Source organism: Adiantum capillus-veneris, chromosome 1 (assembly GCF_014529385.1).
Source record: "Adiantum capillus-veneris isolate H3 chromosome 1, ASM1452938v2, whole genome shotgun sequence".
Classification (NCBI taxonomy): Eukaryota; Viridiplantae; Streptophyta; class Polypodiopsida; order Polypodiales; family Pteridaceae; genus Adiantum; species Adiantum capillus-veneris.
Window position 1 is genome coordinate 164,287,999 of NC_140931.1, and position 72,089 is coordinate 164,360,087.

At 44.5% G+C, this 72,089-nt stretch overlaps 2 protein-coding genes across 2 annotated transcripts; one reads left to right on the plus strand and one right to left on the minus strand.

Moving 5' to 3' along the window:
* Positions 1–7,328: 7,328 nt before the first annotated feature.
* LOC147465936 (P-loop NTPase domain-containing protein LPA1 homolog 2-like) lies at positions 7,329–57,616 on the plus strand. Its single transcript, XM_086522805.1, has 8 exons — positions 7,329–7,926; positions 8,144–8,320; positions 8,406–8,749; positions 55,353–55,434; positions 55,538–55,999; positions 56,090–56,845; positions 56,931–57,044; positions 57,123–57,616. The coding sequence occupies exons 2-8, from the start codon at positions 8,159–8,161 to the stop codon at positions 57,498–57,500; spliced, it is 2,298 nt and encodes a 765-aa protein (XP_086378931.1). The 5' UTR covers positions 7,329–7,926; positions 8,144–8,158; the 3' UTR covers positions 57,501–57,616.
* LOC147465937 (uncharacterized) lies at positions 14,846–17,677 on the minus strand. Its single transcript, XM_086512996.1, has one exon. It carries the CDS (start codon positions 17,090–17,092, stop codon positions 15,518–15,520), a length of 1,575 nt encoding a protein of 524 aa, XP_086369122.1. The 5' UTR covers positions 17,093–17,677; the 3' UTR covers positions 14,846–15,517.
* Positions 57,617–72,089: the final 14,473 nt, after the last annotated feature.

The following is a 72,089-nucleotide window of genomic DNA, read 5'->3' on the forward strand; positions in this document are numbered from 1 at the left end:
CTGACCCTAACTTTAAAGATGGAATGTCAACCCTTGCTTTGGGGAAGAAAGAAGAACCATTCACCTTGCAGGATGGTTATCTTCTCCATGGCAATAGGCTATGTGTTACCCACTCCCTTCGTGAGAAAGTCATGTATGAATCCCATGCTCCTCCATATGTGGGGCATAGAGGCATTCAACCTACTCTTCAAGGAGTAGAGACGTACTTCTATTGGCCTACCATGAAATTGAACATACAAGAGTATGTTTCAAAATGTGTGGTATGCCAAAAGACTAAGTATGATAGAGGGAAGAAACCTGGATTACTCCAGCCATTGCCAATCCCTAATTCACCACCAGAGAGTATATCCATGGATTTTATCTTTGGATTACCCAAGTCTATCCATGGAAATATGGGAATATGGACAATAGTCGACAGGTTTAGCAAGCAAGCACACGTTATTCCTATCAAAAAGACTATTAAGGCACACCAAATGACAACTCTCTTCATATCTCAGATTTTCAAACACCATGGATTGCCAACATCCATCGTGTTAAATAGAGATCCTAGAATGACCAATAATTTTTGGAAAGGTCTCTTTGAAAATCTAGGTACAAGATTGAATTTCTCTTCGGCCTATCACTCACAAACGGATGGCCAAAGTGAGATAGCCAATCTTACGATACTCGATCCACTAAAGATTATGTTACAGAAGTAGATCAACGCTCACAATGGAAAAAGTACTTACCTCTTGTAGAGTATGCATACAATAAAACTGTACATACTTCTACGGGAAAAGCACCTTTTGAAATTATTAAGGGAAGACCAAAAAGCCCTTGCTACTTAAAGTACATGGGAAGATCTTCATTGTCAATGAGTATAATCGTGACCTACAAGAATCTTTTCATAAGATTAAGGAGGCTATATCCATCTCTCAACAAAGGAAAAAAGCTGTTGCTGACAAGCACAGAAGGGCCTTAACGTTTAAAGAAAATTATTGGGTCTTACTTAAGTTTCCCAAGGCTCGATTGAGGCAAACAACGGGCAAAAATCCTACAGGCCATCAAAAGTATTATGCTAAACTAGCAAAAAGATACTATTGTCCTTTTCAAATCTTGAAGCCAACCAATGAGATGGCTTATCAAAATCAAGTTGCCCAACCATTGGCTCATACACGATGCTTTTTATGTGAGCCTACTTAAGCCCTTCAAAGGAGAGCCATCAAGTGAACCAATTATTGAAGACCCTCTCAAAATCGAAACCAAGAAAAGGTGCTACAACCTGAAGCTATTCTTCGGCATGAAGACAAGATATTGCGACATGGTAAGATTATCCGACGGTATCTTATCAAGTTAAAAAATTATCCTTTCGAAGATGCTAGATGGATGCAAGGAATATAACTTAAGGATAGTATGAACCTTGTCAATGCTTACAATGCTACATTAGAGTAAGCAAATGTACAAATTTCTTTTGAATGACCAAAGTTTTTGTCTTATAAGACTAGTTCTCTTTTTATTGTGCACAAATTTAAATAGTATGCATGCTTAGAATCATGTTTGTGATGATGACGTCTCTCAAACACCAAGTAAAATTTGTCACTCTACTTGGGAGGACTAAAGAGAAGACATGCTTGCGGCAGCTATGTCTTCCAAGCACCAAATGGATTAGTCGTCCATCTTGGAAAGATGTCGTAGGGTAAAAAGGGATCCTCTACCTGCTAAGAAACATTGACTAATGACTAAGGCTTTATCTCTTCTACCTCATAGTCGAGGATGACTATGATTTCAAGAGAGAGGTAATGTCATAAAATCTAATATCTAACCAAGCCAAATGTTTTTCTCATATTAAACTCATTATTTAATGTGGGAGAATAAATGGGAACAAGGGTTAGAATATAGACATGTGCTTACGGGTCTATCTCAACACGGGGCCAATGGTAAAGGGATCCAAAAGAGAGATGATCTGTCAAAGAGCAAGGCTAGCCAATGGAACTTAAAGACCTTAGGGTTAGCTTCATTGAAGACCTCCAAAGGTTAGTGTTAAAAGTCCTTTGACCTTAGGTAAGCTAGGGTCGAGCTTGAGGTGGGAACCCTACCCAAGCTTGAGGTGCTTGTCATGTTTGATGACTAAGGTGCTTCTCGTGCTTGCTGACTAAGATGCTTGAGGTGCTTGTCGTGCTTGCCGACTAGGGAGCTTGAGGTGCTTATGGGAACACTACACAAGCTTGAGGTGCTTTGTCGTGTTTGTTGACTAAGGTGCTTGTGTTCCAAAAGTCAAAAACATCCCTAAAAGAGAGGGGGCGAGCCGTAAAGCTAGGGGGATGAGAGAGAACACACACACACACACACACACACACACACACACACACACACACACACACACACACACACACACACACACACACAAGGTAAGCCAAGCCTCAAGAGGCAGCAAGGACACATGTCAAGCCCCTATCCATGTTGCCCTCTTAGTGTGCCTAAAGCCTATTGGTTGGCCTCCCAAGCGGTCCCTTGGGGGGTATACTCTCCCACACACACTCACACACACTCTCATTGTGTGAAGTGCAAAGTGCAAGAGCTCCATGTCCTTCTCCAAGCAAGTAGAGAAGTTGAGAGCCTACACCAACACTCTTGGTTACGGAATGCAAATCCAACTAAGAGCCAATGCTTAAGCTTTCCATCTTCATTACTATGCTATTATTTATGCTAGCAAGAAGAGTGATGATAAGTGAGGAACTATTTCTTTCTCCTTTGAATGTTTCTTCTTCCTCTTCCCTACCCTCATTCCCCGCTAGCTCTCTCCACCTTCAAAGGTGTTTGAGGCCTTGGGACTGAGTCTTGGGATAGATCAATTAAGTTCACCCTCTATGTTCTCAAAGTAATCTCACAAAATTGCTCTCTTTAATTCTCCTAATTCCACTATTCTCAAAGTTCATAGGCCATTTCCATTACATAGGGATTTGTTAGCATAGGCCTCCTTAAATTTGATGATTTATGCAAGATAAAATAGCTCTAACCCTATCGATTTATCCATATTTAACACTAGGTTGGTAATGGGGCACTTTCATGTCTGATAAGTGACCATTTTGCTTGAATTATTTGCGGAGTTTTAAGATATATTTTTTCATGATATATATCCACAAAGTTGTCCTATGATTTGAAAAAAACTTTTTTTTTTGCTATATCAATTTCACCATTAGCCTTACTCTTGAACATCATTTCTCAACCCAAACTCTGTGAAAAAATGTGTCTTGTTTTTTTGTCTTTTGTCTAAGTTTGCCAACTTCTCCACCATAAAACTCCAATTTGTGAGGGCTAGAATTTGTAGTATTTTTCAACATGTTTTCATGCTTCTAAGGAGAATCAAATGTTCAAATTAGAAGCTATGTCCTAATTACAAAAACTTACCAATCCTATTTTTTAGCCAAATCTTGCAATTTTATGATTTTTTGGGTGGCTTTAATGAAGTTCAAAGGAAATTTGGATTGCATAGGTGGATTCCATAGCATAAAACAATTTTTCTTTGAGGTTTGGGGCACCTAATACCCCATATAGCTTACTATACAAGGATGGTTCATTTTTTCAAATCTAGCATGAATCAGAGCCATTCTAGTCTAGCTGGTGTGATTTTATCAAGATTGGTGATTTCCTCAGTCAATATGCCCAACTAATGATGAAAAAGTCCCAAATTTGAAATTTCAAAAAAGTAATTCAAATCACCCTTAAGATTAGCAACTGGTCCCTCTTTTGGTCCAGTGAGCAACATGTCATCAATATAGAGCACTAAAGATACAAAATATATCATCTACAAGCTTGACATACAAAGTGCTCTCATTTGTCAAACTTCACAAACAAGAAACTGCAAAAGGCGTCACACCCTATTTTGAAAACCATGTGTAGCCAAGCAAGCATGAATTTCTTCATACAAAGCACGTGTAGTTGCTTCAAACCATAGAAATCTTTCTTAACTTGGCATGCCTTGTTTTCTTGTCCTTTCTCGAACAAAATCATGAGGTTGCACTGCATATGCTTCCTTATGCACACACATTCAAAAACATAGTCTTTATGTCTAGCTAATGTACATTCCAATCATTATGAGCATACCCTTTTGCCACAAGTCTATCCTTACGATGATCAACATTACTATCATGCTTATGTTTTAACTTGAAAATCGACTTAGAATCAATGGCCTTTTTGCTAGGAGGCAAGTCACACAAAAACCATGTGCCATTCTTTATAATAGTATCATACTCACATTGTAGCCAACCAATTTGCTACATTTTATGATTCATCAGATGACAAAGGTTCTTTCTCATCATACATACTAGAAACATCCAACACATAACAAGCTAATGCATAAGAGGTATATGAGAACCTCAACGACTAGGACTAGACAAAGGTGCACCGAATTTACTATCGCTCAAAATTTGCACCAACCATTGGCCTCAAGCTTGCTCATTTTCAAGACTACATATGGTAAAATTGCATCAGAAAATGGCTTATCATTTGAGACTTGTATAGGTTGCACATGTGACTCATTAGGACTTACATTTGCACTCCCACCATTAAATATAAGTAATATTTAATGGTGGGAGTGCAATATTTTACACTTTTTGTAAGCCCATATCTATCCCCTTGGTGCGTGCTCACAAGGGCAAAAGTGCATCTTCCACAAAATTAACATCTTGACAATCAAGATATGTTTTGTTTGTCTAGGATTTGTCTAGTAGATGGTCCCAATTTTTGGTTTTGGATTGATTAATGAGAATCTAAGGGAGATGCTCCTAACCCTTTGATCAAGATGTAGAGGGCATCTCAACGATCATGACAACCAAGGGGGGCATTTCATGTGGAGCATGGGCAAGGGAAATGTGGCGCGCATTATGTGGAGGCAAGGATGTGTGCAGGTAGGAGCACTATGCCAACGTGATGGGGCAAGTCTTTTTGTTTGCATGGCCGCTGTTGCATCGACAGGTGGTAGAGAAAGAGACGTTTTTTTTCCGGTCTTTAGGGCCATGGGATCGCAAATCTTCCTTTCTCCTACCCTTAGTCTCTTGATGGGCATTGCAACAAGGAAGCAATCTTGACTGGATGCTCAGGTAAGGCTAGATGGTTGTAGGGTGAGGTAAAGTGCAAGCATAAGCATTCTGAATATTGGGATGAGCGAGGACACGGGAGCCGGAGCAAACCTATGAGAAGAAGGACCGATGGGGGTGTGCAAGCAATGGTATGCATATCATGCATGGTATATGGCCAACCCTTAGGAAGAGCATATGCTCTGCTGTGTAGACAACTCTACTTGGCAAGCGAAGGGAAATAGAGGCAGCACTATGCAGACCTAGCCATGCGCAGGCAGCCTGTGCACAATAGCGATGGCAACATGGGGAAACTACAGAGTCGTGATGGCAATGGACACACTTTTTTTTTCTTTCCAATTAGTGGATTCCCTTGAAATCCAAGAGAATCTCAACAACTAATCAATGTGCAATTTGATTTTTGACCGAATAGGAGGTGCTATTACACCTCTCATTTGTCTAGGATATAGTCTATAACCTTTGCTTTTTAAACTATAACCAACAAAAATACATTTCACCGCCTTATCATCCAATTGTTGCTAAGGCACCAAAGCACGAGCTAAGCAACTAAACACATGCAAGTGACCAATAGGTGGCTTCTTGCCATGCCATTCCTATGGAGTGATAGATTGCAATGCATTTGTGGGACACCCGTTTAGTACATATGAAACACATGATAGCCAAAATGCCAAAACGCATGTAGTGAAGGTTGAATTTTGTGTGTACATTGTGCGATCTTAATAATTGACCTATTTTTCTTCTCAATGATGCCATTTTGCTAAGGGATGTAAGGCGTTGTACAATGGTGTTTTGTCCCACAATGCACTAGAAATACATTAAATTTTTTAGACATATACTCCCCCCCTCAATTAAAACAAAAGGTGCCCATAGTACAACTAGATACATTTTCAACCACAAGCAAAAATTGCTCAAATCCCCCTCATGTCTCTTCAACCTCATCCAACTCCTCCTATGTCCACAACCTACAAGCCCCTTCAAGTGACATGTTCTACTTTTATGCTCTCTTCGCTTGCCCCATGTGATCACCCTTGTATGGCCGGTCATCAAACCTTGACAATTAGAGCTTGTCCCTAATAGCTTTAGTTAAGCCAAGCAAGGAAAATGCTACATATGACATGTCTAAGGCATCATAATTCAATGCAATTGCGCCTCTCACACAAAATGACGTTGATAGAGCATGCAAAACTTTTCTTAACTTTTCTGTGTGTGTTGCTTAAAATAGCTCAATTGAATATTTTGCACATGGTTTGATTTTAGGACAATTGGCCAAATGTTTACACCATGGAGTGACTATATAAGTACCTTGGCTTTTGAAATGCATAGGAAAAACAAAACTTTGGACTTCATCCACCTTCCTTTAAGCTTTTATAGACTCTTCATCCTCCCACTCATGAGAGACGTGCTTTAAGTCAAATGTTTATTAAAGTACCATCATTGGCTTGAGAAATGAATTAAAGTAGAAAACTTAGCACAAATTTCTATGAAACTTGGACATGTAATGGGGGTGTCTCAAGCCGTTGCACATTGTAGGAATACCAATGTGCTGTCTATAGCTTAACATGGAGAGTCCTCCAGTTGTAGGATGCCCTTGTGTTGAAATAAAGGTTGTCTACACTATAATAGTAAGTCAAAGACCTTATTGATAAAATCTTCAAACCATTGAAGATCGGTTCTAAGCATGCGCAATGTTGTAATACGTTGGTGGGGTTGCAATGTCGATTTCATCCGCATAATGGCATAATGTGATTGTAAAGGGAAAGAAAACCTAAGTCTTTACTTTGCTTGTGCAATGTTGTATGGTATCACTTTCAAGCATATGGGAGGCCAACCAACTTGGCAAAGTAGTGAGAAAGAAATGAGATCGTTATAAGAATGTGGATTGGACCCTACCATAACATTCATAAGATTCATGGATGGAGAGAGGGAGAGAGAGAGGCTTTGAAAAGAAGAATCAAAAGATCACAACTTCATGGGTTTGGCCCTACTGTCCCTACCATATGCTTCATGAGATTCATGTAAGATGCAATTTTGGAAGGAAGTGAAAGCTTCCAAAGAGAGAGAGAGAGAGAGAGAGAGAGAGAGAGAGAGAGAGAGAGGAGGAGGAGGAGAGTTTTGCATGATTGGATCAGTCTTAAGATTGCCAAAAGTAGACTAAAGATAGTTGAGCTAAAGGAGTCTAATAGTAGTAATCTCGTGATAGAGGGAATAGATAGGGATTAGGGCACGGGCGTGATCACCGTCCCTATCTTTTGAGGTATAGTTAAAAATTGAAGTTGCAGCTTGGTATCGAACATGGGTAGTTACATACCCACACATCCACCTTCAGTGATATGCCCATGATTTGTAACCTGGCCTTCAAATTGAATATGTGGGTGCATAGAGACCCGGGTATGATCTCCATCAGAAAAGCCTTAACTTTAGCAGCTTGTTGCTTGTAACTAAACTTGCAGAGTCATGAAAAGTCGTCCCAACTTTATTCATGCAAAGTGCCTCAATTAGATTTATCGATGGATCTTAAGTGAGAGCGCCAAAGAAAGGGAATTAGAAAGGGGAGCCTAGCATGGCCTATTGTGAGAAATTTGCCATCTTGGGCCGACGCGTGACCGATTTGTGAAAGCTTTTGGCGATGGCGGCATCACTGCTCCTCAACGACAACAAGGAGAGCATGCGTCTCTGCTCCCGATTGTCTTTTCATTTAACTTTTCTTTGCCCAGCTGTGGTGCTCTCAGCAGGCAGTAGTCCCTGCGATCTTTACCTTCACGAGACCTGCATTTGCCTCTCCATCTATAATCGTTCGTTGCTTTCCTGTTTTCACACTCCCCCTTCCGTTTCTCTTCACCATACCTGAAAGGTGAGGTCAACACTCTTTGCATGCTCTCTCTCTCTCTCTCTCTCTCTCTCTCTCTCTCTCCACACACATTCTTCGAATTTCACCTTGCAGAACTCCAATCCATTTTTCGTTTCGTCCCCCTTCCCTTCACATCTCATCATAGCCATTCCTGTTGTAGCAAGAAGTATGCGGTCTGATTTGCGAAAAAAATTTACCTTGTGAATTTTTATGCTTGCAGTGCTGGCAGACGATCATGGCAGACATGCCCAAATTGCTGTATATAATTGTCCAGGATGTAGCTTTTATTGACACGGAGAAAAGCAAAAAGAGTGTGTTGAATTCTTTTAGATACACCAGGCCTATCCTGCAAAGCACTTTGCAGCTTCTTGGATGCAAAGCAAGACATGCCTTCAAGGTGAGCATTTGTTCCCTCGATTTAACAGCATCCCCGTCAGCTTTTGTTGAACGCATGCATCGATTTTGACATTTGTGGCAATCAGATTAGCAAGCGTGTCTTTGAAGTTTTGAGGGAAGAGTTTCCTATTAAAGCTCTGGAGAGGACTGGGTCTGCTTCCAGTGACTATTTCAAGCATGAATTCTCAAGGCCTCTCTCTGATTCTGAGATTGATAATAACAAAGAGTATTCACCAGAGGACATTAGAAGAGCAGCAGAAGAAAATGAGGTTAAACTTAAGGAAATTAGCAAAAAACTGTATGATGTGCAGCAGAAGCGGTCTACAATAGTTCTCAGCCGAGATGATTTCATGGATGTTGTGTGTGATGCCATGTCTGAGTATCGGTACTTGGGGCCTAATCAGCGGAATGATTTTGCTCTGGCAAGCAAGTAAGTAGAAAACCTTTTTTTGGATGAGTGTCATTGACGGACTGAATCTTTTTTTAGTATTTTTACTGTTCGTATCTGTAATGTGTTGACCTTGTTTAAGCAAGGGGTATGTGTGTCCTAGAATGTTAATTGCATAGATGTTCAAAGACTTTCTGAAGAGGAATTGAGCATCCCATTCGTTTAGTCATCAGTAAGAGGATCCTTAAGTCAGCAGAAAGAGGAAAACAGATTAGTTTTGACATGAGGTAAGGTCTGAAGGTTCGCATTGATGGAGGGTCTTGTGACACCCCTGAGGTAGATGAAAATGGTGCTTTTTAGAGATTTGAACAAGGGAACTTTCTTCTTGTAGTACAAGTTGGTGATGTGGCATTGCAATGGCAGATGACATGGGATGGCGGCCATAAATATGGGCCCTTAGATGCCAAGGCAGTGATGACATGGCAACCCAATTCTGACCTGGCAGAGCCTCGTGGAGAAAGGCGGCTCAGCCAAGGGGGAAGCTGCCGATGGGCAGTGCATGGAGAAAAAACAACAGAGCGCTGCGACAATGCTACCTGAAAAGCTCAGATGGGGAGACGACTGAAAAAGCACCCTGGCTGCTATGAGCACCTAAAATGCAGGGCACATGGTTGAAAAGCAGTAGTTTGTGTGTTCCTTAGGAGTCGGAAAAGCTTGACTGGTCAAGACTTGGATCAGCACACCTGTGCCCAAGTTTCAAGAATAGCCAGCCAAAACACGCATAATTTTTGGTAATGTGCCTAACTATGATACATTGCATGGGAAAATACATGAAGCTCTTAAAGCTTTCGACTACCTCCTCTCACTTCACTCTCATATTTTCCTCCTCTCACTTCACTCTCATATTTTCTAGCCTACATTTTGTCATTTTGTGTACTCACTACAAGCTTGAAAATAATTCTGGACTCCATTAGTGGTTGCAGGACCTTTTTACTTTCTAGAAAAACGTAGCGGTAAAGAACTCATGTATTTTATTTTAGCCACTTTTTACACTACGTAATATACATGTACTCTAATTTGCCATTTTGGACATACTGGCTGTACTCTGTTGTATGGTTTCAATATAAAGAAATACCAAGTTTCCAGTCACTGCTTCTCTGCCAAGTGGTCTTGCCACTTTTGGACTTTTGCCACGGGGACACTTCGCCACTTGGACTTTCGGAATGGGCAGCGTGCACATTGGCTTCGTGTGCTATGTGGACTCTATGTGCTGCACCTACTGGAGACCCAAACAATGTCTATAAAGCCTAGTGGATGTCATGACAAGTTGTTGAGGTGGCAAAGCATCACATGACCCAACCAAAGGCAAGGAGAATCGGAGCCCAAATCTGACGTAAATTATATAGAGAATTCTGTATTTACAAATGCTGATGACATGGACAACCGTATGCAAATTGCTGACATGGCATACTTTTTATGCTAGGAAGCCTTTTGTGCACAAGATGATAATAGCAGATGCTTAATAACAAGAGCTTTTAAGTTGCCGTTTTGGCCAAAGTGCCTCAGTGCTAGTTGTAGGAGGATTATGTGTGTTAACTCTTTTTATATTAAACCACCACACTTTGAAGGGGAACTATGTGATGAGTTGATGACATGGCATGGCAGGAGCCAGCACACACACATACGGTCAGCAACGGTACATCAATGGCTCTCTCTCTCTCTCTCTCTCTCTCTCTCTCTCTCTCTCTGTGGCAAGAACGAGGGCGTCACTGTAACCGGCTATGATACTCACTAGGTGATGGAGACGTCAAACGTGTATTTTTCAGCACAATGGGGGGAAAGAGAGAGATAGAGACAGATATGAATGAAAGAGACGGGACTTCACAGCTCGTAGAATCACCAATAGAGAAAGAGGGAATTCAGCTCATAGACAATGTAGAGGAGATAGAGTTTATGTTGTAGAAGAAGAGAGAAATTGAGAGGTGGAGTTCCTCTCCTGCATAGCACTGACCTTTGATGGTATTTCTTTAGCATAGTAGAATTTAACAGCACATAGTGTTCTTAGAGAGAGATGATGTGATGAAAAAGGCCGTCTACAGGGCTTCTTTACCCTTCAAATAGATGTGCACCAAGCTGAGATATATGTGTCACTTGTCTGCACTTTCAATGCAAAGATTGCATGTAAGTGGGTCGCCTATATCGCCATTCTTGAAAGTACCCGTGTCTTCACTTTCCATGCATGAAGTGGTCATGTGTCCATTTTCCATGCATGCACTGTCCGTTCGTGCATTTTCCATGCATAAGGTGCTAGTGTGGCCACCTACTGCTATTTTTGAATCACCACATGTTACCTGCTATTTTTTGGTCACTGAGTCTACCACCCACTATTTTTGGATGGCCATCTTGGCCACCTGCTAGTTTTGCGTCGACAAGACCACCACTTGCTATTTTTGGATTGCCATCTCAATCCACCTGGTACTTTTGGTCAGCAAGCTTCTCAAATAAAGTTTGCAATTTGTGACATCGACCCTTCTGTATTACGTGACCAAGTTACAAACTTACAGGCTTGTAGGCATTAAATCAGCTTATAAGTATCACAAAATGAACATAACTGGTAGTGAATCCCCCCCTGAAATCTGAAAAGTACAACATAGGGGGAAAACCACCAGTGATTCATAGTTACAAAAGATGAGTGATGCATCAAAGGCTAGGGACAAGGGATGGAAGGACAATTGTAGCAGAGAGTTGAAGTAGAAACATGCCACCCAGACGTCAATGAGGAGGCCGAAAACTCCACCAAAGAGTACCAAAGAACCTCCAAATAAGAAGCTCGCAGCCTGCTGTGTCGCCTGCCCTCCATCCTCTTCATGCTGCCCCCCCTTCAGCCCCCACACTGCCTCCTTTGCTCTGGTTCGCCCCCCCTCCCGCCCCCCCTCAGCCTGCTGCCTCCCTCTTGGCCAGTGATTACCATTGCTGGTCTTTTCCCTGCTCGCCCACCTCCATTGCCCCCCCCCCCCCCCCCCCCCCCCCCCCCCCCCCCAAGCCTCAATCTATTTCGCCTCGACAGTGACGTTTATGTGACATTATTGTTGTAGCTTCTCAGAGGGCTGTCTTCACTCGGTCCCACTCCATCACAGTAGCAGCAGACATAGATGGAGGCTCATGCTCCACCCTAGAGGGACTCTCAAGAAGCCCCTTGGCCCGACCTTGCAGAGCCCACCATCCAACTTGCTCTTTCGCCGATAGAGCAAGCGAGCCTCGCAGCAGAGGTGGAGCGCCTCCAAGCGACCTCCGTCATTTGCAAGATCATCGGCACCCGCCCTAGCAGAGGAGAGGTGCGTGATGATTGATCTTCTCCAGGCCCGCCTTTTAGCAGAGGTGGGCAAGATCCTTGACGTTCAGCTTCTCGGGCGTGGCTATTACCAAATAGAGTTTGAGACTCTCGAGATGGCGTCCAAGGTCATTGCGATGAGCCCTTTGGCCATCCGAGCAGTTCGAGCTCATTTTCGACAGTGGCACCATGGTTTCGACCCAGCTACCGATGTGCTTGTCGAGGAGGCAGACCTTCCCATCTCAGTCTGCTTCCTCGGCCTGAGAAGGGAGTACCTTCCGTTACTATCCAGGATAGGCTCAAAGATTGGGATTGTTCTGGAGACACCTCACACGATAGCCTCCATAGCTGCCACGGCAGCTGGAATTCCCACAGTATGTGTTCTGGTTCGGGACACCCACACCCTCCTGAAGGTCATTCTACTACCTAGGGTGAGTCGTGGTTGGCTCCTCCAGAGCGTGGAGTATTCGAGCCTCCCGAATCAATGTTCCATTTGTCGTCAGATGGGCCATCTTGCGTAGGCCTGTCCACGGAGGAGGCCTCGACCTTCACCTCAGGCTCAGCCCCAGCCCCCTAGGGTTGGCTATTAGCAACAGACAAAGTCACAGGGTACTCAGACAGACTCACCCTCCGAGCCTGGAGTTCAGACAGAGGAGGGCTGGCAACAAGTTCGTGGTCGACGTCAACATGGGCCACCACGTCAGCCTTGCCCTTTGGGTGGACGCCAGGCTCTAGGCCAGCAGCAGTGGGTTCCCACAGGGAACCGTTTCGACCCTCTTCAGCAGGACGAGGTCCCAGCTCCACCTCCACCTCCACCTCACCCTCACCTTCGACAGTCCCCCCTCCTCCCCCCGAGTTTTCCTGGCCTCTCCCCTCCGCCTCCTTCTGCCTCTCCTCTTTCCTTCTGCTGTTCCCCGCCCCTCCACTCCTCCATCTCCCACTAGCCCCCCTTCTACCACTTCTCCTCCTGTTCCTACCCCGCAGCTGACCCATGGGGTAGGACCTTCCTCGACTGCTAGGAGATCTCTTGGCAGCGCTTTTGTCACAGTCATTTGGCGCGAGAGAGTGGCAAAGGTATTATTGTGCCAGGCAGGGCTCAGTGGATCACTATGTAGGTTCAGGACTGCCTCTTGGGCTTCCTGAACATCTATGCGCCCAATGTGGCAAATGCACGTGCAAAGTTTTGGTCTCACATTGTGGAGTCTTTGCCGCATGCAAAGCAATGGTGTATTGGTGGTGACGGAGCTGAGTTGGCAACCTGGGAGAGGCTATGAGGCCTCCAGAGTCCAGACAGCTTGGCCTTCTCTTGCTCGGACCGCAGAGTGGGAGGAGTGAATCTATCTCGGATAGATCGCTTCTACGCTAGTGACCACATCTGTGACTTGGGTGGGTCAGTTTGTGAGATCGGCTTGCACTTTCAAAAAGGGCGGTAGACTTTAGACTTAAACCTTATTTGCTTTCACCCATTTAATTTGTCGCCCACTTTATGTGTACTTTCAAGACACAACAAAGGGGAGAGGGATACAGGCTGCTAGATTGCACCTGTATGAGAAGACCGACACCAGATTGGCCCTAACTTAGGCGCCCCTTTCGGTATTTCTTTATTGTTTAAAAGAGGGAATAAACGCTGTGGTTCCCAACAAGCTGCCCCGCACAAACTTGGCTGAATTTCAACTGTTCCGGCCCGATTTCGGCAGCATAACTGTACTAGGACCCTTCACAGTCAGTATTCCCACGCATTGAACGACTTTCCCGACGCATACGGGCACTTTGCAAAACCTGGCGAGAATCTGCAGCACACTGAATTCTCTGTTTTCAGCCCCAAAAATGCGCCAGATCACCTGCACAACGGTTCCCTCGCGACCCCGAACCTCCTGGGGTTATTAGGGACCGTTTAGGGCCAAAACCCTAAACCTGCAAAAATACACAGCAGGCTGTAATTTACTGTTTCGGGCTCCGTTTCGCGTGCCGGTCGCATCCGTAGCAAGTCCTCGAGCTCCCGCACCTGTAGGGCTACTTGCCCTTTGAATCGGACGAGATTTCTGGCGTGAAACCTCTCCGAATTCACCTGTACCTGCGGGGGATTAGCCGCTAGCTAATCCAGTACCTGTGCAAGAGGCTCTTGCCTCGGCAATCGCGCATGAACCCACACAACTGTACATTGGTCAATTGAAAAGCCCACTAGAGGGGCATAACATACTGTCATAGGGGAGAGAGAGGGTAGTGCGTAGCGTGCAAAGCATCACTCCTGGCACCGTACTGTACATAAGAGGGAAAGGAAGCACTCCATAGCTCTTAACCTGTTTGACAAATGCAAAAGAGGCCTCCTCCCAGCTTAAAAATCAGCGCCCATTTTTTTGCAAGAGGAAAGTTCATGAAAAATCGACACTTGGCGCATTTACAAGCATTTGCCCATTTCGGGGTTGCCGCCTAAAAATCTCTCGACCGGTTGCCTGGTTGACTTCACTGCAGAGTAATAAAATGTTCCCCTTGTCATTCTGGAGGTAATGACGCGAACACATTTTCAGGTCCCAAAATAGCAGTTTCCTAAATTTTAGGAGATGCTGCCATTGTATCTTTCTAGGTCATCTGACCCCCTTTGTACACTGTAGCCACACCCAGAATTGAAATGTAGCCTCTGTAGCAAAGGATTCCACTTTTGCTAGTCAATGACTCCACTTTGGCTAACCATAGTCCTTGTCCAACCTTAGTGCTCTCTTGCCCTCAAGCCTGGACTCCCTTGAACAGTTCCACACTAGCTATGCAATGCAGGGCAGTTAGATTTCCCGAGGGGTGTTTCCAAAAAGTGAAAGTAAATAAATAATAAGAAAGAAATCAACAAAAAGGATAGATAGTAGTCACACGCTGTTGACATACCCCCCTCTTGAAATCTCAAACGTCCTCGTTTGCATCTATGTCGTACATGCTCACAGTCAACATTGATGTATTCAACAATTGTCGACACATGTACGACACATACATGCTCATTGTCAACCCTGGTGTATTCAACACCTCGTCAACACCAAAGTTACCCAGAACGGGAACTGGGAACGGGAACGGGGGCCTCCGGAACGTTTCCGGAACGGCCCCCCCTCCCCCCGAAAAAGCGGAACGGGAACGGGGGCCGGAACGGTAAACTCGAATTATGCTTAAATTAGGGTGGATTCAACCTGTATGTTAGTAGAGAGCCACACACACTCATTACTCCAAGTAGAATCCTATTTAGGCATGCTTTGCAATGATGCTTAAGTCTTAAGGTGCGGTCATGACTCATGACACGAATCCACCATTCACATGACATAGAAGCATCTTGATTCTTCATAGAAAGGACATTAACTTAACTTAAAATTAAAAGAGTCCAGACTCCACACAAAAGCTTGGAGCAAAACAATGATACTAGATAGATCATGACGATGGCTTACAAGGCCAGCCAAGGCGCTACAAAAAGATATAAGGAGCAATCAGTCATGACTCATGAGTCATGCTTGAGAAGAGCCTCCTGCCTCCCAATCTGTAGTGGTGTCCTGGATCTCATGAATATCATCCCAATCCTCCTGCATAGGCTCATCCTCATGTGTAGATGCTGCCGCCTCTCCAAGCACCTCTGCCTCTGCCTCCATCTCCCACTGTAGAAAAGGGTCTGTCACTTTAGATGCTGACTTGCAAAGCATTCGTAAGTTTGCATTGACAAAAACAAGGTCATTTGCTTTCTCCACTCCAAGTCGGTTCCTCTTTCTAGATGCAATGTGGCTGTAAACACTCCACAATTGCTCCAAGCAAGAGGAGCTAACCGCTTGGCTGAGAATGCGGATAGCAAGTCGCTGAAGATCGGGACCATCTGAACCATTTTCTTGCCACCACAAGACCGAGGAAATCTTGGTGCGATCAATTTGGGCATCGGCAGTCCCAAATGATCCTCGCATATCCCTGTAAAATGCAAGCTGATCCTTGATTTTGCGCTGCATGTCTCTATCAGGGTGAAGCCTCTTCAAAATAGTGTTCCAATGTGTATTTACCTCTGAATCATGCTCCTGTCCTGCACCTTGAAACTCTGGATCCAACACAAAAGCTGCACCATGAAGAGGTGAACTATAGGAGTTCCACCTGCTGTTGCATAGGTCTTTGATTTCTTCAAGCCTATCTGGGTCCTTCTCAAGATCTCCAAGCGCCTCCACCATGCGATCCATTGCTTCATAAACCTTGCCAACACAAGGTTGCATACCATCTATCACTCTAAGCAAGTGAATCACTGGTTTTACCATTTTGTCAAGAGTCTTGAGAGACTCCCAGAACTCTGGATCCTCTACCTTCTCTGTACAAATGATCCCTGCTGCTGTACGTGCATGGGAAGTCTCAGCAAACTTTGTACTGATGAAGAGCTGCCGCACTGCACTCTGGCACTCCACAAATCGGCCTACCATAAGAAAGTTGTAGGCAAAGCGGGTCTCACAATACTTGAGAAGAACTTTCCCCCCCGACCGCTTCAAGAACTCTGCTCGAAGGACGTTGTGGTTGTTGACAAAAGAAACCACTTTGGCTGTAGAGGCAAAGAGAGGCTCTATCCAAGGTAGTTTGCCGAAATCCTTCAGGAGGTTGTTAAGGCAATGCGCCATACAAAAGGACACCGTGATGTGGGGGTATGTGCCTTCTAAAATAGCCCCGGCTGCCCTGTTCGATGCCTCACCATCAGTGACTAGCCCTATTAGAAGTTCGGACCCAATGGTCTCTATGGCGGAGGCCCACTCTCCTGCAAGGACATCGGCTGATTTTCCTGTTTCTGTAGCATCATGGGAGTGGGCAAAATACATTTCCCCTTTGGAATAGGCAACAATGCCATGAATGGATCTCCTCCTGGTGTCGCTCCATCCATCCGCAATGAGGGTCACTCCATACTTGGTCCATTGCCTCTTCATGTTAAGGGTTGCCGTCTCCACAACGGCCTTCTCTCTATCGAGTAGAGTAGTGCGGAGGGCCTCGGAAGAGGGTGGGACATATCGTGCCCCATACTCTCCTATCCTTGTGCACATAGTCTTGAAGTACTCCGACCTACACATAAGAGGTAACACATAGGTATTAGGATTCAAAGTTAAATTAATAAACTGGTCAATATATCTAAATCCAAAAATGGAGGAATGTCTTACCGAGCCTTTATGAAGGGAATGTGGTCATGATAGAAGAAGCGTGCAACACTTGCATCCACATCCTCCTTCCTTTTCGGATCCCAAGTGGCATGTAGAGTGCGTTGGTGCGGCTTGGGAGTGGAGACTGGCGTAGTATTAGGGGTTGAGAATGGCGATCGAAATGATGTCGCCCCCGTCTCCGCCGTCGCCGCATTACTATTACCACCGATGGATGAAGAAGGTGTAGAAGAGGGAAAGAGCAAATCGTTGGGGTCGATTGCGGGGCGCTTCGGCTTGGCCGCATCCTTCTCTTCCTTGTTGGCTTTGATGGCGGCATCCTTGGCTTGAAAGACCTTCAACAAATGCTCATTGACCTCCTTGCATATTGCCACTTGTTGTCCCTCTAGCTTAAGGAGGTGAGCACGGACTTTGGTTGTGCCGGATTGCCTCTCGAAGCCGCATAGTTTGCACTTCCATGCACGGGCACCACTGGACTTTCCCAACACTCGGGAATGCACTTCGTCCCACCATGATACTTCCTCCTCCTTCTTCGCACCCAAGGGCACACGTTCACTTGATGCGGAAGCTTGCGCCATGTGAGACTCGAGAGAGGGAGGGAGCTTGAGAGAGAAAGGGAGAGGGACTCGGGAGAGATAGGGAGAGGGAGAGGGAGAGATGGAGTGATAGGGAGAGAGAGATGAGGGAGATATGTATTATGGAGAGATGGCGAGCCGTGAGAGAGAGAGGAAAAGGGAGAGATGGAGAGAGGGAGAGTGAGCTTTCACTTGAGCCTTGGGGCTTGAGGAACTTGGAAGAGGCTAGAGCCGACGTAGAGAGCTTGAGCCTTGAGGGAAGGATGAGGCTATGAGCTCTCAACCTTGCCCTTGAGGCATTATATAGGAGTTAGAGTCTACCCCTCCCTCAAACGTTCAAAAACAGTCCCTAAACGCCCCCTGTTTTTTTAAAAAAACGGTCATTTTTTTCAAAATTTGAAATCTGCCGTTCTCGTTCCGTTCCGCTCACGCGTTCCCGTTCCGATTCGTCCGTTCTCTGCCCGTTCCGCCCAGTCGTTCCGGTTACACCCAGGAACGGAACTCCGTTCCGTTGCCGTTTCCGTTTCGGGGACCCAAGTTGGCCGGGAACGTGTTCCGGGAACGGGAGGGGTCCGTTCCGCCCGTTCCCTGTTACTCTGGTCAACACATGTATTGCCTGTGTGTGAACCCTGTCCCAATGACATAGTGGTAGCTTCGCACTTTGCCATTGCTTTGAGTCACTAACTTTCCAATGACAAAATGATAGCTACACATTTTGCCACTGTCTTATAGTACACGTTGGGCCCAGTAACACTTTCGAGCATACCCAAACCGAGAGTTTAAGAATGCAGTTACACATGTACGCTTTAATAGAAGCAATTACTGTATCCTTGACAAACTGACAAGAAATACTCACTTCTATAGCACTAACCAAACTTTTGGACATTCCATAAGAGCAATTGCCAAACTGACAATCTGTACAGCTCTAACATTCATGTAACATGTATTTCATTTGAGCTCACTTTAAATACCATGTACATCATTTCTTTCAGAAGCCATTGTCACACTGACAATCCATGTAGCTTTGAAACTCAAGGGGTCAAGGTAGGTTGCAAATCGAAGGCTTCAAGGTAAAGTGATAACACAGTTGGTGACTCTGCAAGTTCACCTTCTTCCATCCACTTAGCATCCATTGGTGGATAGTTTCTGAACTTTACCAAGTAACGCCTAGTAACCTTGCCTTTCACTTTTCTTTCTTTATGTGCCAAAATCTGTTCCGGGACCAAGATCTTGTCAAGTTCCTCGACTTCCGACTGATCTTCAGTTGCCATATCCTCTGGCACATCACCCACATAGGGTCTGAGAAGACTGACATGAAACGCATTGTGAATCTTCCAACTGTCAGGCAATTTTAGCCTATATGCAACATCATTGATTATGTCGCACACTTGAAAAGGCCCATAGTAACGCATGCTGAGCTTTGGAAACAATCTTTCCTTGCCCTTAATCTTCTTTAACCTTGCTTTTTCAAAGCGTAGAAGCACCCAATCACCAAGTGAAAATACCACTTCACGACGGTGACGATCAACAGCTTTCTTTTGCTTTGCCTGAGTCTTTTCTAAGGCCACTTTGACCTTCTTGTACATTTCATCCATGTCCTGAACATACTTATCTACTTCAAATATCTTGTCCTTTGTATGCAGTATGGGAGGAACTTTCTTGCCACCTTCAACTATCTCAAAAGGTGCCTTGCGAGTTGATGAATGCACTGTATTATTGTATGCATACTCCACCAATGGCAAATATTGCTCCCACTTTCCTTTATGCTCTGACACATAGCACTTCAGCAGATCTCGGACAGTAGAATTTGCCTCTTCTGACTGCCCATCTGTTTGAGGATGAAATGACGAAGAGAATTTGAGCGTTGTGCCCATATTCTCAAACAAGCCTCTCCAGAATAAACTTGTCATGCGTGGATCACGGTCGCTAACAATCGACTGTGGCATGCCATGATATTTGAAAATATTGCTCATAAACAAGCGTGCCATCTGATCTGGCTTTATCTTCTTCCTGACAGGAATAAAATGAGCCTGCTTGCTGAATGTGCAAATGATGGTCCAAATACCATCGTTTCCTGTCTGCGTTTTCGGAAGATCAAAGATAAAATCCATAGCAATACTTTCCCATGGTTTGTCTGGAATAGGTAATGGTTGCAATAACCTTGGTGCCTTTTGCCTGTCAAACTTGACCTTCTGGCAAATTAGGCATTCTCGCACAAAGGCATCCACATCTCTTCTCAATGTAGGCGAGTAGAAGAATGTCTCAACCGCTTTAACTGTAGCATCGATACCACGATGCCCTGCATATGGTGGGACATGACTCTCTTCCATAACTTTGCGTCGCAATGGCTTTGTGACACACAATCTGCCACGCATCATCATGAACCCATCTTTGAGAAGATAGTGTTCATGACGTTGTCCATCCATTAGCTGCTCGAAGACCCTTGCAAAATCTTCATCATTTGCATACTGTTCCCTCATATCATCAAGTTCATGATGATAAGGAATTGACACAGCTGAAATTTGTGGCTTCCTTGACAAGGCATCAGCCACAACGTTCTTCTTGCCTTCCACATGCACAATCTGAAAGTGGAACATGGACAAGATATTTGCCCATCGCATATGCTTCTCAGATAACTTTGCCTGTGTCAAGAAGTATCGCAAGGTCTGATGGTCCGTTTGGACAACAAAGTCTGCACCTAGCAGGTAGTGTTTCCAACTTAAGAGCACATGAATCACGGCCTGCAGTTCTTTTTCATAGACTTGCATATTCTTTTCTGGCCCTTGCAAGATTCTACTCTCATAGGCTACTACCCTGCCATCTTGCATTAGCACTGCACCAATGCTACTACCGCAGGCGTCGCACTGGACCACAAATGACTTCCTAAGATCTAGCAACACAATGATTGGATCTGAAGTCATCTTTTCCTTTAAGAGATTAAAAGCTGAAAACTCTTTCTGTGTCCATCTAAAGGTGACTGCCTTCTTTTGAAGAGCATGTAAAGGGGAAGCAATCTCAACGAAATTTCGGATAAACCTCTGTAATAGGATCATAGTCCCAAGAAACTTCGGACATCGTGCACCGTCTTCAAACCTGGCCATGACTTGATCGCTTCAACTTTTGCAGGATCCATTCTGACACCATCCTTTGAGACAATGTGTCCCAGAAAGTGAATCTCTTCCAGAAAAAATTCACTTTTCTTTGCATTGATGAGCAACCTATGATTGCGTAGCTCTTTGAACACAATGGCCAAGTGATGCCTATGCTCCTCTTCATTCTTTGAGTAGACTATCATGTCATCAAAGAATGTACCAACAAACTGCTGGTGTGGACGGAAAATTCTGTCCATCATCCTATTGAACGTAGCAGGAGCATTTGTGAGACCAAAGGGCATCACTAAAAATTCATAAAGGCCAAACGTTGTTCTAAAAGCAGTCTTGTGCACATCCTCTGATCTAATGCGGATCTGATGGTACCCACTCTTTAGATCTATCCTGCTAAACATAGCTGCTCCTTCTAATTTGTCCAGAATATCATCAATTCTAGGTATAGGGAACCTATTCTTGATGGTATTCTTGTTCAGTGCACGGTAGTCGATGCACATATGCCATGAGCCATCCTTTTTTTGCACCAACAACACTGGAGAACAGAATGGGGATGAACTGGGCTGAATCAGCCCCTTTTCTAACAGCTCCTGTACTTGGCCCATTATCTCTTTCTGCTGAGCCGCACTAACCCTGTACGGAGGCTTATTTGGTGGGCTACCCGCTGGCACCAAATCTATCGCATGGTCCTCGGGTCTCTCTGGCGGTAATTGAGACTGTAATGAATCGGAAAAACAGTCACTATACTGTTGTAAAAACTTTGACCTTTCTTTATCTAGCACAGATAAATTTGATTCATCACAATCTGACACTTCACGTGCAAAAACCAAGTACGCAGAAAGATCTTTTTCATTACAGAAGTAATAGCAGAAGCTGATACAGTGGGAATAGACTCCCCTTGAAGCTTTACATCCAGAATGTGAGTCTTTCCCTTGCTCTGTACAGTGATCTTTTTGTTGTAGGCATCCATGATTCCTGTACACGAAATAACCAAGGAATACCTAACAACACATCACATCCGTCCAGTGGCATGATGTAAAATTCTTCAGCATCTACATAGGACTGGATATGTAGGCGCAACTTTTCGATGATGGGTGTCACAGCCTCTGTATGGCCAGGACATGCCAAAACTGCCTCTGCTGTATACCCCATATCTTCAGGTCTGATTCCCAACTTTGAAGCCAATTCTGGGGAAATGAAGTTGGCTTTGGTACCTGGATCAAAGAAGATAAGCACTGTTTGATCCCTGACCTTTCCCCATGCTCTGCAAAGCTCACTTGCATCTGAATTTGGCTCGTCGCCCACCATATCTGGCACTAGACCAACCATGGGCTTCTTTCTTTTCCTGTCCTCCTTGTCTTCAGAATCAGCTGCCTTTTCTTTGTAGGACAATTGTAAGCAATGTGGCCAGGCTGCTCACAGATGAAGCATTTGTTCTCTGACCTCAGGACCTTCTTTTGCTCTTCCGACTTGCGAGGAAAACGTCTTTTCCATTTCTTTGCTGGTCCCTTTTCTGATTCAGCCGTAGCTTTGTCTTTCCCTGCATTGGCTGGCTCCTGAGTCGCTTTAGGAACCTCCTTGGGAACGTACTTCTTCGCTGAATTTTTCTTGGCTGATCCTTCTTTGACATCAGTATTGAATTCACAATCTTCTCCCTTGAGCAAACCATTGCCAATGTTTGCTACCTCGATGAGCTGCGTCAAAGTAGTGACTTTGGTCTTCGTGTAGTACTTTCTTAATCCTTTGGGTAGGCCACAACAGTATTTTTCAATCTGTTCTGTCAATGGCACAAACCTATAGGAAGTTACTGGAAGTAGAGCTTTCCAAAACTTCCGATTGTAGTCATCGAGATTCTTACAAGTGGCAGCATTAAGCTAGTGCCATTCTGTCATGACATCTGCTTCAAAGTCATCAAATAACCATGCTGCTGCAAAAATGTGCTTGAAGTAAATCCATGTGGACGGAGCTTGCCCTTGTAGCAATAAAGTTGTCCACCATTGTCCCGCATTCCTTGTCAAGAAAGTGGTTGCCTTGCGGACCTTTGAAGCCTCTGTAAAGTTTCCCCCTGCATAGGCCTTGTCAAACTGTTGGAGGAATGAGAGAGCCTTCTTCCTATCATCAAACCCTGTAAAGGTCGTGAAAGTCACACCCTTGCCACCTTCTTTGTACGGAGTTGGCCTCTCCAGCGGCGTTAAATTGTCATATGGAAGTGACTGAAACATGGGAACACTGCTAGGGTTCATTTGTGTTCTCTGACCGCAGTTAAGTTGACCTGGAAATGCCATATTTGGGTGCTGATTTCTAATTCCAGATCTGGAAGTTCCGATCTGGACGAAAGGAGAAGCCAACTCCTTGATCAAAAGAGCCGAAAGGAGAAGCTAACTCCTTAACAAAAACGGCAAATTGATTGACCCTCATAATGCTTCTCCGAATGACCCTCGGAAAATTTTTGAGCTAACTTGAGTTGTTTTGTAGATATGTTGTAATCGCGGACGATCACTCTCTTTCAAGAAGGGGAGATGTCACAAACTGTTGACGTGTCAAAGCCCTGAAGAAGGGAGCCAACTTGCAGATGCCGGCCGAGGGGGCCTAAACCCTAAGAAGAACAAGTAACAGAAGAAGAAGTCCTAGCAACATATGGGGACCTCGTCCGATGGGGCCTTAATTGACATAAAGAATTAAAATAAAGCAGGACCCACACACACACACACTGAAGGAATTGCGTGGAATTGATGACGTGGTAGGTTTCCAAAAATTACATTGACTGATGGCGTGGCAGGCTGTACGGAATTCCACGTTTTGTGCTGGCTGTTGATGTTGCTAGATTGGCTTTATTTGACATAAAAATAATTCTAAGTGAATTATTGGATTTATAAGTAAGAGGGTTTTCTTGCTTGGAACACCAAGAAAAATAATTCTAAATGAATTATTGAAATTTTAGTGAGAGGGTTTTTCTCACTGGAGACATCCGAGTATAGAGTATCCCTAGTGCGTCATTCAAAGTAATGACAGGAGCACTGTGAAAGGGAATATCTGTAAGGCCACCAGGAACGGGTACTTTTGATGCGTCACAACGGATGGGTGATAGGGAGCATTAGTAAGAAAGTAAGAAGTATCCGACCATCCGGGAACGGACATCTTTGATGCGTCCGTGAAGGGGATTGTACCGTAAGTTCAATAGGAAAGGACTAGGTGATGGGTATTCCTGATGTGTCACAAGGTGGGTGAGGGGTGCATCGGAAAGGGGATATCCATAGTCGAGAGGAAATCCGTGAGAGGAAATCCGAACTGGAAAGAGGAATACACGTAAAGACGCAAGCACAAGAATAAAGATGGATTATGAGAAGCCTTTCTTGAAAAACGGAATATTTTAACGAGTTTTCCGAGAAGAGCAGACGCTTTCCCGCGAGGAGTCTATGTCTACATTGCATTTGTGCACGTGGTTGTTCTTAGTTCTGCTCTTTTTTTCCAGATTCTTTCAGAAAACATTAGTTTTATTCAAAATTCAAAATCATCTTTTAAAACAAAGGTTTTGTTTCATAAATCTATAATGCTAATTCAAAAAGCTGTTCTGGAACGAGTATCGCCTCGTCCTTCTGTTTTGTCAATGTGCTAGTCATTCTGATTTTTGTGTCCTTTTGGGACACTTTGTAGCGATATGTCCTTGTTCTCCACATTCAAAACACTTCCCTGCTTTGAAATATTTTCATCTCTTTGGTCTTCTGTCAGTGAAGGTCGTCTATCTTTTCGTCGATTGTTCCTGCTTTGACTGGTTGAAGGTTCATCTGATGGGTAAGTCAATTTACCCGAATGTATAGCAAATCCCCGCTTTGCATGTCCCATCAACTGTTGTATAGACTCGGACTTCTGTTCGAGACAGTAGTCTCGAATTTCTTTGGGAAGCCCACAACTAAATTGTTCAATTTGCTCCCTGAAAATGATCTTCTTAAAGGATGAAACAGCTAGAAAAATTCCCAAAACCTTTCACAGTAAGAATCCAATGATTCTATCTTGACCATCCGAACATGGTTCCAGTCAGTAATCACGTCTCGTTCGTATTCTTGTGTCAGCCATAAAGAAATAAAGAGTTTCTTAAATTTCAACGACTTTGTCGGCGCTTGTTTCCTTAACAACAGAGTGGACCACCATGTCCGTGTATTGCCTTTCAGAAAGGATGTCGCCTGTCTGATCTTGGAGTGCTCTGTAGAGCGGCCTCTAGAGAATGCTATGTCAAACTGTTGGATAAAGGCTAAAGTCTTGGGAGCATCTTGAAACCCTGAAAAGTGCTTGAACTTTACTGCCTGTCCTTCCTCCTCAAATTCTTTGGGCCTTTTGCCCTTGTTGTCGAGGAAATCATATTGATTGGCTCTGTAGAAGTGCTTTCTTTTGGCATAAAACCTGTGATCGTCAGAGTCCAAACTATCGGAGGATGAGTCCTCGGTAGAACTGTAAGAAACTTCAGTCTTCTTTGCCTTTTTCTTGCCCTTTCCGAAGCTTTGCTTTTTGCTTCGCTTTTTCCCTTTTCTGTCTTCGCTCGAATCAAAAGAGCTAGAAGAACTGTCAAAAGAAGAACTGGGTAGTCCTTCAAATCGTACACGCTTCTTCTGCTTTTTGTCGTGTTTTTTGACTTGATCTGCGTATCAACCACCTCTTCCAATTCTTGCTCTGTAAACATCCTCGGAGCAAGAGGTTTCTTGAGTGCTGGTTTAATGGGTGGCTCTGTGGCTTTCTGCCACTGGGTGTGCACTTCGTCGAAGGATTATTGAGTCAAAAGTTTTGCAAATTTTGGATCCTTTGCAATGTTAACCATCATCTTTGTCGCGTCGTCAACCAATTGTCGACGTTCCATCTCTTCAATCTCTGTCTGAGTAGGCCGAGGTGGGCCGTACTCTTTCTCTGAATGCTCATGAGAATCTTCTCCGCGATCTCCTCCTGCATCCCCAGATGCAAAGGAAGTCGATTGATCTCTGTTTGAATCCATAAGTGTCACGAGAAAAGGATCGGATTTCTCGGTAGAAGAGAAATCGGCCGCGCTCTGATACCATTGTAACCGACTTAAGACACCCCAAGTCTAGATTCTGTCGCGACACGAGAGAGAATCACTTAAAATACTTACAATTTTTAAAATCACAGGTCAACTTGGTCGACACGGCCCGACGTAGTGCCGTGCCAAGAGAGATTGGCCCCAAAGACTAACGCCCCTTTTGGTATTTATTTTATATTAATCTTTAAGCAAAGTACAACTCCTGCAGGAACCTCTGCTCTCAGACTTTGCGTCCAGATGCCCTGAAGAGTGAGGCCCTAAGGGCTCTTTTATTCTTACAAGGGATGCCAAAAGCAGAGCCCCAAAAGTAGTTAAACTCACAAGCTTTCAAAATAAAGCAATTGTTCCAAAAGCAACTAATCCCAAAATCTTTCCCAAAAAAGCAACAGTGTGATTTGCGGAAATCCGTACAGCAGCCAACGTAATTTTCGGCCTTGCCACGTCAGCATCATACAAAATCTGCCACGTTAGCATGTCAGCGAAGTTTTCGGGATTCTGCCACGTCAGCAATGCAGCGCAAAATGCGGGATTTTGCCACGTCATCCTGCTGCCTGTGTGTCCGGGCATGCTACGTCACCAATTTGTGACACTATCACATCCACCAAACACTGGAGTATTAGTAGGCGTACCAAGTTCTTTTGCAAGTCTGCCCATCCAAATGGCTTCCTTTGAAGCCTTTGTGGCTGAAATGTATTCAACCTCAGTAGTGCTTAGTGCCATAATTTTCTACAACCTAGAACACCAAGAGACTGCACCACTAGCAATAGCAAATACTGATAGATTTCCTGGTATCCATGTCACTTGCCATGTCTGCATCACAATATCCCTGCAACTTTAAGTCACTTTTGCCATAACAAATACACTTTGATTGTGATTGAAACCGGCCCGTGGGGCGGTAGGCGTTGGCTTTCACCCGAAATTCTTTACTTTAGACACACACACAGAGCACTTTGCAAAGGGAACCTGTAGCGAGGATTAACACCTAAGTACACACATGGCTCGGAAGCTAGAATGCTCCGAGCAGACACCGACAACCTGTAGGCCCCAAAATTGGCGCCCCTTTCGGTATTTCTTTATTCTTTAACAGAGGGAATAAAACCTGTGATCTCCTACAAGCTGCCCCACACAATCTAGCCTAAGAAACACTTGTCCTGGCCCGATTTTGGCAGCATAACTGTACTAGGACGCTTCACAGTCAGTATCCCCACGCAATAGGTGACTTTCTCGACGCATACAGACACTTTGCAAAACCTGGTGAGAATCTGCAGCACGTTGAATTTTTTTTTTTCCGAGAAAAAGATCCTTCTATTAGTTAATGAAAACTGCCCATAGGGCTACATCCACCTCTGCGAGAGAGGGCTACAACAAGCATGATGGGGAGACTCTCCCAATGAAAAAACAGCATATATACAATGAGGCTAAATCAAGAGATGGGAGGAGGGAAGAGCCACACAGGTGGACAGTAGTGCCATCTGAGCACCCCCTGGACTATGGTGTAGAAAGGCCCAGGGCGCCAGAGTCGAAGAAAAGCCTCGCGGCGCTCCCGCATGCGGTCGGAGCTGCCCTGTAGTCCCTCAAGCTCTCCTCTGAGAGTATGGATCAACTCTAGCCAAAAGTCACGAACAGTCTCTGTTGGTGGCACAGGACGAGCCTCAAAGATGCAGAAACAGCGGGCCCGCCAGATGAACCAGAGAGCTAGGCCGCTGATGAGCTCCCAACACTCCTCTCTCTCACTGCACCACTCCTGTGGAGTAATCTTTGTAGCAGGCTGGAGTGTAGGTCCCCCCCCCCCTGTATCACTATCATCCTGCTGGTGGAAGATAGCTCAAACTGAAGTGCTGGGCCCGTGAGGGTGGACCAAGCCGCTGCCCCCCAAGTGTACTGTCGAGCCGTGGAGAGGGCAGGCATCAGCCGAAGAACACGTAGCCACACCTGCTGGGCCGAGGGACAGTCCCAAAGACAGTGACGCTGACTCTCCACCAACTGGTCACAGGCTACACATGCGGCCGAGAGACCACTATGCACCAGCCAGCTCCCTACTGCTGTGGCTCTGTGTGCAACCAGCCATTGGAACAAGGTGACTCGCCTCGGCTGTCTGGAGTCCCACAGCCTCTGCCAAAAAGCTGTCAAGAACTCGACTGTGAGGCCCTCCTCTTGCCAATGACGTGCTGCAGCGGGGCGGGCCTCTCTCTGTGCTACAAGTATATGACGTCCAAGCTGAATAGTGTACTGAAAGAAGGGGACTCCTGGGCGGTTGGCAGAAGAGAAGGGGTCCCTCCATAGCCACTCACCAGGATCCCACTGTACTCGTGCCAGTGGACAACACTCCCAAGCCCATAGCCTCCAGTGTCCAGTCTTAAGAGCTGCTGGGTCAGGGTCTATGACGCAAGTCTTCCCACAGATGCCCACAACTCGGATCCTCTGGAAACAACACTCTGCTACCTGCGGGGCCTCTACTGCAACTCGTTGTAATCGTCCCCCACCCTGAAGCTCGAAGAACAGGGCTGGGACAGTCTCTGAGCAAGCCCTGACTGAAATGAGAACCTCCAGTCGTGTGAAGGCTCCCATCCATCGGGGTGCTAGTGGCTCGAGAGGCGTGAGCCACTCAGCTGGAACTGACTCTGAGATGTCCTGACACATGCTCTGCACCCCTCTTATGCCCTGCAACTGGACAGCCTGCACCTCCTCTGACAAACCTGTGAACTCTAGCCAGTCACCTAGAGAACGCGCTGGACCTGCCGCCATGGGACCCCAAGAAACATGAGGCCGACTCCCAACCAAATGGCCTCTCTGAGTGCTAACCATGGGGTTCCAGACGAGGGGTTGCCGTAGGCACTCCTCCGTGCACGTCGGCTGTCTCTGCTCTAGGCCACGCCGTAAGAGCTCCCGCTCCCAAGATCGAAGCAAACTCACAGCGAATCTGTCCTCCAGTCTCCTGCTCAAACCAACTCGGCGCAGCTCTGAAAAGATCCATCTGGACGAAGGTTGCCAAGGGCCTCCTGACTGAGGCACCCTGGCACGAAGCCTCTGCAACAAGAATTCCTTCCAGGGCTCCTCGCTTGGAAGAAGTCCTCTGACGACAAACTTCCCAAGAAGGGCTCTGCTCTGCTGTGCAGGATCAATGATCCCAAGCCCTCCCTGAGAACAAGGAAGTGTGATGACCGACCAAGCCACCTTGGCTCGGGCAATCTGAGTATCGCGACTTGACCAAAGGAAGTTCCTGATTAGCCTCTCTACCTGGCTGATACAAGAACTCGAGAAGATCTAGCAAGAAGTGATGTACCACATAGTCTCCAACAACATCTGGTTGGCAACTACTACTCTACCAGCCAGCGAAAGTCGTGCTGAGCTCCAATGTAACAGCTTTCTCTTGATGGACAGGAGAAGAGGAGCAATCTGCTGCTCGGGGGACAAGTCCAGACCAACCTGACAACCCAAGTACCGAACTGCTGTCCCTGGAGGAATCCACCTGAAACCCTCTCCTGGCATCCAATCTGGCACAGGAGCACTGGCAACCGAGAAAGCCACTGTCTTTCTCCAGTTGATCAATGCGCCCGATGCACAGCAGAAGGTCTCCAAAGCCTGCTCACATCTGTGTAGATTGGCCTCCTGGCCCTCTAAGTACAAGGCTGAGTCGTCGGCAAACTCAGCGTCCAGAAGCTCATTTCCCTGTATAGGGAGTGCTAAGCCTCTCAAACCAACCTACTGTGACACCAAAAATCTGCTCATCGCCTCCGCATAGAACAGAAAGAGAAAAGGGGCAAGAGGACAGCCTTGTCTGACCGAACGTGTGAGCATGAAGCGCTCACCTCTACCTCCTGCCAATAGCACCTGACTGTGAGCCTGTCTGTACAAAGCTGACACCCCTCTGATCCAAGCATCTGAGAAGCCCATCCTGCGAAGCGTGCCCTCTAGAAAGTCCCAGTCAACTCTGTCGTATGCCTTCTCAAAATCGAGAAGAAGAATCACAAGGTCCTCCCCACGGAGCCGTGCAAGGGCAGAAGCCTCCCAAAAAGTGAAGATGTTGTCAAGGATACTACGTTCCTTGACAAAACCTGTCTGAGTCCCATGTATAAGGCTCTCCAAAAGTGGCTGAATCCTCAAACTCAGAGCCTTGGCAAGAATTTTGTAGGCTGAGTTGAGAATGGTGATGGGGCGCCACTGTCGAATCTCGTCCAAGGAGCCACCCTCCTTTGGAATGAGGTAAATCAGGCCCTCACTCATGCTATCCGGCATCACTCCTGTGTGCATAATGTATTGAAAGGCACTACAAAGATCTGGGCCAAGCAGGTCCTAGTACTCCAAGAAGAAGCTGGGAGTCAGCCCATCCTCACCTGGACAACTACCACGAGGGAGGGCCCTAAGAGCCGTGTGCAGCTCCTCAAGCTGAAGAGGTATCTCTAGCCTCTGGCGCATCTCCTCAGTCACAAGACAAGGCATCTGTGCCCAAACGTGCTCCTTGCATGCATCCTGTCTCTCTGACTCGAGCTCAGCCGACAGTAGCTCACGGTAAAAGTCGGTAGCAACTGCACGCATATCCTCTGGCTCACAAACAACTGACCCATCGGGTCTCCTCAACTGATTGACCTTGGCATGCGAGTGCCGAGGTCCCACTGTCTCAAAAAAAGCACTTGTCACTCTGTCACCCACCTGAGTCCACTGAGATGCCTGTCGGTGAAAGGCAAACTCATGGCGCCTCTCCTCTGTGCAAGCAAGCTCCTGTCGAGCCTACTGTAACTGCTCCTCCAACCATGGACTGTCTGGATGCTGCTCCTGCATCCTCTGTAGTGAAGCAATGCCTCGTCTGAGACGCTGCTCCTCTCGCTGCAGCCCGTCGAGCCAGAGACTCCTGGAGAAAGAAGTGGCTAAGCTGAGCTAGGCCTGAGGCCACTCTGTCTGCAGGTGGAGCCTGGCTGTCCATGCCCTCTGTCCATAGAGCCTCGACCCTCTCTCTGAGTGCTGAGTCCAACAAGACCCGCTCTGGGATGCGAAGCATCGTGCTCCCACTCCTCTGCCTGTCTGCCACTGTGAGGATCACTGGTGCATGGTCCGAGAAGGATGTCCCTGCCAGGATGCCCACTGATCCCCCCAAGTCACTGAAGTGGTCACTAGTGTAGAAGCGATCTATGCGCGATAGATTCACTCCTCCCACTTTGCGGTCTGATCTAGAGAAGGCAAGACTCTCTGGAGGCCTCACAAAGCCAGAATGCTGCCATGTATCCGAGACCCTCAAAGTCATACACAACCTCTCCCAAGTTGCTAACTCGACTCCATGCACAGTAGCATGGCTGCCTCCGATCCTGTCAGAAAGGTCCTACAACATGTTGAAGTCCCCTCCTACACACCACTGGTCAACCTGTGGCAAAGACTCAACAATCTGTGACCAAAACTCTGCACGAGCACTCGCCACATTGGGCGCATAGATGTTCAGGAAACCCACAAGGCCACCCTGAACCTGCATAGTAATCCAGTGAGCCCTGCCTGGCACAATAATCCCTCTTCCCACAATGGCCTGCTGCAATGAGTCCGCAATAGTCATACATACCCCTCCCTGGATGCCTCCAGGTCCAAAAGCAGCTGACCAAAAGGTATCATAGCGTTGTCAGGAGTTTTTTGGAGCAAGGGATTTCGCATATGTACATACACATGCATGGTGCATCAAATAAAGGATTGCCCATTTTCCTTAGCCAGGTGGTTATGTGGGGCCCACATGTGTACAGGTAGGACAACATGTACATAGTGCAGCGATTTTCACTATTACCAGTACCAGTGTGTTTTTTATACAATAATGAGGAGTTGGTAGCGCGTAAAACTTCTCGAGGAAGCTATCCGCGGGCCGACGACGTGAGGTCAGCAGGTGCGTCAGATGGCATCTAGTGGCGTCAGGAGGGCGAACGAGGTCAATATTTGCACGCAGATGAGGACGGACACAACGTGGGTGTTTGCTTGTGAGAATTATGCAGAAAGGTCATCATGAGGACCTTTTTTTGGGGCCACTTCACGTGGTGGCGAGATGCATTATTGGAAAAAAGCTGAGTGCCAGGTGTGCGAATGATGCAAAAAGGTGACAACTATGCACTGCGAGGTCAGTTTTTGGCCTGTTCGGGGTCCGTTTGAGGTCATCTAAAAGGCCAAGGGTGCCCAACTAATAAGGCTAAGTGTGGGAACTGAAAAAACAGAGAGAAGACCAGAAAAAACGTGGAGAAGAGAGGAGGAACAGCCGCAGGTGTGTTTTTTGGGTTTTTGGAGCCTGTTTTGGCCGTAAACTGCTCATCCGAGGTCGGATTTGAGCACTTTGACATTGTAGACTGGGGTTTTGGGCCGTTCCGGACGCGATGGCACTGTCCATTTTGCCAAATTCCTCACTCTTTTTCTGTTGTTTTTCTGTGTAATCTTCTCCGGTGAGTGAAGCTTCTTCTCCAATTTGTGATTGTATCTGGTATCTTGTACCCATATTGTGTGAGCTGTTTGTCCCATTGGTGTTGGCCCAAGCTCATTTGTATCTAAACATCAGAATTTCTTCTCTTTTGAGCTGAGTTTTTGTGTGTGTGTGTGTGTGTGTGTGTGTCTCTGTGTGGAGTGGGCAAGTGGATAGTCTCTCTCCTCTCACTTCAGAGGTGTGTTCCCTGTCTCGGCCAGGTGTGTTGTGTAAGCCGAGTGGTGCCCCATAGTGTGTGTGTGTATCTTCCCAAGAGTGTGTGTCGGGTCGTTATAGAGGCGCTGTGTGTGTTTTCATCCCGCTCACATTCTTTTGGCGCCCCCACGGAGGATCTTCTTCGAGTACCTTCTGCTTCGAGCTTCGAGCTTCGGGATTACAGAGTACAGGTTACAGGTTACAGGAACAGGGACAGGGACAGGTACAGGTGATTCACACAGGTACAGGTAGCTGGAGTACAGTGATGTCACTTGCAGTTGTTGTGGGAATGCATCACTTGGCGCCTATTTGAGCGCATTGTCTGTTGGATTGTACGTTACTTGTGGAAACTGCCATTGTACGCCTTTGTGGAGCCATATATGGTTTTATTTGGCAGTCCCAGCCATTTCCAGACTTGGTCTGGAAGATAGTCATTTCTGAGACTTGACTATACGCGATTTGCATTAGCTTTCGTGTGAGGGTCGATAGCGTGAGGTTTTTATTGAGCTGGGGGATTCTCAAATGTGGAGATCCTTTCGGTGATACAGGTAGCTGGAGCACCCTTTTCGTGACCTCGCCATAGGCTATGTACTAGTGAGTCCTACTTGATGCTCGGGTTCTATTGTTGACAGTTTATGCGTACATAGACAGTCTATATTTTGGGTTCCTACTGCTCTACTTCTGGGGAAACTCTGTCGAAATTTTCCCAAGTTATGATGGCTGGTTTTTTGGTATTTTGAGCCATTTATGTTGTTATGCTGCTGAAATTTTGGCAAAATCAGAGGTTGAGTCAGGTGTGCCTTCTTGGGAGCTTCATGGTTGGCTTTAATGGATGATCAAAATGGCCCTCAGTTCACTCCTTTTCATTTAACGCAAAGAATTCAGATTAATGTTCATGTGTCCAGGAAGATCTTTTTCCAGCAGCGCATAGTCTTTATGTTTGGGCCAAGAAGATTGAGAGAGATCCTGGAATGTCCTTTGCCTGTTGTCATTCCGATGATCAACTATGAAAACTCATTTGATGTGCATGTGTTTGTCCTTATCTAAAGTTGAGCTCCATTGAAGTTTCTAGGGATTGGGAAGTGAAAAGTTTTGGGTTCTTGCACGTGTGTTCGAAGGGGTTCTCAAAGCATCATAATTTGGGTAGCCATGGCTTTCTCTTATCCCGAGTTTCATGGAAGAAGTGATGAAGATGTGGAAGAATTTTTGGAAAAGATGGAGGTTGCCTGCATTAGCAACCAGATTCATGACCCTACGCAAATGTTACGCCTTCTCCAAATTTGTTTGAAGAGTGATGCACGAGCTTGGTCCAAAGCATTTGAAGAGGAGTTGCGTATGGCTGATCCACTTATAAGATTGAGTTGGGACAATCTAAGGCATGGATTGGAAGTGGAGTTTGTGAAGATAGAAGACCCTGACAAAGTGTGGCAAGAAGTACAGGCTTTGGTGCAAAAGGAAGGTGAGCCAGTAGATGCGTACATACGTAAGTTTTCATTGGCATGGGAGCGAATGTGCAAGGCTTTAGCACCACAGGTACCCCCGCCTAACATGATGAAGAAGGACAGGTTCTTGGCTGGTCTTTGGGAGAATATACGTTGGAGAGTGGAGCTAAAGAAGCCTAGGACATATGAAGATGCACTAGAGGTAGCAAGGAACAAAGAGTGGAAGCTGAGGAAAATGAGCCAGTTAGGGGTGGAGTCTTTGCCAATGAGGTCTGAATTTCAGCCTATAGAGTCTTTACAAGGGCGCATGTCAGGGGTTCATCATGAACCAGTGGTTCCTGTTACTACTCAGGTTATGCCAGCAGTGGTCACTACAGCAGTGCAAGATGATGGCCTAAGGCAAGACATGAGGCAAGTGGTTGATCTGATGAAGAATCTCAGCCTAAACATGCTAGGTCAAGTGGGAAATAATCGAGGTCGAGGGCGGTTTGCAAATCAGCCAGGAGGTGAAGAAAGACCTAGGAATGGTGCTGGACAAAGTAATAGTAGGTTTTGGAGGCAGACGCCCACATGTTATAATTGTGGAGAGTTGGGTCACATCAGCCCGCAATGTGATAAGCCACCAAGGATGGGGGGAGACATGTATCCATTGCCAAGACAGGTGCTAACTAGATCAAATGATTATGGCATCGAAATTAAGGGAGACGAAGGAACCAGTGGACTGACCCAGGAGGAAAAGGGAAAGACAAAAGTGCTAAGTGTAGTCACCTTGGAGAAGGCATCAAAGCTAGAGGATACATTAGTGATGCCTATTGGGAAGAGGACCACAGAGGATAAGGAAGGAAGAAGTGCCCCAGGTCCTAGTAAGAAGAAAGGAAAGAGCCATGAAGGCGAGGATGTCAAGGCCAAGAGGAAAAGGAGAGCTCGTCGAAAGTTTCATGTTTCAGATTTTCCACTAGGGGATGGGCAATTAAGCTATGACTTGAAGGAGGATCTGACGAGCAGGAAGGCAGATGTTACTTTTGGGCAGCTTATAGAGATGGTGCCTAAGCTAAAGCGACAGTGGAAGAGGATGGTTAACCCAATGGAGAAAGAGCCAGAGAGAGGTTCAGTGAAGGTGTTGGCAATGGACGAGCTACCAGACATTTGTCCAATAGTAGATGTGTGGCATAAAAGGAAAAATTTGGGACAAGGTTATGTGGATGGCGGAGCCCAAATATGCGTCATAACACACTCATGCGTTGAGAAGATGGGTCTCACAGTGGCTGGGGTGTCAGGTTTTCGGATCAGATTGGCAAACCATCAAAAAGTAAAATGCTTGGGTGTTGTAAAGAGCTTAGAAGTGGAGGCATATGATGCAAAGGCAGTGGTTGATTTTCATGTGATGCCAGCAGGGTTGGGAGCATATCCTATTATACTGGGCAGACCATGGTTACGTGCAGTGGGAGCTGTTCAAGATTGGCGACATGGTACAATTAGCCTCTATGGAAAGACAGGTACCAAGAAGCTTTATAATATGGACACAAGGAAACGATTAGAGGAGCTTTATGAAGATGAGGATGAGTCTAGTGATGAACACTCTTCCACGGTGACAGATGAGGATAGTGATAGCACTACCAGCAGTGACGAGGATGCTGATGTTGCATTTATTTTGATGGATAAAGAAATCCAGGAGTGTGGTTTAGTCGCATTTGCGAATGAAGTTGAAGATGAAAGTGAAGGGCCTTATGAAGTGATTGAAGGGCTGATGCAAACCAAGGTTGAGTTGTCAAAGAAGCAGGAATTAATGACGCAAATGATTAGTGGAGACCTCTCAGCTATGGAGAAGGATATATTTTTGCATATGCTGGCTAGTTTTCCTGATTTGTTCATTACTTCATATGAAGAGATTAGAGGGTTCAAGGGTGAAGAGATGCATATAGAGCTGAAAGAAGGTGCTAAGCCAGTACGGCAAAGGCTAAGAAGGATGGGTCAAGAGCAAATGGAAGCCTTGCGGGTAGAGGTGGACAAGTTATTGAAGGCAGGGTTCATAGTTCCAATGGAGACCACGGAATGGGTGAGTCCAGTAGTAGTCAGTCCAAAGAAGGATGGGAAGTGGAGAATTTGTGTAGATTTTAAACCCTTAAACGCAGCCACTAAGAAGAACCCATATCCTCTTCCATTCATCGATCAGATCTTGGATTCAGTGGCAGGTTATGAGAGGTACAGTGTGTGTGATGGTTTTTCAGGCTATTTTCAATTGAAGATTGCTCTTAAAGACCGCACAAAAACAACATTTATTACGCCATGGGGCTGCTATTGCTACAGAGTGTTGCCGTTTGGGTTGTCAAATGGACCATCTTTCTATCAAGAAAGAGCAAATTGGGTGCTGGAACCATTCATTGGTAGTTGTGTTAAGGCTTTTATGGATGACTTCTGTGTTTATAGCAGTAGGGCTGAACACCATGAGAAGCTGCAGATGGTATTGGCTCGATATGATGAATGTGGAGGACAACTAAATCCAAAGAAATGTCATCTAGCACAGCCAAGGGTGAAGTTATTGGGCCATATGGTGTCAGAAAATGGCATTGAGGCTGATCCAGATAAGGTGAAGTCTATTATTCTTCTTCCATCACCTATGAGTACGAAGCAATTGGCAACCTTTATACACAAAGTGAAGTACATGGCACGGTTTATTCCATTGTCTTCGCAGCTTCTTTATCCATTACAGCAAGTGGCAAAGCATGATCCATTGCAATGGGATGACAAGTGTGAAGAAGTGTTTCAAGAGGTGAAAGAGGTGTTAGGGGGGTTGTCAGCCATGCAGGCTCCTGATTGGGAGAAAGTTTTTTATGTAAATCCATCAGTGGGGGATGATGCCATTGGAGCCATGCTATTGCAAAAGGGGAAGGGCAGCCATTATATGAGGCCAGTGTATTGTGCAAGCCGAGTGAAGTTGGTAGCGGAGAGAAAGTTATCGGAAGTAGAGCTAGTGATGGCTAGTGTAATATTTGCTTGTCGACGATTTCGTCATTACTTGCTACCACGGCCTTTTGTTTTCTTGACGAGTTATGCCTTTTTGCCACAGTTAATTAATGGTATTAACATGTCAAATGTGGTGAAGAAATGGGTAATTGAGCTGCAAGAGTTTGAGTTCTCTTTTCTAGTGGAAGATAGTACAAGGGCTACCCTAGCTGATTTGTTGACCTACAAGGAGAATCCCCTTATTGTTAAGGAAGAGGTGGTGAGAAAGGTAGTTGAAGAAGTGCCACAGATCAGCAATGCACATGTGATCAAATCTAATGAACCCTGGATAAGAAAATTATTACCCACTAGCTGCGTCTCATTCCCGGGTTATTCTTTGATGGTTCATACAGAAAGAGCCATGATGCAGCTTCAGGGGGTATAGCACTTTATGATCCAGAGGGGAAGCTAGTATGCAAGAGAGGGTTCAAATTGGATGCTCATAGTAACAATGAGGCTGAATATGCTACATTGGAAGCCGGATTACACATTTGTTTGAAGCATGGGGTTCGAAGGTTGAGCATAAAAGGTGATGCCTTGTTAGTGGTGAAGCAAGTGTTGGGTGTGTGGAAGAGCAAGAACACCTCATTGAAGGAAATGTGCTTCAGAATTAAAGGCCTGTTAAAAAAGTTTGAAGCATGGAGTATCAGACACATTGAACGTGCTCTAAATGGAGAGGCACATGAAGCAGCTCAAGGCATGATTGGGGAGCTATTTGTGTTGAGGACCACTTTACCTCTTTATCATGGCCGGGAAAGTTTGGCTCAAGAAGAGGAGTTTTTGCTAACAGGAATCATTCCAAAGGAGATTCAGAAGTCTAAGAAGTATGGCTTTGTGCGTAGAGCATACAGGTACAAATTGATTGGTGATGTCTTATACATGAAAGGGGCTGATCTCGTGTTGAGACGTGTACCTTGGCGGGAGGAGCTTTACAGAGTGTTGGAAGAGAATCACGAAGGCGCATGTGGTGGCCATTTTGCTCTAAAGATCACCTTGCATAAGATTTTGCAAGAGGGGTATGTATGGCCTAGTTTGCACAAGGATGTTCACCATTGGTGTAGGTCTTGCAATAGGTGTCAAGCATTTGGGAAGAGAGTGTTGAAGCCAGAGCTACGAAAAACCATTATGGCGTTTGATGTGTTTGAAAAGTGGGGGATTGATGCAATAGGCCCGTTACCTATCACAAGCAGGGGCAAAAGCTATATCTTGACGGCAGTGGACTATCTCTCTAGATGGGCAGAGGCTATAGCAGTAAAACAGATCACTGCAAAGGATGTGGCAAAATTTGTGTATGATGAAATATGTTGCAAGTTTGGGGTGCCACTGGAGTTACTTTCAGATAAGGGGACTGGCTTTAGAGCTAAACTGCTAGATTTTTTATGTGCAAAGATGAAGATTAGGCACCAGCATACCACTCCTTATTACCCGCAGTGTAATGGCTTGAATGAAAGATTCAATGGTGAGTTGGTACAGATTCTTTCGAAAGTGACAGAGCACCAAGGAAAGAATTGGGATTTGGAATTGCCTAGTGCATTATGGGCTTACCGTACTTCGGTGAAGACAGGTACAGGGTTTACTCCATTTCATTTGGTGTATGGAAAGGAAGCACTATTGCCTGTGGAGGTAGAGTTGCCTGCGGTCAAGATGTTAGAGAAGTTGCTTGGGCCGCCTAGTGATGCATTCAAAGAGAGGCTCTTGCAGTTACAAGAGGTCCAGTTGGATAGGATGAGCGCTTTGGAGCATTATGGGCAGAGGCAGGATAAGGCTTTGACAAAGCTAAATGAAAAGGTCAAAAGTAAGGGTATCAAGCAACATGACTTGGTTTTGCGCTACAACAGTAAGCTGGACAACACCTTCCAAAAGAAGTTTCAAATTAAGTGGGAAGGCCCTTTCAAGGTAGTAGAGTGTTTTCCAAATGGCACATATCAGCTGGCTAACCTGGATGGTGTTCTACATAAGTCAAGGGTAAATGGATTGCGTCTTAAGTTGTATCATGCCAGGTTGATGATGGTGGAGCAAGATGAGCTGTCTGTGGATCAAGCTGTGTTGGTGAGGGATGAGGAGACCTGTGATGCGGCGAGTCTCATATCTCTCTTTGCTGCTGCTGATCATGAATGATCTAGCAGGCTAGGGGATGGGCAAATTATGTCAGGAGTTTTTTGGAGCAAGGGATTTCGCATATGTACATACACATGCATGGTGCATCAAATAAAGGATTGCCCATTTTCCTTAGCCAGGTGGTTATGTGGGGCCCACATGTGTACAGGTAGGACAACATGTACATAGTGCAGCGATTTTCACTATTACCAGTACCAGTGTGTTTTTTATACAATAATGAGGAGTTGGTAGCGCGTAAAACTTCTCGAGGAAGCTATCCGCGGGCCGACGACGTGAGGTCAGCAGGTGCGTCAGATGGCATCTAGTGGCGTCAGGAGGGCGAACGAGGTCAATATTTGCACGCAGATGAGGACGGACACAACGTGGGTGTTTGCTTGTGAGAATTATGCAGAAAGGTCATCATGAGGACCTTTTTTTGGGGCCACTTCACGTGGTGGCGAGATGCATTATTGGAAAAAAGCTGAGTGTCAGGTGTGCGAATGATGCAAAAAGGTGACAACTATGCACTGCGAGGTCAGTTTTTGGCCTGTTCGGGGTCCGTTTGAGGTCATCTAAAAGGCCAAGGGTGCCCAACTAATAAGGCTAAGTGTGGGAACTGAAAAAACAGAGAGAAGACCAGAAAAAACGTGGAGAAGAGAGGAGGAACAGCCGCAGGTGTGTTTTTTGGGTTTTTGGAGCCTGTTTTGGCCGTAAACTGCTCATCCGAGGTCGGATTTGAGCACTTTGACATTGTAGACTGGGGTTTTGGGCCGTTCCGGATGCGATGGCGCTGTCCATTTTGCCAAATTCCTCACTCTTTTTCTGCTGTTTTTCTGTGTAATCTTCTCCGGTGAGTGAAGCTTCTTCTCCAATTTGTGATTGTATCTGGTATCTTGTACCCATATTGTGTGAGCTGTTTGCCCCATTGGTGTTGGCCCAAGCTCATTTGTATCTAAACATCAGAATTTCTTCTCTTTTGAGCTGAGTTTTTGTGTGTGTGTGTGTGTGTGTGTGTGTCTCTGTGTGGAGTGGGCAAGTGGATAGTCTCTCTCCTCTCACTCCAGAGGTGTGTTCCCTGTCTCGGCCAGGTGTGTTGTGTAAGCCGAGTGGTGCCCCATAGTGTGTGTGTATCTTCCCAAGAGTGTGTGTCGGGTCGTTATAGAGGCGCTGTGTGTGTTTTCATCCCGCTCACAGCGTCCATGCAAAATCTGACCACATCGCCGAATGCGGCTCTCAGACAAATGGTGCTCCTGAAGCATAAGGAGATCAATCTCTCCTCCCACAAGGCAACGTTGAAGCTCCTGACGCAATCGGCCCCGCTGTCGCTGAAACTGGGGCCCACCTAGTCCCGTCTCGTTCCACGAGACGATCCTCATGGGGAGCGAGAGAGAACAGATGCTATCGCAGCAGCAAGACGAGCTATCTTCGAGGCTGGCTTGGATGGGGAGTAATCCGCATCCGAGCGTCCTCTAGATAGGTGAGACTGCAGTGAGTGCCTGGTCCAAGCCCAAGCAGAGCGAGCCGTGCGTAAAGCAACCTCCTCTGTCCAGGAGTCCTCATGAATGTATACATAGCAAGGCAAACACTGCGTATCAGCAAAAAAGTACACCACAATGTGTCTACATCCTGCTGAGTCTGGGGGTGTCACCGCAAACTTGGCCAGTGGCCACAAAGTCTGCAGCAAATCTGTAACGCCAAGTTCTCCCATGTGGTGAGAGAACTCAAGAACCTGTGTATGCAACCATCCCACCACTGAGTCGAGGGACCACTCTGTCTCAATCCTACCACAAAGGGGGAAGGAGAAACCAACTACTGAGTCCAAGGCCTCTGTCCCCCTAGCGGCAAGGAACAAAGCGTGGACTCTGAAGCAGGCTGCCTCGTGGTCTGCTGCGGAATCACCGAGAAAGCGAGTGAACCTGTAATCGAAGAAATCCCAGCGGCGTCGGAGGTCAATGCTCGTCAGACCACGAGGGATAGCTGCAAGAGAAGATGTTTGAATCTGCAGAGGGGGCCGCATGAAGGGCTGACCCTCTCTCGCTAGGTGACTCGTGGCAAAGGCGCTGCCAAGAGATCTCCTAGCTGCCGGCGAGGGACCAGTCTCCTGAGCCGACTGTGGTACTGAAGCAGGAGGAGGGGGAGAAGGGGCTGGGGAGGGCGGGGGAGAAGAGAAGCGGGGTGGGGCAACAGAGACATGGGGGGGGCGAGGTGGGGAGTGGGCGGGAGCAGAGAGCGGGGGGGGGGGGGGGGGATGAGAAGGAGGAGGGGAGATCGGAAGGCGGAGCGGCTGGCAAGGGTGAAGCGGAGGTGGAGGCTGGCGTAGGGGGCTCCTCCTGCTCAAGAGGACCAAAGCGGTTCCCCGTGGGAACCCACTGCTGCTGAGTAGGCACCTGAGGGCCACTCTGAGTGCCAGGCTGTCGCTGTGGCCCCTGGCGTCGACGGCCACGGGCCTGCTGCCACCCCTCCTCCGCTGGAGCCCCAGGCTCGGAGGGTGGCGCTGAATCTGTGCGCTGTGTCGCTGGCTGTGGCTGCGGCCCAGCCTTGGCAGGCTGGGGCTGAGGCTGAGGCTGAGGTGCGGGTCGTGGTCTCCTCCGTGGACAGGCCTTCGCTAGGTGGCCCATGTGTCTGCAAATGAAGCACTGGTTCGGGAGACCCGAGTACTCCACACTCTGCCTAAACCAACCCCCACTCACCCGAGGCAGAAGGATGACCTTCGGGAGTGTGTGGGTATCTCTGACCAAAACTCGAACTGAAGGGATGCCAACCACCTTGGCAGCTACTGATGCTGCCGTACGAGGTGTCTCTAGGACAGTCCCGATGGCGGAGCCAATCCTGGAGAGAAGTGGAAGGTACTCCCTCCGTAAACCCGGAAAGCAGACTTAGATGGGGATGTCCGCCTCCTCTACTAGCACATCCGAAGTCGGGTCAAAACCATGTCGCCACTGTCGAAAGTGGGCGCGTGATGCTTGGATGGCCAATGGACTCATAGCTATGACCTTGGAGGCCATCTCGGAAGTCTCGAACTCAATCTGGTAGTACCCCCGTCCGAGAATCTGGACATCCAAGATCTTGCCCACCTCTGCGAGGAGGCGGGCCTGGAGCAGGTCTCGCAGCTCTCCTCTGCTAGGACGAGTGCCGAGAACCTTGCAGACAACAGAAGTCGCCTGCAAGCGTTCTACCTCTGCGGCAATGCTCGCTTGCTCTGTCGGCGAGAGAGCAAGTCGAATGGTGGGCTCAGTGGGGTGGGGCGAGGGGGCTTCAGGCGAGTCCCTCTGTGGTGAAGCTGGAGCCTCCATCTGTGTCTACTGCTGAGTCGAAGAAGCGGGCGGTGAAGAAAAAACCTGCAAACAAGTCAGCCAGGCAATTTTCCGAAGAGAAAGTGCTGCCGAGCCAGGTGCAGAGGGCCTTCGGGAGCGGAGAGGATAAGGGGGGGGGGGGGGGGGGGAGGGGGGGACGGCGAGGGCGAAGAGGGCAGCCGTGTAATGTGCGGGTGCACAAGCAGCAGCGAGCGGGGGGATGGAGTGGGGAAGGCAAAGCGAGAGGAGGGCAGCGGGCTGCGGGCAGCGCGCAGACAGGGGGGGGCAGCGGGAGGACTGAGGGGCAACGCGCAGGGGCTAAAGGGGGTGGGGGGACAGTGTAGGGGGGGGGGGGGGGGGGGGGGGGGGTAGCGATGGCGCAGCAAGGGGGGGGCGAGCAGCAGTAGCGAGCAACTTGGTGGACCTGCAGCACGCTGAATTCTCTGTTTTCTGCCCCGAAAATGCGCTAGTTCACCTGTACAGCGGTCCCCTCGCGTCCCCGAACCTCCTGGGGGTATTAGGGTCCGTTTAGGGCCGAAACCCTAAACCTGCAAAAATACACAGCAGGCTGTAATTCCCTGTTTTGGGCTCCATTTCGCGTGCCGGTCGCATCTGTAGCAAGACCTCGAACTCCTGCACCTGTAGGGCTACTTGCCCTTTGAATCGGACGAGATTTCTGGTGTGAGACCTCTCCGAATTCACCTGTACCTGCGGGGGATTAGCTGCTAGCTAATCCAGTACCTGTGCAAGAGGCTCTTGCCTCGGCAATCGCGCATGAACCCACATAACTGTACATTGGTCAAATGAAAAGCCCACTAGTGGGGCATAACATACTGCTCGTAGGGGAGAGAGAGGGCAGTGCGTAGCGTGCAGGGCATCACTCTTGGCACCGTACTGTACATAAGAGGGAAAGGAAGCACTCCATAGCTCTTAACCTGTGACAGATGCAAAAGAGGCCTCCTCCCAGCTTAAAAATCAGCGCCCATTTTTCTGTAAGAGGAAAGTTCATGAAAAATCGACACTCGGCGCATTTACAAGTATTTGCCCATTTCGGGTTTGCCGCTTAAAAATATCCTGACCAGTTGCCAAGTTGACTTCGTGGTAGAGTTGTAAAATGTTCCCCTAGTCATACCGGAGGTAATGACGTGAACACATTTCTCGGCTCAAAATAGCAGTTCCCTAAATTTTAGGAGATGCTTCCGTTGGGCTCCCACTGGTCTTCTGACCATCTATCCTCATTGGGACCGCATCCAAAAATGCAATGTGGCCCAACTATCGGATACTTTCAGTTGGTAGTCGCACCTTGACTTTAGGCCTTTATTGAGTTCGCTTCCTAGTATCCACCAACTTGCTAAGTGCGACGGAGGGACCTATATGATCTTGCTCTGAGCCTAGACATCCTCTTACCATACGAATTCCAGTGCCGACCACTAACCATCTGCGGGTGAAACTACCGTTCACATTGGCCATGCAATGTCCGACCGTTTGCTACTTCAAGAAGAGGGTCTCAAAAATAAAACAAAACCCCTTGGAAAGAAACCAACAACTAAAGTTAGCAGTTACCACGTCCTCGTGACATAGTTAACAGTTGCCACGTCCCCGTGACAGTGATACCTTGCAAATATCTCAGAATGCATTTGACAGCTTCCCAATGCGCTTTGCCAGGATTCGACATGTATTGACTAACAACTCCCACTGCATAAGCAATGTCGGGACGAGTGGCACCATAGCATACATGAGAGAACCACAAGCTGATGCATAAGGGATTCCCTTCATTGCTTTTAATGCCACCTCATCCTTTGGGGCCTTGGGAAATCTGCTTTGCTAAGCTTGGTGTATGGAGGTAAATACTAAAGGTACTCCAAGAGGCTTAGCATCAGCCATATTAAATCTGTCAAGTACTTTTGCAATGTACTGTTCTTGAGATAAAAACAACAATTTCAGCTTTCTATCTCTTTAAATACGCATGCCCAAAATACGCTCTGCATCACCCAAATCCTTCATAGCAAATGCTGAATTTAGCTTACTCTTCACAGCATTGAGACTAGTTTTATGTTTCTCGGCAAGTAGCATGTCATCGACGTAGAGAACAAGTATGATGGTACTACCATCTTCATCTCTTTTCTTATACAAACAATGATATGCATGGCTGCGTTTAAAGCCTTGAGACATTATAAAAGTATCAAACTTCTTATACCATTGCCGTGATAATTGTCTCTAACCATACAGAGCCCTTTTCAGTTTGCATACTAGTTCCTCGCGTGTAGGAACTACAAAACCCTCAGGTTGTTTCATGTATATGTCCTTCTCAATATCACCATGCAAAAACGCTGTCTTTACATCGATTTGATTCAATTCCAAATCAAGCACCGCAACGAGAGCAAAAAGGGCACGTAACGTTGTAAGCTTTACAACAAGGGAAAATATTTTTTGAAAATGAATTCCTTCTTTCTATGCATACCCTTTTGCAACCAATCTTGCCTTGTACTTGGGTTTTTCATCCACGATCTTAATCTTGTACACCCATTTGTTAGGAAGAGCCTTCCCTTTAGGCAATGGCACAAGATCCCAAGTATCATTTGCATACAAGGACTTCATTTCCTCTTGCATTGCAAGCTCCCACTTACTGCTTGACTCACATGACTTAGCCTCTTTATAAGTAAGAGGTTCACCCTCATCTGACAACATTACATGATGCAAAGAGGGATTAAATCACTGTGGTTGCCTTCTCAAACGAATCGACCTGCGTACCCAATGATCTACATTCTCAGGCAACGGTTCTACATCATGAGGCAACTCATTTTCATCTCTATCATGCTGTTGAAAATCATTTTCAGCCAATTCAGGTGGCTGTCCATCCTCATTAGGAGCATCAATATCATGTTCTACCTCTTCTGACTCAAGATTAACGGACTGATTATCAATTTCAGCTTGCGGTAATGCATCATGAGACTCTTTTTCAACATCAATGGATGGCACGAGAGGCTGAAATCTGTTTGTTTTTTTGTCAGAATTAGATTTTGTAGCATTCTTAAGCAATTTTGCCTCATTGAACACTACATCTCGGCTGCGAATTACCTTTCTGTTAGGCGCAGCGGAATCAATGTTGTATTTTCTCAAGATTAGTGATCTTTATTGCTCAAGGTTCCTTTTAGTTCATAGGGAAAGAGAAAGCTTTCCGTCTGTGGAGAGTGCTATGATCACGAACAAAGTGAGTGGATTGTGCGTGCAAGTGAATGAGACTGAGAGAAGGAGAGAGAAGAGATACGACACCCGAGAGGTTGTAAAACCCTCCTCCGAAGGCCCCACTCTCGTCGGCGAGGGTGGTCTATTCTTTGATTGCACAAAGGTGTACAATGCGTATGCAATGGACTATGCAACTTGGTCTATGCCGATGACGACGACGACGACGGCTGAAATCTGAGATCTTCTAATCGCTGAATTTCGGGACTGTTTCGGTGGCTGAAAATGACTGTTTTGGCTGCGTTTTGTTGGGCTAAACTTGGGGAACAATCTGCAACCTGATTGGGGGAAATCTGCTACTGTTCCATATGCTGAAAATCTGCGTTTTTAGGTTGCAAACCAAAAACGCTGACCTGCTGTCCTAGTGTTAGTGATTTGCTGAGCTTCTGCCGCCGAATGGCTGGAAACAGGAAACGCTAGGGCTGCTATGCATCTGCTGATGAAATCGCTACAAAGTTGATGTCTGCACTGCTGAATGCAATGGAGAAAAACGCTGAATTGACCAGCAGATCTAGCGTTAGTAGATGGCTGCAAAAACGCTGAGCTTGCTGGACAAAAACGCTAAGGCTTGAGGTGATTCTATCGTGGGAAAACACCGAGGGCGGGGCTGATCTGCAAGGGACTAACGCCAGAAGGGGGAAGACTTCAGGCGATGCTGATGCTCTGTGAAAACGCCAAGGAAGTGGGAGGTATGGCGATGGGGGGTCATGAGGGGGGTACTCCTGAGAAGTTGCCTGTTGAGCGGGAAGCTCCTGCTGCCTCTTCTACCAGAAAGTGCTAACTTGGGTTTGCTTATATATTAACTTAGCAAAATTGCCCTAGCTACTTTTGTTGGAAAGTCACTTAAAAATAATAAGTGAAAATCCCAATAAATAGGAAAATAGGCTAAATGCACAGGAAAATTCCCCTAACTGATGCGAATGGATTTTGATGGGAATTCCGATGATCATGCTGTGTGCAACCGGAGGATATGCATCTACGCTAAGTGACTGGGCATGCACGGTCTACGAATAGTCTCACAAAAGTGCCAGATCACTGCTAATCTAACTGACTGAACTGACGGGAACCCTGCTATGGTGTAGCTTGTCCACGGACACATAGGGTTGGGATGTGTCACGTGACATCCCCTCCTTTTCAAAGTGAGGTACTGGTACCGAACTGTATGGCGTCGAGGGAGATTGCCAACAGCATCCGGAATCATGGAAGGGACTCTTCGCCGGCCCACTCTGTTGTGTGGGTCGAGCGGTACTTGAACTTCATAAAGGTTTGCAACGCTTGCTTCTTTGGGCCGCGCCGAAAGCGACACAAAGTCTTCTGAATCTCCTTTCTTGCTTCAACTTCGTATAGAGTCCTTGTTCTTCCGTCTTCAAGAATCTCCATGGCTGAAAATTCCTGAAACAATCTCCAACACAAAACCATGAACATACCCATTCCATGTATAGTGAAGGAAAAAAATCTTGTCTTCTCTAAAGACTGTGTATGCAATGTCGATGAACATAGAGATGGAGTGACAACCCGTTCATCAAACACATGCAAACAATGCGCTCGAATCTTTTCTGTTTGATCAAAATCAATCAACTGTGGCAAATCACAATGGAAATGCCCATGCTTGGTGCTCATACAATCATGTGCTCTTTCGGAAACTGTGTCATGCCAAGGAAGAGACATGGAATGTGACTTCCTTACATACAAACTTTTCAGCTTTTCATGAACAATCCGCATACATTCGTGCTCATCCATGAGAGAAATGTGCTCAACATACAATATGTCATGCCTAGGAAAAGGGATCACATAACGATGTTGACTAAAATACCGGAAACCTTCATGAATGAAACACTCGAACAATGTGTGCGTATCAATCATGCGAACACATAATACTTCCTGTGATGGTTCTTTGGACCAAGGCTCGAGAGCCAAGATCACTTCTTCGGGATCTATCGGATCTTCTTGTGGGGGTTCTTTGGACCTCGACTCGAAAGCCAAGATCGGATCTTCGTGATTTATCAAATCTACAACGAGGTTAGCTTCGCTAGAAAAAGCATCTACTAACACATCATCCTGGTGAACAATCACATCATCTTTATGCAACTCATCATACTTGTGAGCAATCACATCTTGATCATGCCAATCATCATGCTTGTCATTGGCATCCAAATCATCATGCTTAGCAATATCATTCAACTCATCATGCTTATCTTTGTTATCCAAATCATCATCATGCTTCATACAATCATGCAATTCCTGTGTATCATGCTTTGGAGAAGAAGAGACCGAGAGAGTCTCCTTTTCCCGATTTTGTTGCATCTGTGCCTGAGCTTGCGAAAAGAGTCGCAATAACTCTTACATTTGTGCTTTGTTCTCGCGATAAAATTCTGCTTCTATGGCTGCGCTTCTTTCTTGGTACTTACGCTCGATGGCTGCCATATCTTCTTCGTAGGCTTTTCTTTCTGCTTTTCGTGCTTCGCGTTCTAACTTCTTGTCCATCATCCTCTTGTCGAAAGCCTCCATAGGAGTTAGTGCAATCGGTGTCGTAGATAGGGAAGGGTCAGAAAAACCTCCTGGTGGGGAAAATTCTTCTTCGCCTCTCTCATGCTCATCACTTCTAAGCAAAGTATCTATTCTGCTTTGAGTGATGATCATTCTGAAGTCGTAGGTTCTTGTGGGTTCTTAAGTTCACGAGGAACTTGGGTTCTTGGGGGGTCTTGGGTTCTTAAGTTCACGAGGAACTTGGGTTCTTGAGGTTCTTGAGGTCCTTGATTTGTGAGAATCTAGGGTTCTTGAGGTTTTCTTTCGCTTGCAAATCGCGTTGGAGAAGGATCTTCTCTTCACCCGAGTTCTACTCCTTTCTGCGGGCGCACCCCTTGGCGGCCTTGCGCTCACACCAAGGTTGCTTTTTCCCACCTCACGTCGATTGGCCGGCCGCTAAGTGCACGGTCCGCTCTCAATGAGTGAAAAGAGACACAAGGGGAGGCTGGACAAGCCCTTCTTTGTTGGGATTCCTGTCACTCTTCAACAAAACACGATTAGGAATCGCCACGCCCAAGTAACAAGCAAAAAAATTTCTTGTGGTTCTTCCCTTGAGTAATGCAGAACACTTCCAAAGCTCTGATACCATTGGTAGGTGTAGCGGAATGAAAGTTGTATTTTCTCAAGATTAGTGATCTTTATTGCTCAAGGTTCCTTTTAGTTCATAGGGAAAGAGAGAGCTTTCCGTCTGTGGAGAGTGCTATGATCACGAACAAAGTGAGTGGATTGTGCGTGCAAGTGAATGAGACTAAGAGAAGGAGAGAGAAGAGATACGACACCCGAGAGGTTGTAAAACCCTCCTCCGAAGGCCCCACTCTCGTCGGCGAGGGTGGTCTATTCTTTGATTGCACAAAGGTGTACAATGCGTATGCAATGGACTATGCAACTTGGTCTATGCCGATGACGACGACGACGACGGCTGAAATCTGAGATCTTCTAATCGCTGAATTTCGGGACTGTTTCGGTGGCTGAAAATGACTGTTTTGGCTGCGTTTTGTTGGGCTAAACTTGGGGAACAATCTGCAACCTGATTGGGGGAAATCTGCTACTGTTCCATATGCTGAAAATCTGCGTTTTTAGGTTGCAAACCAAAAATGCTGACCTGCTGTCCTAGCGTTAGTGATTTGCTGAGCTTCTGCCGCCGAATGGCTGGAAACAGGAAACGCTAGGGCTGCTATGCATCTGCTGATGAAATCGCTACAAAGTTGATGTCTGCACTGCTGAATGCAATGGAGAAAAACGCTGAATTGACCAGCAGATCCAGCGTTAGTAGATGGCTGCAAAAACGCTGAGCTTGCTGGACAAAAACGCTAAGGCTTGAGGTGATTCTATCGTGGGAAAACACCGAGGGCGGGGCTGATCTGCAAGGGACTAACGCCAGAAGGGGGAAGACTTCAGGCGATGCTGATGCTCTGTGAAAACGCCAAGGAAGTGGGAGGTATGGCGATGGGGGGTCATGAGGGGGGTACTGCTGAGAAGTTGCCTGTTGAGCGGGAAGCTCCTGCTGCCTCTTCTCCCAGAAAGTGTTAACTTGGGTTTGCTTATATATTAACTTAGCAAAATTGCCCTAGCTACTTTTGTTGGAAAGTCACTTAAAAATAATAAGTGAAAATCCCAATAAATAGGAAAATAGGCTAAATGCACAGGAAAATTCCCCTAACTGATGCGAATGGATTTTGATGGGAATTCCGATGATCATGCTGTGTGCAACCGGAGGATATGCATCTACGCTAAGTGACTGGGCATGCACGGTCCACGAATAGTCTCACAAAAGTGCCAGATCACTGCTAATCTAACTGACTGAACTGACGGGAACCTTGCTATGGTGTAGCTTGTCCACGGACACATAGGGTTGGGATGTGTCACGTGACACTTTCTTAATTGTGGTAACCACACTTTATAGCCCATTTCACCTTCTTCCCCATAACCTAGGGAGACTCCCTTAATGGACTTCATATCAAGCTTTGTTCTTAAGTCATTGCGTACATGAACAAAAGCTTTGTAGCCAAATACTCTCAAATGATCATAAGAGGCAGGTTTGCCAGACCAAACCTCCTCTGGAATGTCATTTTTCAGTGTACTATTAGGAGAGCGATTGCAAATATGAACTGTAGTTTTTAAAGCCTCTCCTCAAAACTCTTGGGAAAGATTAGCGGTGGACAACATGCAATGCACTCTCTCACATAAAGTGCGGTTGGACCTCTGAGCCACACCATTAGAAGACGGATTATAAGAGGCTGTCAACTCCCTTTTGATCCCATTATCATCACAAAAACGCTGAAATTTAGCAGATACATATTCTCCTCCATTGTTGGACTCGAGACATTTAAGCTTAGCACTCTTTTGAGTAGCGACAAAAGCATGAAACTTCTTAAAAGCATTAAAAGTCTCACTCTTACTTTTCAACAAATGCACCCATCTTTTCCTAGTACAATCATCAATAAATGTAACAAAATACAATGCACCACCAAAAGACTTAACATGCATAGTGCATGCATTGGAGTGAATCAGAGGGATTAGCTTTGCGAGAGACACCAGAGTAATAAGAAGATTTCTTTTGCTATGGGGAGGTAGTAGCGGGATATTCCATACGGGATGGCTACTCGATGAAGAAAACGATGTTGTGCATTCCACAGCCGTTGAGGGAAAAAATTCTAACCGAATGCCACTGTCTACCATTTACGAGTCACCGTGGCATTGACACCACCTTGAAAGGTGTGGAGCGTTACTTCTTTTGGCCGAGACTCAAGAAAGACGTGGACGATTTTGTACGCAGTTGCTTGGTATGCCAGAAGGTCAAGCTTGACAAGCATAAAGCACAGGGAGTGTTACAGCCTTTACCCTTTCCCACCCGCCCCTGGGAAAGTATTACTATGGATTTCTAGACACAGAGTGGGCACGATGGTATGGGGACTGTTATTGACAGATTTAGCAAGCAAGCTCATTTCATTCCAGTGAAGAAAACAACCAAGCTGGATCATTTAGCGAGACTGTTCATTGCCTAGATAATCAGATTACATGGCATGCCTGAGACAATAGTCTCTGTCAGAGATCCCCGATTCACGAGTTTGTTTTGGAGGGCTATTTGGGAGAACATTGGCACACGGTTTCAGTTCTCGTCATCTTTTCACTCGCAGACAGATGGGCAATTTGAGATTGCAAATTCAGTCATACTGGATTTATTTAAGTCTTACATTTCTGATCAGAAGACTCAATGGGAAAAGTTTTTAAATTTGCCTACAACAATACGATCCACTCTTCGACGGGGAGTGCAATTTGAGATTATTGAACGAAGGTTCCAAAGCACAAAAGATAACATTTTTTAAGCCGACTAGTACACGAGGGACTTGGACACTGCTTTTGCCAAGGTCCGGGAGGCTTTAGCGCAAGCTCATGAAAGACATAAGGAGGCAGCAGATCGACACCGTCGCGATTTGAAATTAAAAGAAGACGATTGGGTGCTCTTACCTTTCGAAAAGGTAGGCCTGAGAAAGAAAAAGGGAAAGGAGCGGCTTTTTCCAAAGCTTAGCATGAGATACTATGGACCTTTCCAGATAAAAGAAATGGTAAACGATGTCTCCTTTAGACTGAAGCTGCCCGATACTTGGAGAATTCACAATGCTTTTCATGTGAGTCTCTTGAAACCTTTTAAAGGCGATGTGCTCGATGATGGGGAGCTTGATGAGCAACCCGAAGTGGAGGAAAGCGAGGAGATACTCGTTCCGGAACAGATATTGGCACATAAAGATAGAAAGATTAAAGGTAAAGTGATTAGGTGGTTCTTGGTTAAATTCAAGAACTATCTTGCATTGGATGCGAAGTGGATGGAGGAGGAGGACCTAGCAGATACTCCTTTTGGAAGCATAGCCTACTATGATAGAACCCCGATCTGAGCATGGGTGAATCTAGTGTAGCGGGCTTGCACAAGAGGGGAGTCGCCCTGCTCCTTTGTCAACAGATTACCCCGATTTTTGATATAGAGTCACTGATGTCCCTTTGGGTTTCAGGGATACTGCTGGGCTAAGAGTATTGTGTTATATGACTATATGAATTGGAATTCCCGAAAATGATACTGATTGATTTGTACTTGACTTGTTTGAGTGCAGGAACTGAAAGACGAGATGACTGCAGCATTTCGGTCTCATAAATCTCTATAGACATAGACATGATTGCAATAAGGATTAGTTAATCGGGCATCTGTGAGGTCACGACTGGATCTAGATGCGATTACTAAATACGTTGCCGATTAATCATGGTCTCAGATTTGGAATGAATTTGAATGTGATTTGTCATGTGATGTCCAGTGATGTCAAGTGACGTCTTGTGATGTTCGGTGATGTGACTGTTGATTGGTACATGTGCTAGATGTGTTGTGCGTAGTGCGTCGGTACTAAGAGTCAGTGTCTTAGCAGAAGACAGTTTATGTCCTTTGTCTGTTTTGCAGACATAATTGAGGGCGATTACAATTCTTTCAAGAGGGGGGTATGTCACAAACCGGTGAAGTGACAGGCTTCCAGACACACGGTGATTGCGGCAGAAATGCCACGTGGCAGCAGTAAGGACCCTCGCAAAATGCGCTGGCAAGCTGACGTGGAAAACCATACGGAATTCCGCTTTTTACGGCGCTGATGACGTGACAGCTTGTACGGATTTTTGTAAACTGCGTTGGCTGATTTTTATGGCAGCTTTTGGGCAAATTGCTTTTGAGATTAAAAAGCTTTTAAGTTTAATGCTTTTGGGGCTCCGCTTTTGGGCATCCCTTGTACCTTTAAATAAGTGGGCAAGGCCTCACTTCTCAGAGCATCTGAAAGCAGAGTCTGCGAGTGAGCACCTACCCGCTCTCTTGTACTTTGAACACATTAATACAAAAAGGAATACCGAAAGGGGCGCCAGTCTTTGGGGCCAATACCTCTGGGCATGGAACTACGCCGGGCCGTGTCAATTTTGTGAACTGTTTTGAAGTGAACCTTTGTTGTCACGGTAGAATCTTGACTTGGGGTGTCCAAGTTTGTTACAGCCCCTCGGCCATTTAGTGCAAGTTGGGGTTTAGGGTTAAAAACCCTAACCCTTCTGGTGCGAGGTCACAAACTTGTGACAGTCACCCACACCCACTAGTGGAGCCTGGAGGGCGACATTCATAGCTCACATACTTCTTTCAGGGATTTGTTTTAGTCTCACCCGCCACCCTATGGCAACAAATTTGTCAGCCTCTAGATGCACTAGAGCACAAGGATACCAGGCTCAGAGAGTATCTCATAGGGCCATGTGAGATACGACTATGGCATGTAGAGGGAGATAGAGTGGCAATGATATTTGGAGAGGGGTCACCCTATGGCAGCAGAGATCGTTCGTGCCCATAGATGCCCTACACAAGGATACCAGGCTCAGAGAGTATCTCATAGGGCCATCTGAGATTTTACTATGGCATGAGCAGACCAGATAGAGGGAGATAGAGTTGTCTTTCCTAGTCCGTCGCTATGCTACGGGGGACTCTTCACTATGCATGCCATATGACACTCCCACTGTGGGTCCACCATGGGTCCACCATCAATGAGGTATGATCATAGCTTCATAGAAGTATGGTCATAACCACCAATGCTTATTGTTGATAGCGAGTATCTCGATATATGCTTGGGGAGAACTTAGAAGGATTGGTACAGTTGTTGGTAGCCTCTACAACCCTTTAGTGTGATTGTTTAGGATAACTCTAAATTTCGAGCCAAAGGTTTTGGAACAATCTCTTTTTCAAGATGTTATTCAATCTTTGTTTCACAAATCTTCTCTCAATTGTTGGAATCATGGATCACATTTTTGAAGTCCACTTGAAGAAAACATGAGCAAAGTTCTTGGATTCTGAGGCAACACAGTGGGAGTTGGGACAAGGCGAAAGATGTGACAATGTTCACCAGCGCACTGACACTACCATTGTAAAAAAAGGTACAACCGCAAATCATGGCATGAGTGTGTGAAGAAAATGCAAAGAATTCAGATGGTAGCACATGTGCATGCAAAGAACTAGGATGTTAGCACATATGCATGCAATTTACATGTGCGTGACATTTGTGAAGCTTGTATGATGGGCAAGCAACAAATGAAAGCATTTCTATGAGAGACTTCCACAACAAAACACACTCCTCTAGAGTTGATACGTGTGGATCTTTGTTGTAACGTCTGTTGCTGCTTTGGGTGGACGTGCTTACCTTTTGCTTTCAGTCACGATTTAATTAAAGACATGTGGGTGTATTTCATTCATGAGAAGGTTGAAGCTTTTGGCAAATTTAAGGCTTGAAGAAATGAATTAGGCAAGGAGGTAAAGAAGTTACACACATAAAGAGGAGGAGATTTGAGAGAGTTCTATGCAACAATGGGCATGGCATGAAACATCAACTCACTAATGCTCACCCCCCACAACAACACAATTTGTGGAACGACGCAATCTGACTATGGTGGAGAAGGCTCAATGTGTGCTTCAGGTTAAAGATATGACTATTCTTGTTGTGGAAGCAGTAAATACGACATTCTGTATCGTGAAATAGAGATACGCAATGGTTCTTAAAGGCATGACACCTCAAGAGGCCTACTTGGGCAAGAAGGTACGGCTTTACTTTGGGAGGTTTCTTTTATGGACGTAGCCCTTCCCTTGCCTACCCTGTCTTGGCTAGTGAGTATTTTCTTTGCCTTTTGGCTTTCAGAGTTTATCTGCTTTAAACTCTTCATTTTATCCAAGAAAAAACAGGTTTGTCCATTTTCTCATCAGAGGAGGAAGTAATCCAGGGCGTGCCAGGCTGAGGGTTCCAAACTTGCAAACAAAATTGCAGCTTTATCTGATGAGAGAAGGCTGTCAGAGTTTCGTGAGGCCATATTAGGACTTGTAAGACCAATTATCAAGCAGAAATAGAGTTCATAGTTGGGACAGAAAGAAGGACAAAACAGCGCGTGGCTTAACGGTAAGGTGTTGAAGTTAAATGGGGTGACAATTCTGGAAAAACTGGAACATTGAAGGTGTTGGCACCCTAACACGTCTTCAATGTTTGTGCTTTTTCTTTTCATACCCCGTAAAACCTGTGCTCCTGAGATCCAAAGTCGTGCTATTTATTGAAGAGTTGGGTACAGTTTGAGTACCTGTGTTTTGTTAGGTGCTGTTTTTTTTGTGTCTCTGTTTTGTCGATTCATGCGAAGCTTAACTTTTCTCAATTGAAATGTTCTCTTTTCCAGAATTCGAGAAAAAAAATCGTCAGTAACAATTCTGCTATGTGGAACTAGTGGATGTGGCAAGTCAACCTTGTCAACATTGCTGGTAGTTTGACAACATTATTTGTCTCTGCTACATCTTAGCAATAGAAGTTCATGATTGGTTATTTTTAAAAATTGTGCCCCTGATTGCTCAGCCTTCTTTTTAGGCTAGCAGACTTGGTATCACAACAGTTGTTTCAACGGATTCCATTAGGCATATGATGAGAAGTTTTGTAGATGAGAAGGAGAATCCTCTTCTGTATGCTTCAACATATTCTGCTGGTGAGCATCTTGATCCGGTAGCAGTTGCAGAAGCGAAGGCGAGAAAGATATCAAGAAGATATGGAAATTCTCACCCTGATAATTCTCAGTTTTCAAGGTCGTTATCAAATGGACATGGGCAACATGCAAAGGAGCTTTCCCAGTCCAGTGCAGAAATTGACGTCAAAGGGAAGGCTCCTTTTTTAACTGAAGAGAATATTACTGTCAGCTCCAAAACCATGGCAGTTCAGGGTTACAAGGCTCAAAGCGAGATGGTGATTGACAGTCTTGACCGGCTGATTACTTCATGGGAGCAGAAATGTGAGTCTGTTATAGTTGAAGGTGTTCATTTAAGTCTCAATTTCGTGGTGAGTATTATTGTGTTTTTGCCATTAATATCTATTCTATAGGAGGAGCTGTCTTTTAAGTTGTTATAGCACCTTGTGTTTTGATTTCAGATGGGACTTATGAAGAAGCACCCTTCAATTATACCCTTCATGGTCTATATTGCAAATGAGGAGAAGCATCTGGAAAGGTTTGCTGTTCGTGCCAAGTACATGACTCTAGACCCTGCAAAAAACAAGTATGTGAAATATATCCGCAATATCAGAGCCATACAAGATTATCTGTGCAAGCGAGCTGATAAACATCTCATTCCAAAAGTTAACAACACAAACATGGATCAAAGTGTGGCTTCTATACACGCAACCATTTTTGGATGTTTACGGAAAAGGGAGGGAGGAGAGCCTTTCTATGATGAATTGACAAACACGGTTAAGCTGGTGGATGATGAGTTCAAGCACCAGTGTGCAGCAAACTCTTTGGGTTCCAAGGGTATGCTTCAACTTATACGTCGTAGAGGGTCATCCCGCCAGCTGATGGCACTCGTGAATGATGATGGATCAGTTGCCAAGACATGGCCATTCGAGAGTGCTGACAATACAAGGAGGCTAACCATTCCTGATCACAAATTCGAGGAAAATACCAACTCGTCACACTGGGAAGCTCTAGAAGTGAGCCCTGTTAATCTTCAATTTGGTAATTTTGGCCTTAGTGCTTGGCAAAATGAGATGGGTGGCACGAGCTACAGCGGAAGTGTAGATGGGCTAAGTTCAAGGGGGGATGGGGTTGAATATCAAAGTAGTCATCGAAGTAGCCGCTACGGATCTTCTTGCTCAAGTTCTCCGCGTCTTTTTGAAGGGGCTGAAAAGGAGGTAAATTTTGGGTGCAATACCAACAATTTTTCTTAGCACTATGTTTCTTTTGTTGATAATGTTATGTTTGAATGTGTTCCGACAGCTTTCTAATGAAAATAGAGTATCGGGGAGTGATGAGGAGCAGGATGATGATGCTGTCGAGCCTGATAGTGAAGAAGAGCTTAATGATGTGCGAGATCAGCAAATTGAAGAGGAGGTACATGAGCAAGTGGAGTTTCTCTGTTGACAGTCACCTCTTTGATATATAACTAAAACTTATTGGAAGTGGTTGTAGGTTGAGGGTTCTGTTGGAGATCAAAGCTGTGCTTCAGAGGAGGAGGATGAATATGTGGCAGCTGCTGATGAAGAAGATGACGGCGAAGAAAGGAATTTGAACTCGCTTGACAGTACGAGTAGGACAATAACAAGGATTTCTTCTGATACTGGTTCCAAGTATAATTTTTTGCATCAAAATGCAAATTTCTTGAATAATGGGTCTATCAAAGGTGCTGATAGAACCGAACAGCTTAATTCTACGAAGAGTAATGGGGTGATTGCAGAAGCCAATGGAAAGCATCTGCATTTGCGATCAAAAAGTCTACCCCCCCTTACAACCCTTTACCGGTCATATTGGGACGATCCTCATTCTATAAGAAGTCTGAAGAGAGTTTAGTCCCAAGGCTGTTGCATTTTTGGCCCCCTCCCAGCAATAACCTGCTTCTGTGTGTCAGAAAAGCTTGGAGATTTGATGTATATTTGTGCGTTAAGATAGTGTTTGGCTTTCTACCATGTTCTTTTCCTTGATTTGTCACATTTAGCGCAACCAACCCCCCCCTCCCCCCACCAGTTGAATTTCGGCTTTTGCAAGGCATGCTATAATGTGGCTTTCTACCATGTTAAGATAGTGTTTGACTTTCTACCATGTTCTTCTCCTTGATTTGTCTAACATTTAGCAAACCAACCACCCCCCCCCCCCCCCCCCCCCCCCCCCCCCCCCCCCCCCCCCCGTCTTCCACCCCCCCTTCTCCCCACCACTTGAATTTTGGCTTTTGCAAGGCATGCTATAATTTGGGTGTAACCTTCTGCTTTGATTACTTTTCTTCTGTCGAGGGGTTTCTTACACTTTCAAGAAAACTCTCTTATTAGAAAGCATAGGTGAGATCTGCAAGTTTTGGCATAGGCCTCTATAAGGCATACTATAATTTACTCTCTGTCAAGGCATGTTATAATTTGCTCTGTGTTAAGGCGCACGCAAAAACCTTATGCGTTGATTACCTTTCTTTTTCTGAGGTTTCACATACATTCAAGAAAACACTACTTAGAAAGCATAGGTGAGATCTGCTGGTTTTGGCACAAACACTCTTCCCTTGGCTCTTGTAAGTTTAATTACGGTGAGGCTGTTACAAGTTTGTGCAGAGTGAGAGCAAAGGGAAATAACTGAGGTCTAACATAGTTGTGGAAAACATGCATGTGTGTGAGGTGATTCAGATTGGAAGGAGTGCCTTTTGATTTTGAAAAGCTCTGAGCTAATCCTTGTCCTCTTTGTGTCTATGCAGACAATTTTTCATGGCATTTTGCTCAATCACTTTTTAACCTTCCTAAAAGACGCTTTCCTGCTTTTAGATTCCATGTACATGCATACAAAGGAAACACACCTGTCTCGTTTTGAATCTGATGATGTTGATGTCGTGTCACCCCCAAACCCAAAAGAACTAGTGTTTGCCCAAGCTTTTCCAAGTACGCGAACCTTTGATTTTCGCGAATTTCGCGTAAGGCAATGATGCTCTCGGTCTCACACTTTGGTAGTGCACATAGCACGAGATGGGGACTCCTAGGAAAGTACATTCAAGGAATATTTAACCAAGCAGACCACCTAGAAGGATCTGCAATAGTTAGAGTTGGCTTTCCCAATGTAGGTACACATGCAATATCTCCCATTGTCTCATCTCGAGAGGTACGTCATGGTTTTAACATGGCACTCAATCTATCCTTCTAGGGGTGCTCTAAAACTTTGAAACTATGGTTTTAAACTATTCATAGACAATCTATGGTATACATTGAACATAAGTAGGTGAAAAATGATGGATTGTGCAATCCATCTCTGACAAGACTTTTATTTAAAACTCTTCGCGGTGACGACTACTCATGTAAGGACATTGATGATCCAACTCTTTTGTCAAGATGCTATCAACCATTTAGTGCGATCCATGTTCCTTAGCATATTCACGTGATCTCTATGTCTACAAGCTATTCCACAATATTTTTCAATTTGAGTCTCCTTTGATTGGTCAAATCCAAGCTCTTTGGTCTGTAGTGTAATTTTTGGTCTCCTTTCGGATCTTGGCATTTTTACTTAGTTTTATGGCTTTTCTTGATGACCAAACGCCTCTCTATGGAACGGTACCTCTTTGGTTAGAAAGCACTGTAGGGATGATGGATCACAATCCAACATCTACAGGATAAAAAAATTCAAGCCTCTATCGCATGCTTTGATAGTGGTTTCCAGTGAGCACCGATGAGAGAGACAATGCATGTGTAGCACCATTAGAGAGAGGGGTATGTGTTTGTATACACACATTGCAAGAAAAGAGCACTAGCCTATAGTACCAATTGTAGAAAGCCAAGGTGTGGCCAGTTGTAGGGGGTAGCTAATGCCTATCGAAGTGTATTTGGGAGGTGAGATCCATGATGAGAGGCCGCCTTTGGGTGATTCTGCAACCCATATGGTGCACCTCAAGGGGTTTCCTAGTGCCGCAGTTGATAATCTCTATGTGTGTGACAGTAAACAATAGAAAGTAGCGCTCAATATTTGGAGCTCATGCCTTTTAAAATCCTCCAATTTGAATATTGTCACCATTATGTCACCACCCATAATCAATAATCTTATATATTATCTACTTGTAGCCTTACGGATAATAAGAAGAATAACTCAAGGCGATTAAAAATAAAGCATAATGAGGATAAAATAGTGTTAGGAGATAAAATTAGGATCATTAAGTAAAAGTCCTACTCTAATACCATGTTTGAGAGAGAGAGAGAGAGAGAGAGAGAGAGAGAGAGAGAGAGAGAGAGAAGATATAGAATGATACGGAATTCAATGACATAACTTTGATGAATAATTGAAACATTGAGGATTTAAAACTGAGGGCTTTATAGCCAAGAAAGACTTAGTTGTGTTTGAACTCTCAAATTTGAGCATACTAAGGCAACTTACGCACTACATTATTTAGAATATAGGATGCCCAAAACATGATGGCACTTGAAAATGTTGGCAGGTACTGTGCATCAAGACTTTACACACAACCAAATGGGCATATCGAGCGGAAATGAGGAAGACAAACCATAGGCACCTATAGAAGTTGCAACAGACAAAATGCCTCTCCCCTCTCCCAAGTCATCAAATTCACTTTGATTTCTTGGTGCTACATCACATCATATTTGGGTAGGTAAGAGGGGTCATCCATATATTTTTGAGTTATGGGCAATGAAGTGCACTTGAGCTTAAACTCAAATAGTATGTAACCATTCTTTTGAAGGTGTTTAAGATGCATTAACAAATATTTGTTGTATGACTGACAAGTGCCAAGCACAATTGATTGATGGTCTATGCAATCGATAGTTATCTCATGGACATTTTAATAGATGAGAGCTCTTTATGAGCAAAGTTTATATTATGTCCAATGGAGTGGTTGTAATCATTATTGAGCATTAATGGCTAATATCTAAAAATAAATACATGCAAGAGGGAAATGATCACTCTTGCATGTACCCTATGAACTCTAATGAGAATATGTGCAGGATTATTGTCCCTAGGATACATTTTAAAAATGGGTTATTACCCCAATACATATCTTTACGTGATCGTTTATCAGGACTCTTCTCCCAACCGTGATGGTCATCAAACCCATCCCTGCCCTCGACGCTCTCTGGTAGCCCCTGTTACCTCTACTCTCTCTCTCTCTCTCTCTCTCTCTCTCTCTCTCTCTCTCTCTCTCTCTCTCTCTCTTACTCACACGTTTCCAACATTGCCATACACCACCCCGTGTGCACTACTGTAGCATACAGTGACTTGCCTTCTTGGTCTATGCGCCGATCTCGTCAGCATACTATGCGTGTGTCTCTGTTCGTTTGCAGATGTGAGGCTCCCCTATTTAAAGGTGATGGAATCTCTTCCCCTCACTTAGCCTTGCTTGCGTCATGTGTGTTTTGGAAAGTGAGTTTTGAGTGCTTCTCTCTGAACTTGAGAAATACTGTTGATTACCCTCTTTGCATCATGGACTTGGTTGAGCAGGGCTCTACTTCTCAGGTAGATACTTTATCGTGCACGTTTTTTCAAAAAAGTTTTTGTTACTACAGTATACTCCTCTGGTTTATTCACAGTTGCCTTAGATAATCCAAAACTTTTGCTTAAAATGGTGGGTGAATACCTGTCTCTATACTTGCTCTAGCCAAACTCGTTTCTCTCTTTAAGGGTGAGATTTTACGCTTTGCTACCGTGACTAATTAATAACGAAAGTGTTTTTAAAAAAAAACACTTCAAAGTAGAATGCTTCCTGCTTTATCCTTTGAATTCTAATGTTTTCATAAGGTGAAAAGTTTCAAGGACCTTAGCATATGATTAAGGTTACTTGACTTGCTTTGAAAATATTTGTATTTGGTGATTAGAAACAACACTCCACGGGTTTCTTTCAAAAGTCTTGAGATTTATTGAGGAATTTTATGCTCCTTATAATGGTCTTTTTTGAATGAAACTTTACTATACTGCTGACTTATTGCAGCCTTGAGGTTGTTTGTAACATAGAGCAATCATACTTTAAATCATGCACTAAAAAAGGGGGAGGTAGGAATGATGAAACCTCTGGTACTATTGGGTTTTTAAGACATAAAACCTCCCTGGGGCTGGGATAGTAACCTTTAAAGAAAACCTAAACCTAATGGGTGATTACCATAAATAGTTTGCTAGAGGCAATGCAATCTTTTCTATACTTTTTTTGAAAGTTTTCTCATTTCACGATAACATTTTTTTTTTTGCCTTAGTTGGTTCTATTTTTTTCATCATGATTAGGAAGGATTCTTAAACTACATCCAAATAAAACCAGTTACAAGTTGGTTTTTACAAATACTCAAAAAATGATTTGACAGTCTGTCTTTTTTGATCGAATTGCAAATCCATGTGCAAGATATGTAAAGGTAACCGGATTACTTCTATTTTAAAGTTTTGAAACACTGTGGTTTTTGATTTAACTTGGTACTGTTTGAACAATATTGGAAATTTCCTTGTTTGCCTGATAAAAAAGATTGACTTTGGCGGTTATTGAATACTCAAAATCACTTGTTACCTTGCTAGTACTAGATGGTTTGAGAGATCATAATTGAGATACATCTTATACCTTGGAAAACTAGAAGTAACTTTGCATAAAATCTACACACACAAATTCCATGGGACAAAATTGTCGGTAAGGACACTTGGATCAGAAAGGGTGATGGCATTCTAATAAAAAAAATTTATCTTAGTAAATATGTATGAGTTCTTAAAAAATGGGATAACTATTTGCCTTGTTTATAATCTATAATCTCACTTGGATCTTAAAGATGTGAGTACCTTTTGATCACAAGTTAAAATGAATTAATAGAAAAGAAAGAAACAATCCTTACACTTCAATGGAATCGCAATGCCTTTTTTAGTACAAAAAGACAAATGACAGCTTCATGGTTTTAAGGATGATACCCACATTTATTTTTAGATAGTAGGTTTAAGTTTAAAAAGGTTTTCAAGTAGGACATGGATAACAATTGATACGGTTCATCGACACCTGTAATACGTATTCAAGACCTAACGAACCTGTTGTCTTGTTTACATGGATGTAGGTGAGGACTCTATTTTTACTTAGGATCTTTTTTTAATTGTCTGCTGTCCGTCATTGATACACCTATCCTCTTGCACTCTTTGAATCAAGTAGTCCTGATTATGCTCTGTATAAAAACACTTGAATGATACCTCATTCTTACTTTAATGTACAAAAATGAATCAAACAGTGAGTCTTTTTGTGCTATTCCTTGTCCCTTGTCTAAAGCCAGTTGTCTTTTGAACTGGTATATTCTTTTGTGTATAAATATTAGTTTGAAAACATCAACACACACACACACACACACACACACACACACACACACACACACACACACACAATCTAATAATGAAACACAAACAAAATTATAGAATCAAGAGCGATTAATCACTAATTAGAGAATACTAACACACTAATCATAGCACTATTAACACATTAGACGAGAGAGGAGTAATGAAATTTATTTTTGCAATGGATCTTCAACGTTCCCGACAATCAGTGGTCAATCTCTCCTCCATAACCACCTCCTTCACAAGCTCTATCTCTAATCTAAAGAATCTCTCGTCAAAATGACTTAACTTTCATCTTTAAACTTAAGGTTGTCTAAAATGGGTCCGATCGCTCACTAATGACTCGCCATGCACACACAAGATACACTCAAGAAGTGCTAATTAGAATAATGCAATGCTCAAACTTGTTGGTATACTTGCAATTCCCACCTCTCTCAGTTTCGCCACCACAATATATGCTGCACAGTTTATAAGGCCCCCATATGAGGAGAAGCCAATCGTGCACATATAATTGGTGGATTCCAACTTTGCATGCTGATGAGATCTCTATTTGTGATCGTGGATGGTACGGATTTTTATTGCTTTCACCGAAATATTCCTTTTCGCCGGAATATCTTGGCCGGACGACAACAGGAAGATAATCAGAAAATGGCCGTCCGGTGGGGCCGGTGGTCCTTGGTCTTTGGCCGATGATTTCCTTGGCCAATGGCCGATTTCTAGGAGGAATTGTCTACCCAAAAGCGGCTACACATGGGTAGAATGGTGTGCACACTTGACACACACAACATATCCTTGTGTAAGGATTGTTAGTCCCTTGTATTCCTACTTGCTCTAGTTGTCTAAATCGCCATCTAAGCTCTACCTTGAGAGCGCATGGGTGGATGACGCCATCACTTTGTAATAGTGTGCTAATTTAAAGTTTTTGATTTGTCACTTATCTACTTTGCATCGTATCTCTCTCTACTCTCCTTGCTACAAGATCCTTATTGTATTCCGCAATTCTTACAAAACTTGCACAAACCTACTCTATTCCTACCCTAATCCCATGCAATCACAAACAAACACAATCTAATTACGACACACAAAAGCAATTAAAGAATCAAGAGAATGATTTACAATTAATTAAAGAATATTGACACACTGATTATATCACCATTAACACATTAAACAAAAGAGTGAAGAGTAATGCGATTTATCTTTGAATTAGAACTTCAATGTTAGTGACAATGAGTGGTCAATCTCTCCTCCATGTTCCTCTCTTTCACAAGCTCTATCTTTATTCTAAAGAATCTCCCCTCAAAATGAATTAACTTTTACCTTTATACTTAGGGTTTCTTAAAAAGCGTCTGTCTATCCAAAGCACGAAAATCAACACACAAACACAATCTGGAACTCTCAATGAGTCTAAATGCCTTAAACTTGGTATGACCATAAGATTCTACCACAAAAGGAATTTGATTTTAGTTTTGAATGTTTGAAATGTTTGGTTCCCTTGGCATTAAGAAAAGTTTGGACTCACATTTGAGCCTTGTAAGACTCACATGCCATGTCATCATAGAGAAAGATAACGGAAAATATATTTTTTCTCTTTTTCATACATGCTTTCCAAAAATCCGAATATCTCTTTCATTACAAGGTACGTTTACAAAAAATCCAAAAAGTAATCCACTCACGATAGCACTTCACTGTCTACGAGAGCTAAGAATTCAATGCTGAATATCTCAATCTTCTGTATTTTTGAAAACTCAGCTTTGATTTCTTAGCTCATTCTTCCTCCCCCCTTTCCTCCTTCGCATTCTTGCGCGCAAATATTAAATGTCATCTCCTCCATTGACCTCACCTCCTCCTACAACATACAATTTCAATTAGCCTTGTTTTAATCGAGGCTTATACTTTCTCCACAAGTGACTTCTACAAGGAATCGGAGAGAGGTGCACCATATGCAAATAGAACTCTCGTGAGAGTATGATCCACTCTGCAAGGAAAAAAAAACCACCATTTTTGAAGCTTCGAAGGAGAACTTTAGATCATAGGGCATGAAAAATGTGGATCTTTGGATGAACGACAGAATGTGTCCTAAGCATCCCATCACAAACTCCACTCCACCTTTCAAGGATATAACCTCTTTGGTGAATTATGTGGGAGATGGCCACAATGGCTGTTGGGTTTCAAGCTCCTATTATTGCGTCTAACTTGTGTGGGAATGTGCCTTGCTAGAAAACTTGTACACACCACTCTAATTGTGGAGTTTGCATGGTAAAGGAATGGCTAATTTTAGTCATAGTTTTCCTATATACGTAAGAAGTTCAATATCAATAACATAGTATGAAATTGTTATTTGTCAAAGATTCTCTCTCTCTCTCTCTCTCTCTCTCTCTCTCTCTCTCTCTCTCTCTCTCTCTCGGGAGCGAATCACACCACCTATAAAGTGCATGCAACACTACCTGGAACAACATAATGTCAATCAAAGACACATGTGACACCATAGGCACACGGAGGCAATATCTTTAGCTTGTAAGGTTGAGACCATCCCACACATACAAAAATTTGGAAGGCCAACTAAACCACAATCAAGAATCTCATTGTTCTCAACTACACCACCCAACCCACATACACATAAACGGAAGGAAACTCACATACACATACACCCACCCAACCCACATACACATAAACGGAAGGAAACTCACCAAACCATACCAAAGTCGTACAAAATTGAAGGAACACCATCTCCTCACTAGGATACACCTGTCCCAAAGCCTCTACACTCAAAATCCTCACTCCAAACCCATTTGCAAAAAACACGTATGAAGACATAGTAGAATTTTGGAAGTGCTCAAAACTATAATCTATGAGTACCTTTGCGTAGCTTATGTCGCCACGATTCTAATGACTACTTGCATGCAAACAACAGACATTGTTAGCCTATCACAATGGTGCAGATGAATCTCCAATGCGATGAGAGAGCAGAGAGTGGTGTCAGGATGAAGCTCATGCTCTCTCTCTTCCTCTCTCTCACACAGCTGGCGGCAACTCAAAACTTTGATTATAATTAAGTTCTCTTTACAAAATGACCTAGGTTCCCTATATACTAAGGCTACCATAGGTTAAACCAAAAATAGAGTTCAATGGGTCAGATGGATTTGTATTTACAATCTGGAAGTGCCATCGTGCACGCCGGCTTCTGCAACTAGAATAGCTACTCATTACAAATGATGTTTTTTATTTATAATTCATATCATTTCATAACTCTAAAAAAACAAGACTTTGGTATGAAAATTGAGTTATGCTATGCTATTGACCCATGGGTCAACACTTCCTCCCTCCGAATTCATGTCGTCATTCACATGACCTGATTGTCAATGTCGATGCGGTCTTTGTTGTTATTTTTGCTTTTGTTTGCTCCACTGCTTGTACATTGTCTTTTGGATGCCTCTATAAGGTCCTTGCTAGAATCTCTTTTGATGTCCAGTCCTTGTCATCCTTACTATAACTTCAGGAATGACTTAAGGCTTTGAGTCTTCAATTGTCTACCTTTTGTGTCAGCTTTTCTTCATTGGGAACTTCTTTGTTCCTGCATGAAGGTGATTAAAGTCGCATTTTCCACTGTTAGCTTTTGTGTATTGTGTAAATCATTACGCTCCTTATACTTAATACATGACTTAATTAAAGCCCGACAAATCCCAGTTAATTTCCCAAGTTAGTAATTTGCTTCAAAAGGGCCTTATTCGACATCATTCGTGATAGATGACCATCTATGAGCTATCATTGTCCATTTGTCCCCAAAACTCATATACATGATGTAGAAGGTATGTAGATGGCTATCATGGCCTCAGATTTGAAAAAATTGCATCTATGGCTAGGGGTTAGACTTTTACCCTTTTCAATTTTTCTTCACCCTTAACTTGTATTCTCTATTCATAGCCTAATGACAAAGTTTGGCTTGATTTGGACTTAAATTTGGCTTGACCCTTGGTTGCTCCTGCACACATCTGTTGTGATAGATGATTGAATTGTCATTTTTACCCCCCTAGGCTTCATTAAGTCACATACAAGATAGAAGATTTACAATATAAATATCTACTTCATGTGTACGACCGTGTAGTCACATGATGTGGCTGATAGGCAACTTAACACTTGATGGGTGCTTTTGTTTAGTCATATCACCAACTTTTTTTGTCCTTGTAGGCCATCTTGGAGTTTTATGACCATTCTCAGTCATTTTTGGCATCATAATGTTGTTGAAGACTGATCAACATTCTTTTCCTACCTTTGACATTATAGCCTTGTGCATATGCCTTCTGAGACATACCTCATGAAGTTTTGTCATTTTCCTGTACCTTCTTCTTCTCTTTATACTGCTCAGGCATCTCTTTAGTCTTTTCTTCATCTCGATCATGGATTTTTAAAAACATTTTTGGAAGAAAATCTCAAAAAATAACTGAATAAAATCCAAAAATCAACTCAACAAGAAGAAAAGTCATTCGAATAGAATTCTAAACACTATGTACATTGTACACATTTCCCTAGGGGCTCATATATGGCTGTTGTCTTCATACTCCTCTTGTAACGCTATTATGAGGGCATGTACTCTGAATTTTGTCAAAAAATTATCACAAACAAACGCAAAAATTCAATGCAGCTTTCTAAACATTGTCCTCTAATATTCATAATATTAGTTCTGCATTTAGAATGCATCCCCCCCCTCCTATTTAAAGCCTTCCTTGACGACGGAGTATCATCAAGGGTATGTGCTATGATTGGGCAATTAAAAATTGTGCCAATGCAGGCCCTGTAATGTATCCCTATTATGCATACACAATCAATGCATGGAAAAAGTTCATGTTGGGCAAGATGTGGGTATAAACAATTTGCTTATTGGAATTTCTGGCGAGGCTTCCTATTCTAAGCAATGTGATGGTCTTTGAAGCTCATGTGCCATTTGCTTTATTGAAGGTTGTAGAAAAGATTTGGACTTCCTCTTTAGTTGCCTCTGGTTATTTTGCTTCCGAGCTTTTTTTTTTGCATTCATTGCATCTCCTGATCCATAAGCCTTGCGCAACATGGAGTGGTGAAGTGATCGACTTGCTCTCTTCTAACTGTACTGTAACCGTAGAAGGAATTGAAATAATTCAAGTGGCGATGCAATGACAATAGTTTTATTGGTTTCCTTTGGGACCCACTTCTTTGTGATTACTAGATGTCTAGATAGTGATGCTCATTTGGGAACCCATACTTGTCCTTGCTTCATTTGTGTTTGAAGAGAGTTATTTGGGATCCACCTTGTCTTTGTGTGAGTCAGCCACGGTCTTTGCTTCAACCCTTGTACGCTTGGTTGGGGATGGGATTTAGACTTTGGGAGTTGATACTTTAACCGTTTTGGAATCCAAATAAACTCTTGACCTCTTTGTGCTTGAATCAACTTCTTTAGAATCCAAATCTGAGTTGTGGAAGCTTGCAACTTTGTGATTTTCTTAGCCATTCTTGCATACTTTGACTGTTTTCTTGTTGGTGTTGGAGCTTGTGATTTTTCATAAGAGATCTTCATCTTCTTAATCCATACCTGCTTTTGGACTAATCGGCTCTTTGGTATCTAGATTCATTGAACTTTTTGGCTGTGACAAGTTGTTCTTTGCCTTTGGCCTTCCTTGGTTGTTACAAAAGCTGACTTGAGTTCCTGCTGGTAGGGGATGTCATAAGTATTATCCCTATTGCTACTATCCTCAAGATTGAATTCTGGCACTTTCCCTTTGTGGTTTGGACGGTTATGGAAAGTTACTATCTGTTTGCTCTTGGATTGCTGTTTTTGGAACGAATTTTCTAGCCAATTGATCAAAGTGTCGCTAACTCATTTTGACATGGCCATCTTCTTCTTGGTTGAGTCTTTTCTTCCTATATAGGAGCCATGTATGAGGATGCTTGTTGTAGTTGTGTCACCACCGATGATTTTGGAATCTACTTCTGATGCACTTTAGTCTTGTAACAGTGACATTGGTTCTTCGATCTTTGATATGGACAATCATAAAACTGTGCATTACTTGAGGTTTGGTTCATGTCACTTGTCTTGTTTGGATTTCTGTTGTCGGCATCTTCTTGAAGCTCCAAGTCTTCTACAGAGTCATAGAACTTGTCTTCTTCTTCGTCTTTTGATTCGACACATTCCTTTGTTTTCTCTTCATCTCAAGATCTTGTTGATGCTTGGTTCTCTTCTTTTTCGTGAGTCACACTCACTGCAAAGTAAGGAACAATATCAAAGCCATCTTTATCACAAAGCTTTATTGTTGGACCGTCTTGAATAGCGCACACATCCAAAGTAGCCAAGATGTGTTCCCACTATAGTGGCTCTAATGCTTCTTCAAGAAATGGTTCTGGGATATATTGCTTATTTTTGATCGCCATTTCTAGGATACGTTCCTCTTGCTTTAAGATTCTGCATTGCAAAGCTCCACACATCCACAGTTCTTTAGGCTTACCCAAACATGCTGGAAGTTTTGATCCCGTTATTAATGTGGAATCAAACTCCTCAAATGGTGTTCTTCTCACATCCTTGTAGCTATGGTCTTTCAAGTTTATCTTTGTCGTGGTTTACATGTGTCTCAGGTAGATATGGTCATAACCCTAATCTTGGATCATTTTCAATTGCCTCATGAATAGTCTTCCTAGAATGATGTCATACTGTTCTTCTTGCCAAAATCAACAATAGCAAAGGTATGCTCATATTCAATTCCACGAGCAGTAACAACTATTTTTTCTAGAAGTCCTATGGGATTTTTCACGTGTCCGTCTGCAAGCTGCAGTTTCAACTTGGTAGCCCTCACTTACTGGTTTTCCCCATTGTTTCTAGATCTCTTTCATTGCGATGGTAACACTAGCTTCACCGTCAAGAATTGCCACGGTTTTTACACCTTGGAATTTCACTAGAAGAGTGGTGTTCCCATCTTCTTCCTCATAGTACTCACCTACCTTGTTTAATGGAACTGACCTAGTGTCTAGCTGAGGCATTTCAAGATCTTTGATCCCTTCCTCGTTTGAGTCATTGGTTTTTTTATGCCAAATTTCTTTAGATATTTACCCACATTAGTCCACATGTTTGGTATTATCCCATGCAACTCAGCTAATGTTACACACATGTCATTGGGGTATATAGAATATCTATTAACCTTTTGAATCGATGACCTTGTTGGAAGACAGTCTCTGTGATGGGATTGCAATAACATATGACTTGGCCTCGTGCTCTCCCGTATAGGACGGTAGTGTTCTTAGCAAATGGGGTTGGCTGTCCATCACATATACAGATCCTTTGTCTACCCAATATGATTGCACTTCTAGATTCATTTGAGATTCAGTCTCAATTCCTCTATTGGTGGAAGAAACACTCCTCTTCCATCACCTTATTGGTTTACTCGTCTGCTTAGCTCACTGTCTTCATTGGCCTCTCTGAATTTCCGCAATTTGTCAAGACCATCTATTTCTTTACAACCCTAAGATATAGCTAGGTGAAATCTCTTAGAAGAGTTATCTGTGGTATTCAACACTATCCTTGTTTCTGATGCTGGGTCATTGATCTTTGGTTCGTGCTTGTGAATGGAATCTAGCTCTATTCATTCCTAGTTTGGTGGGGTTATTGGTGTAGGTGGGACAACAATCACATCTTTAAGTTTTCCAACTGGTGGTTCTAGTAAAGCTTGGGCTGTTTGAATCATTTTCTTGCACATTTCAAGCCTTTGCTTTTCTAGTTCCACATAGGGATATGTCATCCACGCCTATTTTTGGGTTTGGTTGTTTTTGATCCGTGTGTCATAGACTTTTAACAGGGTGTCTAGGGGTTCATTAGCTTCTCGACCAACACTGATACTTCTGAACTAGCACTTCTCAGTTTCTCATTCGTGGATGGTTCTTCTGGAGGTTGAGACATCTGCGTAAGACAAGTGAAACACTTTCCTCATGTTGTCTTATCTTCTCTTTAGCTTGGGTAAGCTCCTCAGCTAGGGATTTCTACTCTCATTCCCTACATGCTTTCATCCTAGCCTTTCTAGCTTTCCAACTATTCCGTTTTCTCTTGATTTTTTGAATAGGTGCGTCGATCTTTGGTTCATCATCTGTCTCTGGTCGCACACCAGTTGTCGTTTTATCTATCTTTAGGTTCTCATCAGCTTCCTTTTGAGCTTGCGCTTGTGTAACTACTTGTACTGGTATGGCATGTTTGTTTTTCGAGTAGCTGAACGATTACCTGAGACATTCATTGTGATCTTTATGACTCGGTTTGGGTTTTTTGGATAGTCAGGGATCAAGTGATTGATGCCACAGTCAAGACAATAGGCATTTACTTGAGTGATCTTTGTATGAGGACATTGTTTGAGTAACAGGTTGTCGCAGCTTTTTTGATACTATGTCTCTGGTTGATGAGCTTTTTCTTGCATTTTCCCTTGGCTATAAACAGACTCTAACCTAGCTAAGCCGCCATTCACAATGAACTGCAATGTCCTTCTGTCCATCTCATACCTTATTTATTCAAATTGAAATGAAGATGGTGGAGGTTGTACCTGACTCACCACTCCATGTGTTTCTCTCATCTTTTGTCGCTTCGAAGGATAGTATCCACTTTGCTTGTTATAATACATTATAGTTGGTACTAGAGCTTGTTTATCAGATGCTTTCATTATCAATGTGTATCTCATGTCTACATGCATTCTAGCACTTGGCGGTGGAGGTTGTTGTCCTAAGATAGGCTGTGGCCTTGAAACTCCTACTAGACCTGGCGCATTCCCCGTAACCTATCTAGGTGGAGTAGGTGCTACTCGAGCAGGTTGTACATACCTCTCCCTGCGTATTCCATGCTATAATAGAACTCTTCCCTCGTATGGTTTATCCATTTTCTCTTAATTTTGCACCACTTAGGTTCCCCCGAATCAGACCTTACAAGAGGAGTTAACCTCTTGACCATGTCGTTGATAACCTTTTCTCGATATATAGGTGTTGTTGGTTTTGTAATGAACTCACTCATCTGTGAATCACTATGCTGAGAGGATGTGTCGTTCTCTTGAATCTCACAATCATTTTCTTTATATTCCTCACTATTATCCATAAGATAAAGAGCTTCTTTGATCACTTTGTTTAGCATCATGCTCC

Excerpts from the sequence above, each read along its gene's own strand:
- LOC147465936 (XM_086522805.1), top strand. The coding sequence starts at position 8,159 with ATGGCAGACATGCCCAAATTGCTGTATATAATTGTCCAGGATGTAGCT. Across the intron at positions 8,321-8,405 it reads AAGCAAGACATGCCTTCAAG|ATTAGCAAGCGTGTCTTTGA; the intron begins GTGAGCATTTGT and ends TGTGGCAATCAG. Across the intron at positions 56,846-56,930 it reads TTGAAGGGGCTGAAAAGGAG|CTTTCTAATGAAAATAGAGT; the intron begins GTAAATTTTGGG and ends GTGTTCCGACAG.
- LOC147465937 (XM_086512996.1), bottom strand. The coding sequence starts at position 17,092 with ATGTGTAGGTCGGAGTACTTCAAGACTATGTGCACAAGGATAGGAGAG.